Here is a 72,089-nt window from a genome sequence, read left to right on the forward strand (position 1 = left end):
TGACTAGCAGCTTCGGCTTCTGGCAGCAATATAGACGGTTCAGAAAGTAATGACACTTCGACTTTACACTACGTACGACTGGAAGACATGAGAGACATTTTGTTAGACGAAAAGGAAACTAATGTAGACGCATTTTTACATCTTGTTATTGAAGTATGTGTGGGTAAGAATAAGTTCACTGCAGTTTTAGATTCTGGGAGCCCATTGAACGTCATTAGTGAATCAGTTTTTCGTATATGTGAAAGAACTATTGCCTGTCCCGTGTTACCTATTTCTAAAACTACAATTCGAGGAGCGATTTCTGGAAAAGGTGTGGAAGTTAAACAACAGACCAACCTAAATTTCATTTGTCAAGGATACGAATTTTCTGCTAATTTTATTATTGTTCCATTACTCAGTACACAGATTATTTTAGGTATGGAGTTTCTTAACGCACATAAGGCAATTTTGAACTTTAAAGAAGGAAGTGTGAATTTGACTGTTGCCGGAATGCTGAAATGTTTGAAATTTTTCTAGTGTTTAGCAAGATCTGAATCAGATACAAAATGTTTAAGGTTTCTTACTTCTGATGCTTTTGTTGAGCATTATGACGACAGTGTGTTTATTCATGACAATGACAATAGATACAGGGACGCGATGGATGATGTAATTAATAGCGAAGAATTAATTAATGAAAAGGTTAAGAAAGCTGAAGTGCCAGATGACGTTGCAAGAGAAGAGCTGCACCATATTTTGACTTCACATGCTACAGTGTTTAGTCATCACACAGGAACTATACAATGCTTACAATATTTATTTAAAGTAAAAGAACACACACCATTTCGCGGAAAAACGTACGCTATTCCTTTGGCTTACAGAGACAAGGTTAAGAATGAACTTCAATACATGTTAGATCAGGGCATTGTTGAGCCAGCAGTCAGTCCTTATACCAGCCCATTACACGTTGTTCTTAAAAAGGATGGGTCAATTCGTTTGGTTCTGGATTCCAGACAGATAAATAATATTATTATTCCTGAAACTGACCGTCCACAAAATTTAGATGAACTTCTTCAACATTTCCATGGAATTAAAGTTTTATCCACGATTGATATGCGCGCAAGTTTTTGGCAAATAGAACTCCACCCTGATTGTAGAAAATATACTGCTTTTTTAGCCTTTGGTAACTGTTACCAGTTTCGGAAATTACCGTTTGGACTTACTGTATCTTCAGCAGCATTCATTCGTAGCTTAAATGAAATTTTACCTGTTTATCTTCGTGACAATATTACTTCTTATGTTGACGACATTCTTATTGCTAAACGTTCTTGGAGTGAGCATAACAAAATTTTGGATTCATTATTACGTATTTTTGCACGAGTTGGCATGACAGTGAACTTGGAAAAATCTGAATTTGGTCGTTCTCAGGTGAAATTTCTCGGTCACATTATTTCTACAGAAGGTATTCTCCCTGATCCAGAGAAACTAGACGCTATTCATAATTATGCTGTTCCTACCACAAAACGTGATGTTCGTAGTTTCCTTGGTGTCTGTAATTTTCTTAGACGCTTTGTTAGATTGGACAATTTGGCCACACCTCGTTTATGTGAATTATCTGGAAAAAATTCTAATTGGTGTTGGGATGAGGAAGCTCAGTCAGAATTTGAACAACTTCGTGATGCTTTAGTTGCTGCTCCACTTCTTTCACATCCGGATTTATCTAAAGATTTTTGTTTGGCGACGGACTCATCATACAAAGGCCTAGGTGCACATTTATTTCAAGAGATAGAAGAAAACGGCGTTGTAGTACAGAAGACTATTGCATTTGGAAGTCGTGTTCTCTCTAAATCCGAAAAGAATTATTCGATTACGGAACTTGAAGCTTTGGCTGTTGTATGGGCTTTCACAAAATTTCACACATTTTTGTTTGGCAGACATACTAAGGTTTACACCGATCATCGAGCTCTGGAATTTCTTATGTCGACAAAATTAACTCATGGCAGATTGTCACGATGGGCGTTGTACCTACAGGAATTTGATTTTAGTATTGTTTACATACAGGGATCTTCAAATATTGTTGCTGATGCTTTATCACGTGCACCTATGGGTTTGAAACAAAGTGCCGAAGAGGACGGCAAAGAAAACCATTATTGTTTGATGTACATTCAAGGTGTTGCGTTTGAGAACTTTATTTCGTCTTCGCTCCAGGACATCGCTAAGGAGCAAAATAAGGATCCAATCTGGAAGGACATTAAGGAGAAGTGGAGGAGAAAGGAAAGCGTAGCGATCAGAAAGTATTATTTAGTTCGCAATGATATTCTTTTCAAACGAAAATCGGTCGACAACTCTGTTTGGTTAGTTTGTATTCCTGATGAGTGGGTCAATAAATTGATTTGGTACACACATTTCAGTTATGCGCACTTTGGTCCCAGAAAATGCTTTCATAAATTACGAGAAAATTGCTACTTCAGTAATATGGAAAAACGTATTCAATCTGTTCTTGCCAAATGCAAATTATGTCAAAAGGCTAAGCCGCCAACAGTTTCTCACAGAGCACCGTTGTTTCCTATCATTTCAGCGAAATTAAAGGAGATGGCTGCAGTCGATTTGTTCGGTCCAGTGGTTCGTTCTACTAATGGTTTTGCGTACATTTTCGTAGCAGTGGAATTAACATCAAAATATGTGTGTTTTACACCTTTACGCAAAGCAACAGCTCGTTCAGTATCTAATGCTTTCATCAAACATTTTCTTAAGGAAGTTGGTCATGTTGATAAGGTTATATCAGATAATGGATCACAGTTTCGCTCTAAAATTTGGCTTCGTACTCTACGGCGTCGTAAAATTAAACCAATTTTCATTTCACTTTTTCACCCTCAATCTAATGCTTCAGAGAGATGGATGAAGGAAATCAATAAATTGTGTCGTCTTTATTGTCATCAGAATCACAGAACGTGGGATCAGTATCTTCATCTTTTTCAAAACATTCTGAATGAACTTCCTAATGATTCAACTTCTTTACCGCCTACACTGATATTAAAGAATAAAGCACCGACAAATCGCATTTCTGAAATCGTTCCTTTTCCGCCTTCACGGAAACTGCGGCATTCTGAAGTTGTCAACCTGGCTCTACAAAATATTGCATCGGCGGCTGCTAGAAGAGAGAAATCAGCGAAACGTCCTGGTCGTTTAAAAATCTTGTCAGTTGGCCAGAAGGTGTTAATTAAGTCCCACCGTTTGTCTCATAAAGGAAAAGGCTTGTGTCGCAAATTTTTTCTGCTTTATAACGGTCCATATAGAGTTCGCAAAATTATACATGATAACACTGTTGAAGTAGAAACTCTTAAATCTCGACGCTCTAAGGGAATACATCACATATCTAACGTAAAAATTTTTGTGGAATGACATACTTGTGAGAAACCAACAGTTTACGTAAACATGGAGAGAGTACAAGGATACCGCGCTGTGTTTGGCGGCGGCACATACTCAAAGCAACAGTCAGTCTGCGCGCCGCACAAGGCAGTCGTTGACCGCAAACAATTACCTTCCTACGTCACGCGCCTACAGCTGATCGAGCGCTCAGTGCGAATGCACTGACAGACGTAAACAAATACACAGTCTAATTTCTCCGACTAAATTCTGTATAAAGCTATAAGGACTTCATAAATTATGTTATTAACGTTCAGTATTTTTCAGGATACGGTTGTATAAAGTATTTAAGACCTTCAGGTAAATTCTGTGTGTGTCCGACGTTAAGACGACTTGCTTTGGAGAAAATTTTCAGGAAGAAGGTCATTTCGAAGATGAAACTAATAAACTAAAAAGGGTAACTATTAATTGAGTTTATTTTTCAGGTAACATAATTTCACTTAGGTACGTACTTTAGACGTAATTTGCTGCTCGCGATTACGTGACTCATACTTTGTGCTAAATTTTATGTTCTATGAAATTACTTGTGAAGCGACGTGCTTGTGTACATTTACTGATTTTGACAATTATTGATTAATGAACAGTGTTATTACTTGCGTATATTATGCATCGCTTGGCTGCTATGCTTTTTCACTGACGTCATATTTTTTTTATTATGTGCCTGCTGTGCTTAGTTATTTAAATTATAATTGTCACCTGATTAATTGTGCTGATGTGGTTAGATATGTAAGTTATACTTTGTGATTTATCTGCTTGCGCCTTCATGTTTACTTATTAAGATTACATATGAAGATTTATTTGCTTATGGCGATGTGATTCTAATGACCTGTTTATTGTGTAAGGCATGTTTGCTGCTGTGCGTATGGATTGCATATTTACACATTTCTGTTTTGTTGTCATAACTACTCTTCAATCTAGTATATAGAAATGCTGATATACTGTGTACAAATATAGAGTTTAGGTTACACTGTGGTATTAATTATAGATTGTTCACTTGGCAGAGCCTCGTTGTAGGGATTGTGCTGCATCCACTTGTTGACATTCTGTTCCTCTACTGGTATATTTACTCGCTATTGCATGTTTTGCTTACGCTCAGTGCCTTATATTTTTAAGATAAGAAAATGAACTGCTATAATTCGACGAACGACATTAGTAAAAGAAAGTCATAGAAGTCACATGAGCTGAGGTTTTATGGAAGCTGTATAAATTTATGCTAATAGGAAGGAAGCTAACGACATGACAGACCAAAACTAGGTTTAGACCATTGACAGTATTACACTGCATTTTTCGTGAGCAATTGAAATAGGAAGTGACACTTGACACAAGGAATACTCCACATGATTGCTTCTGCCATGATTCTTGAAGTGGTGTACACACTGTGAAATATTATGATTATTCACACTCCGTAATCGTACTTAATTACTGAGAGTTATTCGAACTAAGTCTGTTAGAGGTCATGTATGCATTTCTTTTATTTAATGATGGACAAGGAACCAAAATGTATCTTATAATTTATAATGAGTAGAAAATTTGGGTCAGATGGAATACACAGAGGTTGTGTGTGGACAATGTGTCTTCGGATTGTATGGGATGCTGAATTGAAGTTGCACTAGGATTTTATCTGTACTTGTTCGAGGAGACTGACTAGAGGAAAGAGTTGTTATGGAAGTGAAATGATATTGGTGCTGAGGTTTATATGTATCGACGTATTATTGAAGTATTAAGATTAAGTGATGATTATTGGAGTTTGGTGGATAAGAGGTAAAGTAAGTGAGGAGCATATTTTTTTTTGTTGGTCCATATGGAACAAGGAGGATGAAGATGGCAGACTAGAACACTCAAGTAGAAAGAAGATTGCCTACACACACACTTTGTTAAATCAATAAGCAGTATACACTTTTTTTTTGAAGAGAGGAAGTATTTGCATATCTTGGCTCACTGACAGTTGTTCAGCAACAGTACAATTTGATCTGGCTTGGCAAACATTGGTCTTGACATGATGACTATGACGTTGACTAACTATTATTGACTGTTATACATTGCTGCCACTACTACTTGGTACACATGATGAACATCAAATCTTGGACAGAGTTACATTTACACAGTTAACACTATTCAATTACACAGTAGCACTTAATGAGGATGAAAGATGAGTGGATGTGTTTTGTGTGTTTTCCTTTCCTAATCCTACCCACCTATCTCCTAAATATTATTTTATTTGTTGGTAGTGGCTTGCACTGACACCCATAAATATTATAGGTTAACTGTTATTGTGTACTGTAATAGTTAATGTGACAATTAACTGATATCATTTGTGTGTTTATTATGATTTGTATGTTTAGTGTAAGAGCATTGATTATATTTTGTTAAAGAAATTGTATGTGCATTCAAACTATTGTTCATGACTGAACTGTCTCAGTAGTTATGGTGAATAGTATGGACTGTTACTTGCACTTTTTCTACATGATTGGTGCCACAAGGACATGTTTAATTTCTGCTGATGAACTGTGTGATCAGTGATTGTAAAAAAAAATTATGGACTGTTACTTGTACCTTTTCTACAATATTGGTGCCACTAGGACATGTTTAATTTCTGCTTATAAACTCTGATGAACAGTGTGATCAGTGACAGTGTATTTTATTGAACTGCTTCTGCTGAGAAATGTGACTTGTTGCTGTGTGTACCTGCTCAACATTGCTGGGTACCACTGATGGACTGTTTCTACTGAAAAGATGTCACCTGTTGCTGTGTGTACCTGCTCAACATTGCTGGGTGCCACTAATGGACTGCTTCTACTGAAATGGTGTTACTTGTTGGTGTCTGCACCTGCTCAACAGTACTGGGTGCCACTGATGGACTGTTTCTATTGAAAAAATGTTACTTGTGGTATTTGCACCTGTTGACCATTGCTGGGTGCTACTGCTGGAACTGTCAACTGCTTATTCTTGGGCTATGGAAAGCGTTTATGTGAATATTTGTATAAACTGATTTATTGTGTATTACTGTTTGTGGAAAGTTATGAGACTCTTACCTGCACATATTCGTCATTGCTGACGCTATTGATTGAACTGTTTAACCACATAATACTTGTATAAACTGTTATGTAAAGTCACATGTATGAAAGAATTTGTATTGCTTACTGTATTCTATATAATAGGTTATTGAAAGGTCAGTGCAAAGCCAAAATTTTATCTAGTTATATGATATTTACGTATTAATATTATCTTTTATTTTTGTCTGTATTTTTTTGACGAATTTGGTGGTATTTTCACCACCAATGCTGGCAAAAATACCATCAAATTCTAGCCGTGGAGGAAGGGCATATGAAAGGTGGCTACACTGAGCCACAGCGCCAGAGATCGCTAGAGAGCATTGTTCCGCCGCCTCCACGGGCTGTCATTATTGAGATGTGCTAGAGGTCACTGCTTGGGGAGAGCTCGTAGTAGTCAGTTGGTGTTCAGATGTGCTAGTAGGGAGTGCTTGCTGAGATGTGATACTGAAAGGTTCTTGTTCAGATGTGGTAATAGCGAGGCGGTGTGGAGATATATTGTAATTATGAGAGTGATTTTGGTCAATATATGAAGGTAACGAAACTTGATTTATTTTTCATTATTTCCATGTTTTAAATAATGTGTCATTACAGGTTCAGTCAACAAAGCATCTGGCTTGGGTTCTTGGATTAGAGTGTAATTGTGGTTCTCTTGAGTAATTATGGTATTTGTATTTTCTTTAATTAATTCAGTATAATGTTATTTAAAAATTGTTGTGTTGTTGAAGAAGAACCGTGCCAGATGCGTACGTTGAGTCACACTCCCACACACAGAACAGTTACTCTTGTGCTTGTTGTTGCGTTGGTTTTATAGTTGCTGGGGGCTTAATTAATTAACTGTGTTAATGAAATTTTCCATTTCATTCTTTGTTATTGTTCTAAGCAGTCAGATTGCGTAACAATAACAGTCAGGGCCAACCGTTACGAGACTTCGTAATCGGACAGACAGCTACTAAAGCAAAAAAAAAATTAAAATTATTTGCATTAATAAATTTATTAAGCCCCCATGCAATATCCTCAATGTGTTTCATTGAAGTCGTCATCTTCATGTTCATGTGCCTCGATGTGTGTTCTCTGAGCATGGAATGGTGGTCAGCAGAGAGAAAGATTGCAGAAGGTTGGAGTGTTTTGTGAATACTTGGTTGTCGTTGTACCATTCCACATTTACCCATGGCGAAATTATATTAGAGATCAATTATTAGCAGCATGAAAACTTATATTCTTCATTAATCCTCGAATCTTTATGTCAATCCATCGTTGGTTAATCTGCCTCTTTCTACACGAATAGTCATTTCCCATCTCTTGGTGTGACATTTGAAAGTGTTGCATCTTGCCATAAGGAATATTGGACATTTGTATTGCTGGAATAGTTAAACCTGGATTCTTTGTTGGTAGATAGATGCAATAATGGTCTTGTATGGGAAGGGATTTAGAAAGGTTTCTTGATTTCTTTTGGTCCAGGCACTTCTTTATTCCTAATCTTCTGCATCGAATCTTCTTTTCTTGTTGCATCTTGCTGTCTTCTCACTTGTGCCTTCGTTCTTCTCTGGAGTGGGAATTGGATTTAAGACCTGCTTAGCCTCGTTATTGTATAATATGTTCTTATGTTATTTTCTTTCAAATTGTTGTGTATCCTTCATTGTATCAGGTTGTTCTTCAGAATAGATTGGACAGCCTTCCATCGTTCTCTTGCTTACTCCCATGAGTGTCCAGGGAATGTTTTGCAGTTGGTAGATACCATATGTTATGACGATAGTTTCAGCCATTCTGTATCTCCAGTTACAGAAATGCGCCTCTTCTTCTCCTGGTGAATTCAAACATTCGTTCGTCCTTGATGTAACATGTCCGCCTCCATTCTGATTTGGTGGACATCCATCATATCTCCTTATGCTGCTCTAAACAGTTTGCGACAGAAGTGCTAGGTATCTATCACTTTAGCAAAACTGTTGTGATGAAGATCGCATGTGACTTTCACATGCATAAAGATCGCGACATGGTACATGTTGACCATATCCAGGATTCGTTGTAGATCCCCATACTTTTCTGTATTGCTTCCACCAAGGCACTTCCTTTCGTCATCTCGAAAGCTGACTTACCAGGCACCCACACTCAATGTTCTTTCCTCTCATGCCTAACTGCTCTACTCAGTTCTGCTGTTGATCTGATCTCAATGATGATGCATCATTCTTGATGACGTCATGTATAATATAACATTGTGCACACCTTTGTCCGTCTTACATTTCTTACATCCACAGATTTCTCTAATTTACATGGTATTACTACCTATCTTATCACAGTCCTTTTTCCCTTAAGACACATTACAAGCTTTACAAAAACTAAACTACTAAGAGACTTTACAAAATTCTGTATTTAAACTTTCTCCTTATTATACTCTTCATAACTTTACATCTATTTTAAGAGATCAACATCAATCCCCATTCTATGCGTACATTTCCTTTTCCCCTTTTTTTCTATTAGTATAAAGGTAATAGTTTCCTCATCTTCATCACAATGGATAGTTACAGGAAAATTGATGGTGATGAAGGTTAGTGTGTTAGCAAGCCCTTATTATTTTGTTCTAACTACAGGTACATCATATTATCATAAAAACTTCGCACCTTGACTCCGACTCCAGCGTCTTTTTCTCTGCAGTCTCTTGTTTTCAGAGTAATCTATAACAGAACTTCAGAATACAATATCTCTCTATTTCTTGCGGCCTTTTAAAACTTTCTCCACTTTCCAATTCCATGATTTTAGAGCTCGTACTTTTCTTAGTTGTAGTTATCCCTATCTCCTTCTTCTAAATAGCAAACTTTTATATTACTCTCTCCCCCTATCTCATTCTTCCTTATCGAAATCATCCCTGTACTAAACTTATACCACTCTGTCTACATCCTTCCAAGAAATAACATGTTTCTCACTTTCCTTAATAATTCATTTCTATCTCTTAATTCTTATCTCCTAACATCTTTTATATCTCCATTTATTATCAACTTGTGGTACCTTCCTCAAATCATAAATGCTTCTCATTTCCCCCCAAAATATCTCCTTAACTAAATGTTCACTGTCCATGATGGAACAAACCACAAATGAATACTGCTTTCTTAACTAAGTCATTACACACCTAATTTCTTGGTTTCCTTTCATCCACAAAAATCAACTTCTTTCACTTTACACTACATTTTAAGAGAGAATCTACTACTATTTCTTCAAACTATCCATGTGCTGATCTCTATCTTTCTCCTTTCTTTTTACTCATTCCCCATAACACATTTCCTCTGTAGAAGAGTTACTTTAGTTCATACTTTATTGTTCTTCTTGTAAAACTATCCTTTTGGTCTACTGAGAAAGTTATCCTATTTATTTTAATTAGATAAGAATAAATTAAAAGAATTTTTTTGTTTGCATTTGTTAGCTTCCCTACTCTTTGACTTCTAGATTTTGCACTTATTGGAATTGTGATATTTGATACATATAGTTTTTCTTGTGGAGTTAGTGTTTACTGTTTTACCCTTTATACAATTTCAAGTGACTCACATGGTGCAGGTTCAATGATATTCCTGTTTTTGGGTTAATCAATTAGACTGCATTATCATGAACCACTTTACTTACTTCTTTCTTTATATATTGAAAAGAATTTGTGTCTTTGATGTTTTTTCTTGCAAGAGAGATGGTGGGTTTTCACAAGTACCTTTTTCCCCAGTGAAAATACTTGTGAGGTTGTCGTTTTGTCTACCTGGTTCTTTCTCTTTAACGCTGCAGCCTTCAAATTGCTCAGTGCTAATTTTACTAGATGTTGATGGTGTACTTTGGCTACTAGTGGGAATTTTAATTGTTTCCCGGATTTTGTCTGGTGCCGGCTTATTTTTCAGAACAGTTATTGGAGGTAATAACGTACTGCTATGTGGCATTTCGTTTACTATATCCTACATCCTGGAAGTCAAGCAAATGTCTGTCCAGCGTATTATGCTGCTTGCTACAATACAAACGACAGAGGGTTCTCAATTCATCATTGTTCGTGCAGCTGGGTTGGCACTTGGCATATATTTGGAAATATAAATAGGTTTGATTTTATGCTGTCACAGAGTGTTTCGCCATTATGCTGAACGATATTGTGGTCCATTTTCTGACAGCATCTTATCGACACGACCAAACTGTCGATGGAAATCTTGTGTCAGCACTTAGATTATATTACTCCCAGTTGCTTTATTCAAGGGCGTAAACGTCACGTATTTAGATGTTAATTCTAGGACCACAAAAATGAATATGTGACCTCTCTGTGTATGAGGTAATGAATGGACCCTGAGATCTGTTGCTGCTATGTGTCTCAGTTTCTCCGGAATGATAGGGAACATTGGTGATCTCGTTTGAAAAGTTACATGTTTAGCTCTCTGGCATTTCTCACATTTAGCCAGAACCTGTCTGATTCTTCGGTCCATAATTTTAAAAATAATTTTAGAGGACCAAAATGACTGTTACTCAAATGAGTATACAAAATATACTTATTTATCAGATCCCGTGGTATACATGCGACCCATAAACTTGTATCTGTATTACTACCTAACTGTTTTAATGTGTTGGTGATATAATTTTCAAATGGAACACTTTTCAGGTGACACGAAATAGTTTTGCACTTAACATAAATTTTAGTTGGTTCAAATGGCTCTGAGCACTATGGGACTCAACATCTTAGGTCATAAGTCCCCTAGAACTTAGAACTACTTAAACCTAACTAACCTAAGGACATCACACACACCCATGCCCGAGGCAGGATTCGAACCTGCGACCGTAGCAGTCCCGCGGTTCCGGACTGCAGCGCCAGAACCGCTAGACCACCGCGGCCGGCATAAATTTTAGTGCCTTATGATCAGTAAACACATTGGTTTTTCTCGCAAATCGGAAGTACCTGAATCTACGAAACCCCCATACTACAGCCAAGGCTTCTAACTTTGTGATCGAGTAATTTTTTTCGCGTTTAGTAAGTACTCGACTAGCGAAGGCTTTCGTCTTTCTTATCCACTGTCCGTCTTCTTCACATTATTGAAAGAGTACTACACCTAAGGCTGTTTTAGCACTGTCGGTCACCATACAGAGTTCCTTCGCCAAATCGGGATGCGCTAAAATTGGAGCGTTTGCCAGTGACTTTTTAAGTTGTAACTCCTGTTCTGCTTGGCCATCCCACACCCAGGACATCTTTTTACTAGTTGGCGCACATAAACCTGGGGTAGCAAGGGATTCTATCCAAACGAACCTTTCGCAGGAGTTAAAGAGTCCCAAGAAGCCAGGCTACGACTTTCTGTTGTATGGAGTACCTATATTCTGTAGTGCTTGCAGTTTGCTAGGGTTAGGTTCAATTCCCTGTTCAGTAATAATATGGCCTAAAAGCTCAAACTTTTTATTCCCAGAACTGGACCTCATTATGTTTACAGTTATTCTGTACTCTTCTAATGTCCTTAGCAATTTATTTACTGAAGACCTCGTTATGAAGTTTCCACGATGGTTCAGCTACTAATATGTCATCGACATGACAGGTGAGACGCTGATGCACCTCTTTATCCAATCCAATTCCTAAACCTGTTATAAAGGCAGCAGAGGATATGTTAGGTCCGCAAAGGAGCCTTTCGAACTGTGTAATATTGTACCCTCCCGCGACGTAATAACATATTATTTTCTTTTTCTATCGAAGTATTACGATTTTACGATATAATTTAAGCACTAAGTCAATTAACTGCGCTGGAAGTCAGCGAATATGTACGTCCAGAATAACGTGAGCGCTGTATCATTATTATCTGTGCTTTTTGTTCTATATAAGAATACGCGCCCATCTTTTCTTCCTCTTCTTCTTCTTTAATCACGCGCCTTTCCGACAGAATCTTACGCTATCAGGCTCCTTTCTTCTTCCATTTTTGTTCAAATGAACTAAACTTGTATTCCTGTTAGGAATTTATTTAATCATTCCATTATTATCGCCAATAGCGACTACTGATAGGATCTTATTATGAATACTTCATTCTTTCACTCCAGAGTTGAGCTAAGATTGTGTAATTTCCAAGTATTTCGCCGAAATACGGCACAATTCTTAGCTATGTTCAAAACCGTGAGAATTATTCACAAAATGTTAGATTTCAGTACAAATAATAATTGTTTAATTTAACATTTCTATTTTCATTTCGTAGTAGCAATCACAAATTCCCAATTTATAAATGTTATAGATTTTTTTAACTACATTTTTTCTTACGATGCCAACGCGATACTCACGAGATTAAATTAAATCATTCTGAATCTCTCGCAAGGCGAGAAGCTAGTTAGAAATTTCCTTGAGATTACAAAAACACAAATTAAACGCTTATCACCACGCTACAAGTCTACTGACCTTCACTTCCCGCAATAAAACGTAAAAAAGAGTAGAATAAACTAAGAAGTGAAGTGAACATCTTATGCATTCGATAGTATTGTGTGCATTTTCTGATAAAAATAATTTTTGTTCTAAAAACTAACAAGTGTTGTGTGTGAAATAATTAATTCATTTACTTTCAGTTAATGATAAGAAGTGATGCCTCTAATTAGTTGTGTGTGATATTTAAGTAACAAAAATAACCAGTGTCATGCTCATATTAAAAATAAAAAATAAAAATAATTGGGATACATTAAGTTGAAGAAATTCCGCTTCGTAATCACAAAATGCTAATTTGTCCTAATTATGATAAGAACTTGAGATTTCGTCAGTCTGCTATTTAGAGACATAATTAGTTTGAAATATTTATTGTATTACTGAATTATTACAAATATATGAAAATATTTAAGCTTATTTTACATCCATTACAAGTTACGCTAGCCAAATCATAAATTTCCATAATTCCATAATCATATCCACCCATATTTATAAAATACCGCAGTTAAAGCTTCAGTATATTTGGCGCCCAACGTTGGGCCTCAGCGTAAGAATAAATGTATGTAAAAATTTGAATTGCAATTTCTAATATAAAATTTGTATTTCTGTTTCACACATCCATCCGATGTACTGTACCACGACGTACCAATCCTGTTTACGACAAATTGTACATCTTTAAGGTAAAAACTCGTTCAAATGAATTTTTGTTCTGTCAAGATCGTAACTTTCTTCTACAGCATTCTTTTCCTTTGATTCTCTACAGAAAGTAAAATCATAGTTAGTTGTAGTTTAGCTTGGTGGTTTTGGAAGGGTGTGTTAAAAAAATCCAGTTTTGCAAAAATCGACGTAAGATTGTTTTGCATGTGGAGATAGAGAACATAAAATGGCCGATTTGGCCGTTCAATGATAAAAGAGCATCGTAGTCAGGAAAATTACTTATTGTATTAATATTATTTACTGTTATTTGTACATGTATGTTACTGTTATATATTAACATTCGTGTGACGAATTTTTCCCAGATTTTTCAAAATTTCCTATTACGGTCAACGTCGGTAAAAAAGAGAATTTACCAATTGAAACCATGGCTTCACCATCAGATTTCGAAAATGAAGCGGTAACTCTAAATGAATCACTCATAGATTTCACTGCAAATGTGTTACAACATCAAACCCCGGACTTGAACACGTCCTCCGCGAATGCGAAGATCGCACAAAACAACGAAAATGGTCGTCCGACCAGTGCAATTAATGAAACTTCAGCTGATACCGATCAGTCTAATGAAACGACGGAAGACAGTATATCGCCCGCATCTCGTGGTCGTGCGGTAGCGTTCTCGCTTCCCACGCCCGGGTTCCCGGGTTCGATTCCCGGCGGGGTCAGGGATTTTCTCTGCCTCGTGATGGCTGGGTGTTGTGTGCTGTCCTTAGGTTAGTTAGGTTTAAGTAGTTCTAAGTTCTAGGGGACTTATGACCACAGCAGTTGAGTCCCATAGTGCTCAGAGCCATTTGAACCATTTTTTTTTTTAAGACAGTATTGCGCTTGACCCGCTTACTGCTTTCCTGAAAAAGTTGGAATTACGCGATCGCGAACGCCCCCAGCGGGAAAAAGGAACCGAAGCTTTACACGAAAAGAAACAGGAATAAAGAGATAAATAATTAAAAAATGAAATAAAAACCGAACTAGGCAACATCAGGTGCGAGTTAATGAATATGAAGCAAGCTTATGCACCAATTTTGATCCAAGTCAATAAACTGGACAGTGATGCTTAAAATCTAAAAACTTCGCATTCCGCAATAAAGTCGGATGTGGAAGACTTAACATCTGCCGTTACAGATCTGAAAATAAATAACCAAAAGATTTTAGACGAACAGCTAGAATCTCACAAAAGGTAAGTAAATATTGAAATATCCAATTGGATAACCACTAAAGAGACGGAACTTGATGCAAAAATTAATTTTGCCGTCGACAACGCTGTACAGCGCGTACGGGAAGATATATGTTCTGCCGTACAACCGAATTCAGACGCCGCGCTCAGTGCACGAGACGAACAAAAAGAACCAAACGAAGAAATGCCTATGTGGAGACGGGAGATGAACGCTCGCGTCCGAAATTTGGAGAAAGCTGTTTCGACGGACAGCAGAACGGAAATGAATTTTTCTAAGCAACCACCGAACGACGACAATCCACGAAAAACGACAGTCGGGAATCAAAGAATATTCCGAACGCTCGACTTGTCGCCAGCAAAATGTAATTACGAAGACAGACGTATAATGAATTCAGGGAAGATTGAGCGAAGTCTATTCAATTTCAAACATTTTCCGAGGGCAATAAGTCCATTCATCCAATTATTTTTATACGCGCATTCAGGAATACCTTACCCAAATAGAAACAAATTCAATTCGTGATGTCACACATCACCCACCGGTGACGCGGCACTTTTGGCCAGCGAAACCGCTGAACTATGCAATACGCTCGCTGAATTTGAGAAAGCTTTCCTCGCAAAATATTGGTCCACAGGGATCCTAGAACGTTTGCGAAAGGAAGTTTATACCCCGAAACTGTACAATCCTAAAAAAGGGAGTTTGGGCAAGTATTTTGAACGATATATTGCGAAAACGAGATACTGGTCTGAGCCTATCTCACACAAAGAAGTACTACGCATATTAAAGACAAAATTACCGATCAACATTAGGGAGAAGTTAATAAATGTACCAGATGAAGATTCCATTGGAACTACTGACGGCCTTGGGAGAGCCAGTCCTGACAAAACTCTACCATCTGGTGAGCAAGATGTATGAAACAGGCGAAATACCCTCAGACTTCAAGAAGAATATAATAATTCCAATCCAAAAGAAAGCAGGTGTTGACAGATGTGAAAATTACCGAACTATCAGTTTAATAAGTCACAGCTGCAAAATACTAACACGAATTCTTTACAGACGAATGGAAAAACTAGTAGAACCCAACCTCGGGGAAGATCAGTTTGGATGCCGTAGAAACACTGGAACACGTGAGGCAATACTGACCTTACGACTTATCTTAGAAGAAAGATTAAGGAAAGGCAAACCTACGTTTCTAGCATTTGTAGACTTAGAGGAAGCTTTTGACAATGTTGACTGGAATACTCTCTTTCAAATTCTAAAGGTGGCAGGGGTAAAATACAGGGAGCTAAAGGCTATTTACAATTTGTACAGAAACCAGATGGCAGTTATAAGAGTCGAGGGACATGAAAGGGAAGCAGTGGTTGGGAAGGGAGTAAGACAGGGTTGTAGCCTCTCCCCGATGTTGTTCAATGTGTATATTGAGCAAGCAATAAAGGAAACAAAAGAAAAATTCGGAGTAGGTATTAAAATTCATGGAGAAGAAATAAAAACTTTGAGGTTCGCCGATGACATTGTAATTCTGTCAGAGACAGCAAAGGACTTGGAAGAGCAGTTGAATGGAATGGACAGTGTCTTGAAAGGAGGATATAAGATGAACATCAACAAAAGCAAAACAAGGATAATGGAATGTAGTCTAATTAAGTCGGGTGTTGCTGAGGGAATTAGATTAACTGATGATGGTCGATGTAGAGAGGATATAAAATGTAGACTGGCAATGGCAAGGAAAGAGTTTCTGAAGAAGAGAAATTTGTTAACATCGAGTATAGATTTAAGTGTCAGGAAGTCATTTCTGAAAGTATTTGTATGGAGTGTAGCCATGTATGGAAGTGAAACATGGACGATAAATAGTTTGTACAAGAAGAGAATAGAAGCTTTCGAAATATGGTGCTACAGAAGAATGCTGAAGATTAGATGGGTAGATCACATAACTAATGAGGAAGTATTGAATAGGATTGGGGAGAAGAGAAGTTTGTGGCACAACTTGACCAGAAGAAGGGATCGGTTGGTAGGACATGTTCTGAGGCATCAAGGGATCACCAATTTAGTATTGTAGGGCAGCGTGGAGGGTAAAAATCGTAGAGGGAGACCAAGAGATGAATACACTAAGCAGATTCAGAAGGATGTAGGTTGCAGTAGGTACTGGGAGATGAAGAAGCTTGCACAGGATAGAGTAGCGTGGAGAGCTGCATCAAACCAGTCTCAGGACTGAAGACCACAACAACAACAACATGAAGATTTGGAGCATTTGCTTTCGGTGATCGACTCCTTAGACCTAATCCAAGAAGACGCAAAGTCCTACCAAGCATTCATGAATAACTGCAACAGTTGTCACAATGTTGATAATCCGATTAGTAATGAACAGAGTAAACGTAATCAGCACAGAAAAGGTCAATACGATTAAATGAATCTGCCTGCTTACAATAATAATCCGAACCATGTTTCGGATGACGCGAATACCGGTTACGTTGCCAATAAATAGAATTATGGCGACGGTAACTCGGGAAACGGCAAGAACCGTAAGCGCAAGTTCGGAAATGGAAATGACACTAACCACGAGGCTGCGCAGGCTAGCCGTGCGGTCTAGGGCGCCTTGCCACAGTTGGCGCGGCTCCCTCCGTCGCAGGTTCGAGTCCTCCCTTGGGCATGGGTGTGTGTGTTGTCCTTAGTGTACGTTAATTTAAGTTAGATTGAGTAGTGTGTAAGCGTAGGGACAGATGACCTCAGCAGTATGGTCCCATAGAACTTACCACAAATTTACAATTCTTTTACTAATCACGATAGAAAGACACCGTGGAAAAAGTCGAATGGAAATCAATGGAGTAACAACAACGGTCCTCCGAATCAATCAGACACAAGTGAATGGAACAAGGACCAATACCCGAATAGTAATAACGGCAATCAATGGTCAAACCAGCAACCAATTTTATGGTTCGGTAACCAGACGCCGAATATAATGCAAGCTGTGCCCGTCATTCCAAAGACGAACAGTCAAAACATACTGACAGTAGTCTTTCTACTACGGCGCGAGTATGCGAAATCGTAGAACAATCCGACCAACAGCAACAGTCAAACTAGAGCCGACCGTTCTGAACGGCCTCCCGAGCACGGCCGGATCTATAAGTGGTGGTAACCCCACAATTAACCTGAAAGCACTACGTTACAACGACGGTGCCGACATCAGGGATGAATTATTAGAAGAAGCTAATGTCTGTAAACATGACAATGAATATATAGTACAAGCTGCAACTATGGTCACTGTTAATGGTATTAATGTGTAAGCAATCATTGATACTGGTGCCACTACAAGTGTCACAAATCAGACCTTGTTCGACCAAATTAATCGCATAAAGAGATTACCTATATTGCTCGAGCAAAATTGCCGAGTTTCTGGTGCATTAGGCGCTGCCACACAGATAGTTAAGCAACAGGTGCAGGCCGATCTCTATGTAGAAGACGAGCAACTTATGTGCCACTTCTTACTAATTAAAAATTTATCGGTTCCTACCATCCTGGCATGGGATTTTCTATGCGGTAGAAATGCAAACATTGATCTACCTGCGGGAAAATGCGTGGTTATAAACAAAGGTAAAAGAATTGCACTAGGAAACTTCCTGGCAGATTAAAACTGTGTGCCCGACCGAGACTCGAACTCGGGACCTTTGCCTTTCGCGGGCAAGTGCTCTACCATCTGTGTTACCGAAGCACGACTCACGCCCGGTACTCACAGCTTTACTTCTGCCAGTACCTCGTCTCCTACCTTCCAAACTTTACAGAAGCTCTCCTGCGAAACTTGCAGAACTAGCACTCCTGAAAGAAAGGATACTGCGGAGACATGGCTTAGCCACAGCCTGGGGGATGTTTCCAGAATGAGATTTTCACTCTGCAGCGGAGTGTGCGCTGATATGAAACTTTGGACGGTAGGAGACGAGATACTGGCAGAAGTAAAGCTGTGAGTACCGGGCGTCAGTCGTGCTTCGGTAGCTCAGATGGTAGAGCACTTGCCCGCGAAAGGCAAAGGTCCCGAGTTCGAGTCTCGGTCGGGCACACAGTTTTAATCTGCCAGGAAGTTTCATATCAGCGCACACTCCGCTGCAGAGTGAAAATCTCATTCTGAAAACATCCCCCAGGCTGTGGCTAAGCCATGTCTCCGCAGTATCCTTTCTTTCAGGAGTGCTAGTTCTGCAAGGTTCGCAGGAGAGCTTCTGCTAAGTTTGGAAGGTAGGAGGCGAGGTACTGGCAGAAGTAAAGCTGTGAGTATCGGGCGTGAGTCGTGCTTCGGTAGCTCAGATGGTAGAGCACTTACCCGCGAAAGGCAAAGGTCCCGAGTTCGAGGCTCGGTCGGGCACACAGTTTTAATCTGCCAGGAAGTTTCATATGAGCGCACACTCCGCTGCAGAGTGAAAATCTCATTCTGGAATTGCACTAGGGTTAATTAGGACTCCAAATGCACATAACAGATACTGTCGTAATGTTATTGTTAAATTGGTAGGCCCAAGAATACCTCAAATTTCTGAGGATTGCGAGACATCAGAATTTATGTACAGGGAAGTTAACAACGCAGCAGTACTTAGCAATTCAGCAACAACTGTAGCAAAAGTCTCAGAGCCGACCTATCTGGACCAAACACTGAAGGAAAAACTGGCAAATGTCATTGCAGATTATATGCCTTTATTTGCTAATAAACCTGGCATCATAAAGTACTTTGTGTATAACATGGAGGTTGCCCCACACGAATTGTAGGACATCATATGCCGTGCTGTGGAGTAAAAAGGAGGCTGTAAAGATGGAGAAACGTCAGATGTTAGACTGGGGAATAATCGAAGCATCGGACTCCCCATATTCTAGTTCCCTTTTAGTGGCATCCAAACCGGGGTGGGGGGGGGGGGGGAGGGGCAAGGCAAGATAGGGTTAGTTCTTGGTGCACAAAACGTACACAAAATCATCATACCGGTCCAAACCAGACCGGAAAATTTAGAAGAACTTTTACAACGTTTTCATGGCGCTCGTTTCCTCTCGAGCCTTGATCTTCGATCATTGTACTGGCAAATTCTATTAAGCGAAATGTCAAGAAAATACACTGCATTCATTTTTGCCGAACGCAGTTACCAATTCCGCGTGCTACCCTTTGGCTTGAATGTCAGCGCGGGAATTTTCATCGCGGCGTTATACAAGGTTCTGGCCCCCGCGCTACTCGGCAAAGTCACGGCATACGTAGACGATTTGTTAATAGCCATTGCTACGTGGGATGAACACAATAAGATACGGCAGGCAATTTTCCGAAAATTCAACGAAGCAGGAATAACTGTCAACCTAGCCAAATCCAAATTTGGGAGATCGGAGATAAAATTTTTCAGGCACATTATCTCGCCCGAAGGAATCATGCCTGAGCCAGGAAAACTGGACGCTATTGAACACTTCGCCGTACCAACAACCAAAAAACAGCTAAGGTCTTTTCTCAGAGCCGCTTCGTTTTTCTGACGTTTCGTACCCAATCAATTATTGAACCATGAAAAATTTTTATCACTTCTATGGAAGAATAATTCTTGGATCTGGAATCATCAGTGTCAAACTGCATTCGACAAGATAAGAACAGCACTTGAAAATGGAAAGTTATTGTATCGTCCAGACATGCTTCAGGATTTTTGCATTGCAACTGATGCTTCTTTTTGCGCTTTTGGGGCGTGTCTATTCCAAACCACTAATACCAAAGAAAATACCGATATAAAAATAATTGGATTTGCTAGCAGAGCTTTGTAGCTTGTGAAAGGGCATACACAGTAACTGAACTTGAGACTCTTGCTGTTGTATAGGCCTTAAAGAAGTTTCAGTACTACGTGTATGGGAAATGTATACGAATACATTGCGAACAGCAGGCCCTTAGCATTCTGCTGTCATGTAAATTGTTACACGCGCGACTAGCCCTGTGGGCGCTAGTTTTACAAGAGTATCGCCTGGAAATAATGCATGTTAAAAGCAAGGATAACGTGATTGCAGATACTTTCTCAAGACTCCCACAAGACCTCACTGAATTTTCCAACTGGATTGAAAAAGCTGAGGAATTTAGAATCTTAAAACCAGACGTGAAACATTATCGCAGCCAGTTTCTCCATCTCTGTAAAAATATAAAAACATTACAAGATTCCGACCCACAGTGGGGAGAGATACTGTGAGCTTTTCAACAAACTGCAAATAATGGTTTTAATAAACATTTCTCTGTAAAAAATTACTTACTTTATCACCGCAATGATGAAAATTCTAATAACTGGCGTATTTGTGTATCTGACAGTCATATTGTAGATCTAATTTGGTATACTCACGGCATCTGGGGAAATTACGGAGCCGAAAAGTGTGCCAGAAAACTTCAAATTTACTGTTACACCCAAATTTACATCGTGTTGTCTTGGATGTTTTCAAAAAGTATACAACGTGTCAAAAGTGCAAACCAAGCAATATTAGCAATCAGATGTTATTGCAACCCATCCTGCCAACTAAACCATTGCAGACTGTCTCACTGGACATTATAGGCCCTTTACCTACCAGTAGAGGAGGCGTTAATTATCTTATTGCTTTATGTGATATTTTTTCGAAATATTTAAAACTATATCCTGTTAAAACTTCAACCTCGAAGACGATCAGCATAAAAATATCAAATGATTGCATTCCCAATGTTGACAAACCCAACACCATAGTTTTTGATAATGCCACATATTTTACATCGTTCTACTGGAAAAACTTCTTGCAGGAAAACAGAATTAACCATACCCTTATATGATTTTTCCACCCACAATCCAACCTGGTGGGACGAATTTTCCGAGAATTTAACAGATATATAAGAACCTACATCCCCCAACAACAATCAAAATGGATATATTACGTAAAACCATTTCAGCAAATATATAATCACATACCACACTTGTCGACACATTTTACGCCACATGAATTAATGTTTATTGAACCTCCTGACGAGAGCTGGATAGAAATAAGTTCAGCATTGAAAAACTTACAAAAACATGCCATACAACATAAGAAATATCACGATTCGTGTGTGCTCAATGTTATCGAATTTCAAATTAGTGAGAAAGTTCTAGTTAAGAATCATCTTAAATCTTCACTCCTTAATAAACTGAATAAAAAATGACAGAGACTATACATTGGACCTTTTACAATAGCAGAAATTCCTCATGAAGGAAGCTATTTATTGAAAATACCGTTCAGTGACAAAGTCTAGGGACTGTGCAACCAGATAGATTTAAAAAAGTATTATGAATGATCAAACATTAGTAGACAAAGTACTACTTACCAACCTTTACTTAATGTGTACAAGTATTTGTATGTAAACAACCTTACCTTGTAAGTGACTTGTATATAGATTTCATGATGTATGTATAACTAATGTGAATCTCTTTCTTTCAGTATTTAGCTTGTAAGTTTTGAATTAGTTAAGTAATTGACTTCATTCAATAAGCATAGATAATTTTTCAAAAAGAACTTTTTAAAGCGTTATTTATTGCTTTGATGGATATGAATAACTAGTCATGTAAGAAATAAAGTTAAAGAAACCTTTTGAACTTTCTTTACAAATTCAATGAGTAAACTCAAACTTTGAATCGCTTGATGAATGGTAAATTTCATTTTTCCAGTCATTTATGAAATAATTTCGATTTTTGTGCTAATGTGTTATTTGCAATGTATGTATGTTAAACACTAGCATAGACAGTCTCTATGGAATCAAAGGTGTTACCTTGCTTAAACTACTAGATTATACATCCTTCTGAGGCATACGTGGTACTCTTTTGGCTAATTTTCTTTTTCAATTTTCATTTCGTAAGAAGGATGTAAAATTGCGAGATTTTTCTCTGTTTGGCCGAGCAACGAGTATCATTTTAATGAGAATGGAAGTTATGCTTTCTTTCCTGTGGACATGTAAATAATTATGAGTAACTGAATTTTGAGTAGTTTATACTTCTAATTTCATTGTAATTCTTTATGGACAGTAATGATTATCTTCTGATCAGTGATCGTTACTGTGAAATTCAGTCTATGAACCTCCTTCGCAAGTATAAATAAATGTACACAGTGGTGGACTCTCACAGAATTGTGTTTCAAAGAATACTTAGATATTGTCACTATAAAACTTACCCACAGTGAATACGTTGATTGAGACTTTTAAAATAGAGTGTCATCGTATTTTTCACTGAACAGTGTTGTGATCTATTGGAACATACGTAAAAATCAATGGTTGTCACAATGAACTGTGTGTAAAATAATCCTATTTAGTGAATAGTGATACTCCGCCAGGTTTTTGTGTAGCGATTTTTCTCCAAGATATGACAATTGGTGACATTTCCCCATACATCACTGCGTGCGAACTGTGTGAAGTGCTTCATTCACTGGCCATAAACTGCAACCAGACAGAAACTGATCTTTGAATTTTGTGGTTTACTGCGACCAAAACCGAAAACAAGTGTGATCAATAGGACAGAATCCGCCAGGGAACTGAAAATCTGCTCAACTTGTTAAAGACTATGTTTCATGTGTGTTGTCGGAACATTGAGTCAACGTTCTTGCATTGGCATGAACATTTCCTCGCCAGCCGCCGCTAGCGTCGTCTGAACCATTGTTGAAAAAGTTTACGCAGCACCTTGCGAAGCCAGCAGATGTTTGCCGAACCGCCTGTACAGAGACTTCGCACACAACGGCTATTAATCCGCGTTCTGTGAAATATCGTGGAAGAACGGCAAGATTCAGGACTCAGCAACTGCCTGCTAAAACAACTTACCGTACAGGACGATAAGCTTAGCATCTACAAATACAGCTATTAGAACATGTATTTGAGTTTTTTCATGACCACCTACACCGAGCAGCCGTCCATCCATAACGGGCCGTGATCCAGAGAAATGCAAGTGCTCCTGTCTGAGAGGAAGGAAGGATGAAAGTAGCTGTCGGTGAACCACAGCAGGTCCATCGGGATCTAATACTTCCATACGGGAGGGGGGGGGGGGGTGAGAACTGTACTTCCATCCCCTCAACCAACGATTCAATTAAGTCATTCGTCATTCCCCAATATGAAGATTTAAATAGAAAGTTATTATGAAAAATAAAATACCTACAATACTACACTACACACAGTAAAGTTTTAAGGTATACCGTTATTAAAACCTTGTTAATTCACAGTTACACAAATTTTAATACAACTGTATTGTGAAATATTTAAGATCTTTCCTTTTACAATTTATGATTATTGTGTAATCATAATCCAGAAGAATGTCCTTTCCATACTAACATGACGGTAATAGCTAGAAGTATATTTATTATTCTGTGATAATGTAATTAATTGAGATTTAAGTTGGAATATTTAAGGATTCATGAGATATCAACATAGTCGAACACTAGTTCAATGAATTGCCTTTAAATATTTACTACCTGGTAATATTCTATAAAAGCATAACTTCGAAATAGTGCAAACTAAAAGTTAGTGAATGTTAGTGTAAAAAAAAATATTGAAAACCTCAGTAGTAATGCAATGTCTAAATACTATTTGAAAATACCATAAAGATCTGATTGTAGCATAGCTAGTAGACATGTGCAACCCTCTGCTCATGGGGGCGGATTTTTTTTAAAAAACGGTTTTGTTTTTCCCGTACCCTAGACTGCCGAATGGGTGAGCCAGTCGAAATTTAACAAAACCGTAATCGAAATATGAGGGATCATACGACAGTGATAGGAAGCCAGTGGAAGCTAAGCAATGGACATTGTAAAGGGAATGTAAACACAATTATGAATTGAAGTATCTGATACCTGTCTATAATTATGATGAATTGAAGTATCTGATACCTGTCAATAACTAGCAGAGAATCTATTATTAACAAAGGTGGACAGTAATTTCAAAATATTGTAAATAGTTTTTAAATTTCCGTCCCGGAGGCGATATAATATTGTGCCCTGCCCGCAACGTAGTAACATACTACTTTCTTTTTCTATCAAAGTATTAAGGTTTAACGATATAATTTAAGCACTAAGTCAATTAACTGCGCTGGAAGTCAGCAAATATGTACGCCCAGAATAATGTGAGTGGCATATCATTATTATCTGTGTTTTGTTCTGTATAAGAATTCGCTCCCGTCTTATCTTCCTCTTCTTCTTCTTTAATCGTGCGCCTTTCCGACAGGATCTTACACTATCAGGCTCCTATTTTCTTCCATTTTTGTTCAAATGAACTAAACTTGTATTCCTGTTAGGAATTTATTTAATCATACCATTATTATCGCCAATTGCGACTACTGATAGGCTCTTATTATGAATACTTTATTCTTTCACTCCAGAGTTGAGCTAAGATTGTTGTAATTTCCAAGTATTTCGCCGAAATACGGCACAATTACTTGTTATGTTCAAAACTGTGAGAATTATTCACAAAATGTTAGATTTCAGTACAAAAACTTATTTTGTTAAATATTAATTGTGAAATTTAACATTTTTATTTTCATTTCGTAGAAGCAATCACAAATTCCCAATTTATAAATGTTATAGATTTTTTTAACTACATTTTTTCTTATGATGCCAATGCGATACTTACGAGATTAATTTAAATCATTCTGAATCTCTCGCGAGGCGAGAAGCTAGTTAGAAATTTCCTTGAGATTACAGAAACACAAACTAAACGCTTATCAGCACGCTACAAGTCTACTGACCTTCACTTCACGCAATAAAAGGTGAAAAGCATAGAATAAACTAATAAGTAAAGTGATCATCTTATGCATTCGGTAGTATTGTGTGCATTTTCTGATAAAAATAATTTTTGTTCTAAAAACTAAAAAGTGGCGTGTGTGAAATGCTTAATTCATTTAGTTCTAGTTAATGATAAGAAGTGATACCTCTAATTAATCGCCGGTCGGAGTGGCCGAGCGGTTCTAGGCGCTACAGTCTGGAACTGCGCGACCGCTACGGTCACAGGTTCGAATCCTGCCTCGGGCATGGATGTGTGTCATGTCCTTAGGTTAGTTAGGTTTAAGTAGTTCTAAGTTCTAGGGGACTGATGACCACAGCAGTTAAGTCCCATAGTGAGAGCCATTTGAGCCTCTAATTAATCCACATACTAATAGTTGTGTGTGATATTTAAGTAATAAAAATAACCAGTCTCGTGCTTATATTTAAAAATAAAAAAATCAAATATAATTGGGATACAATAAGTTGAGGAAATTCCGCTTAGTAATCACAAAATACTAATTTGTCCGAATTACGATAAGAACTTGAGGTTTCGTCAATCTGCTATTGCGAGACATAATTAGTTTGAAATATTTATTCAATTACTGAATTATTGCAAATATGTGAATACACTTAAGCTAATTTTACATCCATTATAATTTACGCTAACCAAAGCATAAATTTTCATAATTCCATAATCATATCCACCCATATTTATAAAATATCATAGTCAAAGCTTTAGTATAACTGATAACTTTGCCCATAATTTCTACATTCGGGTGTTAGTTCTATTTGCTAAAAACTAGCCTCAAATCAAGGGAAGAGAATATCTTGACCCCCAAAGAACTTTTGTAAAAGCTCTTAGAATTTTTCTGGGCGATCGGTCTCAGGAATGTAATGGAATTTATCTGTCATGCATCAATGACCAACCTCATACTTCCACCTTCTTATCCACAATTTGCAATGGACTGTTGTATGTTGAGGTTGAAGTTTCAATAATGTCATCATCTAGCATCCTGTGCAATTTTAAAAATACTTGTTTTCGGTAACACAGTGGAATAGTGTAAGGTGGTACCCCAAATGGCTTGTGCTCTCTTTTTCGTACTGAAAATTTTTAATGGCACTGGGTTTTGGTAAAAACACCTCAGTATTTTGCCGTAATACTTCTTCTAATTCCGCTTTGACTGTAGCTGAAATATCCCTTACTTGTAGCAACTTATTATCTATTTCTTGATGAATTTCCACCATTACTTCGTCATCTTGAAAGGGTAGAGTACCGCCCGACATTGAAAATAGGTACAACATTCTTCGTTATTCCTGTCATAACAACATATTTTTTCTAATAATAACTCAATTTCAATTAATACAGTGAAGCCGGATACCAGTGTAGGAAAGAATGACAATTTAGTTATTGATCACATGTGCACTCCCACAAAATAAATCCCTACATCCAATTTGGTGATATCCGCGAAATGAATGAATGTATGGTCATCTGCTAACCGCAGATAGTGAATGTGCTATATATGATCATCTTTGAGACGGTCCTTTGTTCATCTTTGGTGGAACCAAAGAGATGAAATTTATCTGAGCTTTGAGCGCCTGAAATGTGGCTGACCAATACGGTAGCAAGGTGCTACCCCACCTTGACGGAGGTGCTAGCTGACCTGAAGAACGGCCATGTTTCAGCACTCTGGAGCTGGATCTTGTGTTGGTAAGACCTGTCTTAGGTGTGCTCCGTAAAGACAAAAGAGTGGAGACATGGTATGCATGTGAAATACTTAAGAGTAGTTTGGAATAATAATTTCTCTATTTCAGGAACTTTTGTGGGGAGAGTTAAATGTCAGGCAGGTAATATTAAGGGGATCGTAGTAATCTTCGGAAGTGACCAACTGTCACAATGAAATCACGTGTAGCAGTAAGTTGAAATACTTCTGAGTGCTTAAGTTAAGCTGAATTACTAGCGTGTGTACTATAAGTTGGAAATATTTAAGAAATGGTGTGTGCAGGACTTGAAATTAGAGACGAGTACTTCCACGTGGTGAGTACTGTGTGAGTCTCAATCTGTGTATGAGACAAAGGATAAAGAGAAGTACTCGTCCATAGTATCAGCTGAGGACTCGCGTGTGTGATGAATATGTTCTTAATATTACTTTGCGTGTTATGTTTCCGTGTGATGCTTGATTCAAACTATAATACCCTGAGAAAGAAGCAAGGTGAGTCAGCCGTCTATCCAGCAATGCCACTTGGCTTGCATTGCACAGGAAGACGTGCATATATCCTCCAGAGTTCATAGTAGGAAAGAAAAGCTGCGAAGTGGGGCAGTGTGAAACTGGGATAAATACTAATTGAAGTGGGAAAGCTGAAAGTGATGTGATTATAAAGTTGTGACTATTCTTTGTATTGTATGTTGCCAGTGTGATGTATTTCATGAAATTTAAGTATGTGTGGACGGCATGGGAGAGTAACAAGATAGTTTCAGAGGCAGTGGGTTATGCATGTTCCTTTTTGTACCACTCGGTCTGGAGGAAATTTTCGTGATGATGGGTGTGAGAGTCGAAGTGTGAGATATAGCAAAAGATCCACCATCCTATCCAGAAAGTGCACTTTAACGTTAAATAATTACGAGACCATAAGATAGAGAATCACCAATGTAAAGCCATGCGGAATTTCTCATGTGTTATTGTTGTAGGTTATAGAATTTGTGTGTTTAGGTTATAGAATTTATCGGAATAAATAAGATAGTGAAAAGAAAAAGATTGGTGGCCTTTTCCTTTGAATAGTATGTTGTCATGATACCCAGGATTTATAATGTGTGCGCCATTCATATTCAGTGCGATGGCCACGTGTTGATCAAAGCCGTTAAATAAGAAAAAAAATGTGGTATTGCCAGTGCGTAGTGAACAGTCAGAGTTGTGTAAATTACAAATAGTCAGATGTGCGTTTCCGTTTCCGTTGCGTAATATTCAAACAGGAGAATAACTTGTAACTTAATTGTGAGTACTAGAGTTCATGTTACTCGTTAAGTGAGAATGTGTCCACTCGCTTGGCAGACCACTCATCTTGCAGGCCTGACTGCTTGATGCCACAGTATGAGCAAGGCATGTGGGTGCCTCTCATAATTTCGACCCTGCCAGGATTTTGCTGTTAGGGTTTGCTGTTAAGATTTTTTTTTTTGATGGGATATATTGTGATAGCGCTCGGGGGCTTTTCCCAAAGACGCGGGTGAGCCGGGACTAGGTCAGGTATGCAGTGAAAGTGTAGCTACCCTTAGCGAAGCTACGGTTTCTCAGGCGAACGAGGTGAGCGCACCGAAAGTAGCAAATGACAATGTGCTACTGCAGTTTTTACAGAGGATGGATAAAGATAATAAGGAGAGAGATAGGGAAACTAAGGAAAGATTGGAAGCGAATAAGGAAAGATTGGAAGCCATGGATAAAGATAGTAAGGAAAGATTGGAGGCAATGGATAAGGGAAATAAAGAGGCAATGAGGAAGCTACACACAGTTATCAATGAGCGTCTGTCCGCAGTTAATAATCGATTAGATGGGGGGGGAGAAGAATCTGGGTGCGTTGAAGCAAGTATGTGACGCCGTGAAAGAAAAAGCCCATAATTTGGAGGTACGAATAATTGCAATAGAGAGTGATATTACAGAACTTAGGGACGTGTTGCCGGATGAGCGAATCAAAGAGATAGTGGAGGACTTACTTGCAGATAAACAAGGGGCGTTATACAGCGTGGAAGCTCAAGTCACCCAGCAGGAAGTGGCGCTAAATAAACACAGGGATGAAGTTGCGGAGGTAGTGGTCAGAATGAATACGATTAGCGCAGATGTAGAAAAGATCAGTATAAGAGGCGAAACAGGCTCTGACAGTACGCAGCGAGAGGTTTATGCCGACCAGGAGGAGATACAATCACTATTACAGTTTAAAGAGGCACAATTAGAAATAAATAGGAAACATAGGGAAGAACTAGCACAGTTGCAATTAGCGTGCAGTAGCGAAGCTGAAACACCACCAGGTAGATTGCAGAGGGAGAGTGAGATAAATTCAAAAAACGAAAATAGGCAGAAAGAGGAAGACGAACTCAGAGAGTTAGAAGAACGGTTGTGTCGGATAAAAGAGGTGGCAAACCCAACTGGGTATAGTCCAAGGTCGGAAAACATAAATGCGGAAGAAGAATGTAGGAGGCACTTCATGTCGGTACAAACGTACACTTGTTTTCCGGATCCAGATAACTACCAACATCCATGCCTGTGGCTGTCTCAATTTCAAGATTCATTACCTTCATCGTGAGGACCGCTACTCAAAATGAAGTTTGTGTGTATCCATTTGAGGGACGAGGCTAGAGCGAAAATGCAGGAAGTTATTAAAGACTGCAGTAGCTACAAGATATTTTGTGACAAGTTTTTAAATGAATTCTGGTCGAAAAGTAAGCAGGACCAGGTTAAGCAAAGCATATTGATGATGCCAAATTGTAACGAAGGTGGTATAAGAGGTCCAGTGGCGTGCTATCAGGAAATGCTGAGACGAAATAGGTATTTGGATGTGCCATACGAACCTGGGGAGCTCATTAGGAGCTGTAAAACGAAGTTGCCAGTGAAATTGCGCAGAGATATAGTGATAGCAGGCAGAGGCTTAGACGATTCTGCGTCATTTCAGCACTTGTTACAGGAACTGGGTAATGAGAGCAACATTGTGAACGGAGACACGACTGCTTCGGTCGCAGGTTCGAATCCTGCCTCGGGCATGGATGTGTGTGATGTCCTTAGGTTAGTTAGGTTTAAGTAGTTCTAAGTTCTAGGGGACTGATGACCTCAGAAGTTAAGTCCCATAGTGCTCAGAGCCATTTGAACCATGTTTTGGACACACGACTCATAGGTCAGACAGAGTCGAGGATAGGAATGGCAGAAACTATCAGAATGACAGGAGAGCATGGAATCAGAGGAATGACGGAAATGGAAGATGGCGAGGAAATAGGGGGCAGAATTCATGGGGATATCGACCGTCAGACCGGGAAAATAGAAGATGGGACAGAGATGGAAGAAGAAGGGGAAATGAAAATGATGGGCGAAGAGAGGATAGGCAGTCATTGGGTTCACGACAGGACAATCAGTGTCACAATGACGGAGGGACAAGAAGGTGACTACATGATAGACGGGTACAAGCCAGGACTATTAATGATGTAAATATTAGGTATGTCGATTACGGAAAACTAAGGGAGAATCTGTTAGAGGAGGTAGGAGATGTGGGGAGTGAAGTCCACCCAATAATTAGCGTAGAAATAAATAATATAATCGTACTTTGTGTCATCGACACAGGTAGTGTAATGAATGTTTTGAGGGAAGATGTGTTTAAGTGCTGTAATCTTACAAAACCATGGCCAACGTTGCCATTGCAAAGGACAACAGTGAGAGGGGCAGTTACAGGAAAAGGAATTGAGGTGAAGTTACAAGCGCAGGTAGACTTTGTGTGCCAGGAGAAGAGGTTTAGTACAGTGTTCACGATTGTGTCATCTCTAACTGTTGAAGGGATATTAGGCGTTAATTTTTTGAACCAATATAAAGCAGTCGTTAACATGAGAAATGGTTCGATGGAGTTGAAACGAGATTCGGAGGAAATTACATTAAGATTCGACGATTGCTTATGTGCTAAAGATAACGCACACTTAGCATTATGTCTGGCGGTAAAGTCCGGTAGACAGGCACAGAATACGGAATTCGAACAAGAGAAGAAGGAAATTCATAAATGTTTGGAGGAGGAGATCAGGGAGAAAATCTGGCATTTACGAGGGACCACGGTCTACGGGGAATTGCAGAAAATTTTATACGAGAATAGGAAGGTATTTAAACATGCTGCGGGTACAATAAGAAATTTTGTGTATAGATTCAAGGTCAAGCCTCATAAACAGTTTAGGGCCCAAGTGTACCCGATACCTGTTGTGCACAAAGAAAGAGTAGAAGCTGAGATCGAAAGCATGCTAGAACAAGGGATTATCGAACCAGCATCCAGTCCGTACAACAGCCCCTTAGTCTGTGTTGAAAAAAAGGATGGGTCAATTAGACTAGTTTTGGATGCAAGAAGGATTAATAAGATAATAGAGCCAGAGACAGATCGGCCACTCGCACTTGACGAATTGCTGCAAAGGTTTCACGGGATCAGAGTTCTCAGCTCAGTTGATTTGAGAATGAGTTTCTGGCAGGTGGAGTTAGATAGGGAAAGTAGAAAATACACTGCTTTCTTGTGCTACGGGAAATCGTATCGATTCCGGAAACTACCATTTGGGTTAAATGTATCATTCGCGGCATTTATCAGAGCGCTAAATACTGTCATTCCTAATGAAATAAAATATAAGGTAACACAGTACGTGGATGATGTCCTGATAGCAGAAAGAAACTGGGAAGACCACAATAGAACGTTAAGCATATTGCTCGGTGCATTGGAGCGACATGGGGTAACCGTGAATTTGGGAAAGTCAGAATTTGGACGAAAAGAAATCGAGTTTCTAGGTCACATTGTGGCACCAGAGGGAATGAGACCAAATCCAGACAAACTCGAAGCAATCAGAGATCTTCCGGTGCCAAGAACAAAACGTCAGCTACGGGATTATTTAGGATTAATCAATTTTTATAGGAGGTTTATTAAGATTGGGGGTGCAGCGACACCCAGACTATGTCAGCTGACTGGAAAGAAAACGGTATGGAATTGGGACCCTGTCGCGCAGGAAGAGTATGAGGCGTTAAAGAAGGCACTGCTATCGGCACCTCTTCTCGGGCATCCAGACCTAGGGAAAGAGTTTTGTATGGCCACGGACAGTTCCCGTAGTGGACTTGGGGTAACATTGTTCCAAGAGCAAGAGCAAGGAAGAGAAGGAATGCAACAACCTATTGCATTTGCGAGCCGGGTGCTTAGCAAAGCTGAGAGAAATTACACGGTAACTGAGCTTGAAGCTTTGGCAATAGTATGGGGTTTAGTAAGTTTAGATACTATTTGTATGGGAGGCATACTAAAATCCATACTGACCACAAGTCATTACAGTTTCTGATGTCGGCCAAACTTAACCATAGACGACTCACTAGGTGGGCACTCTATTTACCGGAGTTTCAGTTTACGGTCATGTATATTCCTGGGCCACAGAATATAGTGGCAGATGCGTTCTCAAGGAACCCAGTAGGTCATGGTCAATGCTTTGATGAGGAGGTAAACGAGAACAGATATGACATATTGTATATGCAGGGCGTGCCGTTCGAGAAATACATAGGGGCGGTACTCACAAATATAGCGAAAGAGCAGGATAAAGACGCGTCATGGAGAACGGTGAAGGACAGAGTTCGAGCGAACTTAGATGCCAATATAGCGCGCTTCTATACAATTCAGAACGGGGTCCTTTTCTACCGTATAAATCCGAACACACAGGGCTGGGTGTTGTGTACACCAAATGAAATAGTCAACAAGCTGATCTGGTACACGCACCTAAGTTACGGGCATTACGGTGCAAGGAAATGCTGTAATAAGTTAAGGGAATCAGTTTATTTCATTAGTATGAAGAGGAGGATCAAGAACGTGCTTAGTAGTTGCAAATTGTGCCAGAAGGCAAAATCGTTAACTATCTCACGCAAAGCACCGCTTTTTCCGATAGTGCCAGGTAGATTGAGGGAATTCGGAGCAACAGATTTGTTTGGCCCGCTACCTAAGTCAGTGCAGGGATATAGATATGTTTTAGTAGCAGTGGAATTGGTGTCAAAGTATGTGACTTTTACCGCATTGAAACGTGCGACGGGAAGGACAGTAGCAGCAGCGGTCGTTAAAAACTTTTTGCGAGAAGTAGGAACTGTAGAAAAGTTCATAGCTGACAATGGACCACAATATAGATCCAGACAATGGCTAACAACACTGAAGAGAAGAAGGATAAAACCGGTGTTCATATCCCGATACCATGCTGCAAGTAACCCCAGTGAAAGAGTGGTAAAAGAACTGGGAAAGTTGTGTAAGATCTATTGCCATAGGCAACATAGAAGTTGAAGTATTTTTAAGATTTTCAGGACATCCTCAATGAGCTACCACATGGAGCAACTGGTTTATCACCAATTACGGTACTAAAGAATGAACCACCACCAGATCGAGTCAGGGAGCTGGTAGATTTTCCGCGATCAGGAAAGCAGAGGCACATCGAAATTGTCAAGATTGCGATAGAGCGTATTAAGAAGGCAGCTAAGGATAGGCAGGAGAAGCAGAAAGGAAAGATCTGTAAGATCGAATTAGCAGTAGGAGACAAGGTTCTAATTAAAACTCATCGATTATCAAAGAAGCACAGATTCCTAACTAGCAAATTCTGTACGGTGTATAGTGGACCATTCAGAGTGAGGCGGATTGTCCATGAAAATGCTGTACTGATTGAGACGATCAAGGGAAAACAATCTCGTGGGCTTCATCACATTTCTAACATCAAATTAAGGAAAAGTTAAGGATAGATCGAAAGTAGGCAAGTTATGGTAGATAGTAAGTGTATTTATTTGTGGTGTGTAACGTTGTGCAGGGTCAAATCGAACATAAAAATTTTCAGGCGGGATGTCAGGAAGTATGACGGAATAGACTGGCCGAATGAGTCATGAACAGGAGTCGACAGAGTGGTGTATGTACGTATTTTTTGTCATATGAATAAGGATCAAGCAGAAACGACGTGATGATTAATGAGTGGATAAAGATGGTAGATAGAGAGAGAAGCGACGTGATAAATAGTAGTGGATAAAGTTGATATTTAAGGAGAGAAGCGACGTGAAGCAGTGTGATTAATAAAGAGAGATTCGACGTGATGAAACAGTGGTAAATGAAGGTGAGTAGAATTAATAATGTGGAGATGTCTTAGATGTATGTTACAGTGAGGCCTGGGTATGCTGCAATCGAGATTGATGCGAATGGCGATGGAAGACCAGGAAATGATGGAGTAATGGATGGACGGAGAGCCGAAATACGAATGGAGAGATGAGGACAACTGCACAACGTGAAGGGACATAAAGGGAGTATGAGATCCAGATGGTGAACGTTGTGGAATACTGACGTAAGATGTAATATAAGTGTAAATCTAATTCTTACCATAACATTTGCAATATGAAAAAAAATAATTTTTGTTGTTGTTGAAGCCTGGTACCAGTATAACTAATCAAAACGGTACCAAGAATGTGTACAGTTATTTAGCAGGATGAATAATCGGTAAAGTGAATGCAGAGGTAAGCCGATGGAGAGAGGTGCCAGAGTGAAAGGACGAATTCAGAGACTGGAATGCTATCTCCTAAACAACTCCATGTGTTATGTGGTTGAGTATAAGGGAGAAAAGGTATGGTATGTTGTCGTGAGTGTGGTGGTGTTAAGGTTAGCTGACTTCTAGACCTATTCTGTTGGTGTATTAATGGATTGAATGAGAAGGAAAATGTGGTGTCAGTTGAGTGAGAGTAGTAGAGTAGTTTGCTCAATGCGCACACTCCTGTAAAGGGGATGCTACCAATCCATAACTAAAACATTATTGTGCTTTATCGTTTGATTTGGATGAACCTCGATGGCAGGTCAGGATATGACGTCATGTGGATGGTACATACATGTCCTATAAATGTTGTAATATATAATAAAAGGTAAAATATGTAAAGAGATACTAATTTCTGTCTGTCACAAGCACAAAGGTGCATTGTATGTTGTAGATTTAGAGTCATCAGTTTCTAAAATGTTTATTGTGTTAGGGTGTTAAAGTAGTTTACTATTTAACATTATGTGGTAGGTAATAGTGAGCTGTATAGATTGTTTCTTATTTTTTGTTAGAACACTTTCAAGGAGTATTAATTTCAGTCTGTCACAAGCACAAAGGTGCGTTGTATATTGTAGTTTTAGAATCAACAGTTTATAATATGTTCACTGTGATAGGATATTAAAGTAGTTTACTATTTGATATTGTAATTACGAGCTGTATAGATTGTTTCTTATTCCTTTTTTTTTAACACTTTCATGTTTTGCATGAGGGATGACAGGTACAATCAATAGCACAAGTGTGGGCTGTATATAGAAAAGGGATAAATGTTGATGTTGTATGTGTAGAAAACTAGGGTGTATGATTTTATGTTTTTTACAACAAAGATTCTTTTAATACCAAAGTATCTAATAGATCATTCATGTAATCAATGAGTATTTAAATACTGTAAGAATATCCTTTTGTCTGTAATGTTGCGAGATACACGGAAGGGTCTGACTGATTGGGTGTCGTAGCGCTGAGGTGCCCACGCATAACGCGCCCGTACCTACATAAAAATGAGGGAGGCCAAGCTGACGTCGCCATGGGAGAGGCGACAGAGCCGCTGCGCTCCCCACTCCACTGACGGTCAAGGTACACTCCATGCGCCCACTACAACAGGTCAACGGCCTGGGGCGACACGCACCTACCACCGGCCATTCATAAGTTGCGCCACGCTTACGACTGGAGACAGTATCCCGCAGAGGCAACAGCAGGTGGTTTTCTGCTCAACGGCTCGCGCGGCGGCGGCGCGATGGCAGAATGAACGACGCGCGGCAGAGTCCGGCGGGCATTTTTTAACAGGAGCTATTAACTAGTACTGGGCTGTGGAGCTGTGAAACAAGATGACTGCTCGTATGTCTCAATAAGGTGGAAAGTGAAGGACTGGTGTTTCCACGTTGTGAGTGGTGGAAAAGATTTTGTCTTTAGCAGACAGGGCGATTGTTTTGTTTTGTCATGACCACTGAACGGTGGGATCCAGAAACTTCTAGCAGTGACTTGTTAAATGTGCTTTGTAAATTGCATGTGGGACGCTTGGTATACTTAAAGAGGACAGTTGTCGTTTGGTGACTAATTATTGTATGAATGCAAGAAACTAAAGTGGGACATTTGTAGTAGGAGACATTTCTTTAATTGGTGTGGGAATAAGTGCTGTTTCTTGGAACTTAAGACTTAATTACACCATGAACTGAAAGGGCAGGACTGTGGATAATAGTAGTTGCAGGGCCATTTGTGGACGACCAGATTCGTGTGGATGGTACTCTGGGAGTGACTATGACATCTGTGTTTAATGTGAGAGACAGTTTACTGTTCAGTGTGTGTTCAAAATGCCGATTTGAGTGACTTAAAGACTTTCGTCCGGGTAACCATGGGAGAGCTTAGACACCGAGACAGTGTTTCTAGCAAAACTATCAGCAACTTTTTGACTCCAAGAAAATCACAGAATGAAATGATTCCATGTGACTCGCAAGACTGGGAATAATGTATTTGTATTTGTAACTGCGTACATTTTTTTATATGTTTTATTCCTGAAGGGACAGCAAGTGTAATTGTATTTCATTAACGTATGTGTTTAGAATAGTTAGTGCTTTTTTTTTGTTCTGGGTTATCAAGTACACGTAGCATGTTTATTAGAATATTTGGTACAAAGATGCTTTAATTATTAGCCAGTGGCGTAATACTAACGTAGCAGCTCTTGTTGCATTGGTCAGTAAGGTTGTCACAGGGGACAAGAGTTTGCATTGCACAACAAATATCGGAATTAACTGATGCATTTTGATGTCGTGGACAGTAATAATCTTGTTGGTGTGTTGACTGAAGCCACTTATTTTCATTATCACAGTGGTGATATTTCACATTGAAGTGTAACGGAGGCTAGTCGAAATGCAAGTTCTTGTCGTGTAAATATGTAACAACAGAGAAATGAGCAGTAGAGTAAAATACGAGAGCTACTGGTGGATTCAAGCACTTATTGCTAACTGTTTACTGTGTGTATTGATCAAAGTTGATCTGCAGGTATTTTTTCTTTCGCCCACCTATACCGTGGATGTCCCTCCCCCGATTGATACAGATGCAGTTGCATGTTCAGTTGTTTGTAAGCACCTGGCACCTCTTCATGTTTGAGTTTTTCTTCAAAAGTAAGATGTACCTTCCCGAGCATCATATACCCTTCGTCCATATTGAGTGTGACACGAGTTTGACACATGAAATCGGCTCCAGTGATTATGGGCACTGTTAGTTTCGGCACAATTACCATGTTCGCTTCTATTTCAAACCCCTGACAAGAAAAAGTTATACGCGTTTGTCTAGTAATTCCGGTGGACGAACTCTTAATCGGTCCTTTAACACGTTTCGTCCGCAACACTGGCAGCGCATGTTCAACGTTACATTTCTCAAAAAGTTCATCCGAAATCGCCGTCATTTCACTTTCCGTATCAAGGATGGCATCTACAAGCGTGCCCCCTACCTCAACCCGGATGATCGGTTGCACCTCATGTGGAACTTTAGTTTCATTTTCATGCATTAGCTCCTCCTCTATCGAGTCATATGTTAACCTGTCAATGTGATGGGAATGCATTTCTCATTGGTTTGCTACAGTCACCTTATTCTCCTCATTACTCTTAACACCTGTCATCTGAATGTTCTGGGATGAAGTTATTTGCCCATATTCTTTATCAAACGCCTTTATGATCTCTTTATAAGTTCCTGTCCTGTATATATCATCTGACTTGGGTATCAATACTGGTGTTACCAATGGTGCATTATCCTCTTGGCATACAATTTCTCTCTCGGTTTCGTATAAGTGAACTACATCCTCCACAATTTGGCCATCATCTGTTTTTGTACAGCTGCCTACATCAACTGTTGACAACTCTTCTTCCTCTTCAACGGACGATTCCCAGTCAATTGTCTCCCAGTATGCTGGTATTTGTATATGATCACCCCCTTAAATCTACTTCAGAATCTTCTTAATCAAGGTTAAGTCTATTTACACATTTAATTATAAAATCTACTTCATTTGTCGTTTGAATCTCTTGTGACTGGTCTTCGTACCGTTCATCTCGTCAATTCTCTTTTTGACCAGGGTTTGGTGGCCTCACCTCAACTTCCTGTACCGGTTCATCCCGCGTGTGTTGTCCTGCTGAAGTCTGGTTCTCCCAACCTATGTGCGTTCTAGGCTTTCCAGTTTTCCACCTGAATACATTGGGTTTTGTGGTGAAAAACCACTATACCGTCCTGCTTCGTTTGCATGGTCATCATATCGCGAATTGTAGTTACCACCATAATTTCTGGAACCAAAGCCATCACTGTAATTCCACGGCTCACCAAAAACATAGTTATTGTTTCACCTCTGAGATTTACCAAAACCATAAGTATTATTATCCCATGGGCGATTATTATTCTTCCCAAAACGATTACTTTCCCAACATTACTATTTCCATTGTAAACAGTATTAAAGGCCAATCGGTTGCTATTATTCCCCCTACCATTGGTTTCTCTCACTGCACGTTGTTTCTTTGCGTCATCTTCAATGAAGATGAATTCATGTTCTCTTAACATCCCTTTAAATGCCTGTATATTATCTCCAGCTCTGCCAACCAACGATTGCTGATAACGCAAGGCTAACTTCATTGTGTACATACGTATCAGTTCCCCATCACTGTATGGATTGTCCAAACACTGATTCTTTTTCGTCATTTCTTCAAAAAATCTAACTGGCTTCTTTTCTCCCGAATTTTCAAATGACTCCTTCTGTAACAATTTATATTTTATCCTATTTTGGGTTTCCGCGGACCAGTATCGCTCCAAGAAGGCAGACTTAAATTGTTCATACGACTGACAGTTTGCAGCGACTCTTTGCATGGTTTCCGCTATTGCGCCTTCCATATGACCACAAATGAAATCAAGTTTATGGCTAAGTGAACAATGTCTTCGTCAACCGATCTGGAATTGATGTTTAAACGTGCGGGGGTGTAAGCCGTTCCCGTTTTCTTTGTAATGATAGAATTTCCTGACTGTTAAAAAATGATCATTGTCAAATTTTTCTTTCGCACCATATGGCGTTTGTGTTTTCACAACATTTTCCGTTCCCTTCAATTGCGTCATGTTTTCCTTTATTGGTCCTACCACACTTGGATCCTGTGACGACATATTACAGTCCCATCCAGCATCGCATCTAAGCAGTGTATCGGACTGGAAGATACGTTTAAACTTCCCGTTACTGGATCAGTGTTTTGTCTTTGTACTTGTTTCATATTGACCTGTGGTATATAGCCTGTTGCACTGTAACTCGTAAACTTAGAGAGTAAATGCTGCGTTATCGTCATTCGCGTACGTTCGGAGGGACGACTGCCGATCTTTTGGTATGCGCGCAGTTACCGCTTCTCGCACCATTTTCTGCTGTGAATGCACATTACCTGCTTCGCTCACTTGTCTCAACTGTACTCCTAACATTTGCTTCTGCTTCGGATCGGGAAATACTGACGCAACATCTTGTTGACATACAAGTGAAACCTCAAGACCTTTTGGTGTGTGCCGGCCGCTGTGGCCGAGCGGTTGTAGGCGCTTCACTCCGGAACTGCGCTGCTGCTACGGTCGCAGGTTCGAATCCTGCCTCGGGCATGGATGTGTGTGATGTCCTTAGGTTAGTTAGGTTTAAGTAGTTCTAAGTCTAGGGGACTGATGACCTCAGATGTTAAGTCCCATAGTGCTCAGAGCCATTTGAACCGTTTGAGCCATTTTTGTGTTTCCGCAACTGACACGGAAGATTGCATAACGGATTTGGTTACTTCTGGATTTTTTTCCACCACTATGTCAGGTGATACTACCGATTCCGTCGCCTCACTACTGCTTTCTGTACGGTTCTCAATACACTGCTTCAGTTCTGTACGAAGCTGTTCATACTGCTGCTTATTTTTCGAGACGATGTTTACAGTACGTGTATCGAATCTTTTCAACGCAGCTCGCGTGACACGTTTTCTGACATTGAGTTCTTCCACGATTTTTTGCGCCTTACCAGACGCCTTACGTCCTAAATTATCAATTCTTTGGTTGATAGTAGACACTGCATCCTACACTTGGTCAATGTCAGTATGCATCTTTTACTGATCAGCCATTAGCTATCGAATTAGTTCGCGCGAGTCTCTCGCCTTCTTCCGGATTTCAATAAACTGTTCATTAAATTCCGTTCGCAACTTGTGCTGATCCTTGTGGACTTTTTCGAATCCAGCATTGGTTTCAAATTTGAGACCATTTAAAGCAGCATTTGTGACCGCTAACCCTGCATTTGTTTCTGTTTTTAAGTCAGCTAACCCTGCATTAGTTTGCTTGACAATAGTGAGTTGCTTCAACATTGCGAATATACTATCAGACTCTTCGCCATCGTCATTTGTCACCACTTTGTGTAAATTTTGTCGTTCGCGTCTTTCATGTGACGTCTCACTGACTTCTGTGCATAGTACTGACGCACTTACACACATTCTCTCCGGAGGGAACTGTCCCGTTTGATTCAGAATTACAACATTTGGTTCAACGTACGGTAGTCGCACGTCCTCTGATTCTGTTTCTGAATCACTAGATCCGTCATCTGTTCAGTTTTGTGCCGTCTCAACCTGAGATACCGAACGCGAAACTGTCACCATTCCCTCTGCATTGTCACTTCGTTCGGTTTCGTGACTTGCATTCGATACAATTTGTTGTACGTCAATTTCTGTCCTACCAAGCTCTTCAGTTGGCCCTATATGCAATGATCTACGTCCATCCGCCATCTCAGATCGTCTAACTAACCTCCGTCTTCCACGATTTGCGAGAGCCTGAGCTCTAGTCAACATGAAGTTACATGGCCTGACACGTCTCCAAAATATCATAGAAAGTCTCTTATGTCTTAACGCATCATTAGGAACGCTGTTCTCTGTTAGTGGGTATTCAAATCAACTCAACAACGCCGAGAATAACTTTGCGCGAGCCAGAAAGTTCATGCACAAGCTACTTTTAAACAAAAAACAAAAATTTTTCATTGCTCGTCAATACAATCTTTTCTACTCTGTGGATCACACATTTACAGCAATCTGACCACTATGCAGACACATACATTGAGTAACCTTGTCACTTTTTGTTTTTCAAAAAGAAAAAAATATTTTTCTTAATATCAAAGTTAAATTAATCTTTCTAATTTGACTAATTGCCATCCTGGCAGACCAATTGCTATCCTGGCAGGGTCAACATTCTCTGACTCTCCACTTCTTTTCACGCCCGTCAGACATCAGTAAAAACACCCTCTGTAAAATTGGTTTAATTTCAGAATTATTGACAAGGAAGTACACGAATTTACCGATGTACATGACATTTACAGGACAGTTGTCAGTATAACGCATTACATCCTGTTTAGTAGAAATAACCCTGAACACAACAATATCAAATTTAAATAGAGGGTTCTCTATTATTCATTCTTACTACTATACCGTGAAGTTGGACAATATTGCGGCAAATCATCCGATTCGAGTTCTAAGTTCGGTACTATGTAGGATGACAAAGAGTCTACGGAGGATGGTTAGATTTTGTGACAAGATGAGCAAAAGATTACTCAAGGTTGCTCGAGTTCACAGTGGACACAATCTGGTGAACCAACAAGTCTACGCCTCTGCTAGCGGCATTTACCTTAGCTGCGATGAGCTGTCGGCTGTATGGCTGCTCTCGTTAGGTGAGGAAACGTGCACTCATCCCTAGTCTGGAAAACATGGCGGTATACACGTGCATAGATGGTGCAGCTTGTATACTTCAGTGCCCTCTCAGTTCTCGCAAGAACAATCAACTACATGGCTGTTTCGTTTTCCACTACCGGAGCTCAACGACTCTTCAGCTAATTTCTAGCTGAATGTTAGCCAAAGTGAACGCAGTATTCACACAAAATTCCCTTTCGGCTTCGTACAGAGCGTGGTGCGCCTTGTTCTACACTTGACACTGGTTCAGAGGAGAGTCCCCGAAGTTCTCGGTCTTGTGTCTTTCATAGCAAACTGTCCCCCCATCTGTGTCCTTTCATTCTTCATGTCACGGCTTTTTAAAACCAATGGGAGTGTTCCTTTCATCTTTTGAAACTACCTCTGCCAATTGCAAACTGCCTAACTTTAAACATCGCCCCTTTTTCTCCTTCTGAGTTTATATCAGCCAATCGTACATTCTGTGCCCGCTCCGGACGCCTAAAAGTTAATGATACCTCTTTTCTAACTCGAATGGCCCAAGCACAGTTGTCTATGACAGAATGGAACGCGCTCTCCTTCATGAGCGAATTCATGCAACTCGATGATACTTCGCAAGAGCGGATGAGGAACTTTTTCACATTCGCTACCGACTAAGTAGCGCATGTGTGTGTGTGTTGGGGCTTACGGGTGCTCAGCGTCGAGGTCATCAGCGCCCTGACACAAGTAAAAAGAAACGAATGTGGACAAATTTAGTAAAATGGAAGCATACAAGCAAAGAAAGCGGGAAAAGATGAAAAATGCTTTATAAGGAAATAAAACGAAAGGAAAAAGAGAAAGGAGCGTCAAGGATGCCACATGAAATTGTCACTGGCTGGCCACTTACGCAAAATATGGGCGAGCCAGTCACCCTGTGAACAAATTAAGACACTCTCCCTAAAATCTTGTTAAAAACATTAGACAAGTCACAGAACTTTAACACTTTAACCACATTCTTTTGAGTGGTTCCTAAAAAAAAAAAAAGGCAGATCCGCCGGCAAGTCAGCCGCGGCCCGCTGGTCAGAAAATAAAACCGAATCCAATAAAACGTGGCGCACAGTGACCTATGGAGGGTCCTCTCCCCGGAGCAGGAAGCTATGCGTCATAGGACTGTGGCCTATCCGAAGTTGAGTGAGGAGAACGTCGTCCCGTCTATTTGGCTTTAAGGAAGTACATCACACACGCGTTGTGGGCTTCACTAAACGGAGCTTGCTGTCAGTCATTTCCAGCCACTCATCCTCCCACTGACGCATGACTAGTGAGCTCGACAGCGAGTCGACTAACAAGGGATCCTCCCCATCGCACCCCTCTCAGATTTAGCTATAAGTTGGCATAGTGGATAGGCCTTGAAAAACTGAACACAGATCAATCGAGAAAACAGGAAGAAGTTGTGTGGAACTATGAAAAAATAAGCAAAATAAACAAACTGAGTAGTCCATGCGCAAGATAGGCAACATCAAGGATACTGTAGGCATAGGAGCGCCGTGGTCCCGTGGTTAGCCTGAGCAGCTGCGGAAGGAGAGGTGCTTGGTTCATGTCTTCCCTGGAGTGAAAACTTTACTTTCTTTATTTTCGCAAAGTTATGATCTGTCCGTTCGTTCATTGACGTCTCTGTTCACTGTAATAAGTTTAGTGTCGGTGTTTTGCGACCGCACCGAAAAACCGTGCGATTAGTAGACGAAAGGACGTGCCTCTTCAATGGAAACCGAAAACATTTGATCGCAAGGTCATAGGTCAACCGATTCCTCCACAGGAAAACACGTCTGATATATTCTGTAAGACACAGGTGACGGCATGTGCGTCACATGACAGGAATATGTTGTCGACCCACCTAACTTGTACACTTGGCGAATGGGTAAAAAGATTCTTCTACCTTGCCCGATTTAGGTTTTCTTGTGGATGTGATAATCACTCCCAAAAAAGTGATGAAAACATAAGAGTTTGTGACATAAACTGTAAATAAAAAATTAAAATTTTGACTCGAAGGAAGACTTGAACCAAGGCCCTCTCGTTCCGCATCTGCTCACGCTAACCACGGGACCACCGCGCTCCTTAGTTCAGATGCTCCTTGATGTTGTATATGTTGCACATGGACTACTCAGTTTGTATATTTTGCTTATTTTTTCATAGTTCCACACAACTTCTTCCTGTTTTCTCGATTGATCTGTGTTCAGTTTTTCAAGGCCTATCCACTGTGCCAACTTATAATTAAATCTGAGGGGGGTGGGATGGGGAGGTTCCCTTGTAAGTAGCGGCAAACATCGAGACGAGTGGGGAAAGATCGACAGCATCACTCTCAGCACCGTGCAGAACGAACATGACCGCTGCACGAGCAACAGAAGGAAAGGTCTGCAAGACGCGGGAAGCAGGTTGGCAAAGCGATTCCCGACATGTCACGCACAGTGGGCAACCTCACCGAACGACAGTTGACCAAAGCGGAATAGTCTTTCCTTCTCTTCCTGAAAATTATACCTGTGGAAGATATCATTGCTAATACCGAAGCGGCCATTCTGATCTTTCCTTGTAAAAGTGCTGAGGAAATGCGCACTGGAACCGCCAGGATACTGCGCCGAGGTAAAGCACCAGCTTCCAGCCTGAAGAAAGAAGATTTACAAGCTATCAAGAGACGTAACTCTGACAAGAGTATATTAGTGCTGCCTGCTGATAATGGAACTGCGACCGTCGTAATGAAGACCAAAGATTACGGACAGAAGATTCGGGAGCTATTAGATACGACGGCGTGCCGAAAACTAAGCGCAGATCCGACACAGCGGATCATGCGGAATACGAATCAGTTAATAAAGTGTCGGCTTTATGGATTAAAATCTATAAGAATACGTTTCTTTAAGACCTATTACTGGCTGACCGGCGTATAAACTGACGATGGCTCTTAGTCCCTCTGCTCCCGCCGCACAAGGAAAAACTAACACATACATAAAAGACTCAGAACATTTCATTGAGAAGCTGAAGAAAGTAAAACCTGGACCAAACGTCATCCTGGCCACTCAGTAATTCTCTGGATTATATCGCTTCCATTTTTCCACAAGATGTCTCCAAGTCTTTCATGCATGTCACACCACGAGCTGTTTCATGTGCAATGGCAACTTCTACGAACAATGTAAGGCATCGTCATGAGTAGCCCACTTATTCCAGTGGTGGTCAACTTCTTCTGGAACCTTTCGAAGCATAGACTCTGGACTTTGCACCTCGTAAATCTAAGTGCGGTACAGAAGCCCCGACGGCGCCTTCATTGTGTGAAGCAATGGCGAGGAACAGCTCGGTGACTTCCTAAGAGACCTAAACAGTCTCAATGGCAACAAAAAATTTACCATGGAACTAGGAAAGGACCAACAACTACCCTTTCTATACGTGCTGGTCACGAAGGATGGCGAAGACCTGGAACACACCATGCATCTAAAACCGATATACACAGGCTTCAACTTGTGGAAACTATCAGATGACCACCCGAGTTAGAAAAGAGGCACGACTAACACGCTTGTCACGCAATCAAGACGAATATGTGAGCCGCATACCTCAGACGCAAGACGCAACACCTCGAAAACGTACTGAAGACCAGTGGGTATTCTACCAGTTACATAAGAAGTTTCATAAGCTACGACATTGTCGCGAATAAAACAGTGACCCGTATATACAATAAGCTTCCTTTAATTTACGTCTATGGTCACAAACGTTTTGTTAACAGATTACCGGTTTCGGTCTATAATGACCATCATCAGATCTATTTTATAAAAACAAAGTCCTAATGTACTGCAGCCTCAGTGGCATCGTCAAATGTTAAATGCAGAATCAGCACCAGCATCGTCAAATATATATTGTCAAATATATATTGTTTTTATAAAACAGATCTGATGATGGTCATTATAGACCGAAACCGGTCGTCTGTTAACAAACCGCTTGTGACCATAGACGTGAATTAAAGGATACACTAAAATTGTCACAGAATTAAACATTAGGCGAAGTGACTCACCGGAAAAAGAAATGTCGGGTACGGCCTTTCTGGCATACATTCCCAGAGTGACGGCCGTATATTGCACAAACGCGGCGGAAAGACTATTTATAAACTGACAAGAAACATCAAAGAGTGTCTCAAATCGGCAAACCAGAAAAGGGACCAATTTGAAATGTCGGGAATATACCATATACTACATACAAGTGGGAAAGTCTGTGTTGAAACGGCTGGACTATCAGTCCACACCAGGATAACCGAACATAAGCGGCGTTGCAGGTTGGAGTAGGTAGAGAAATCGGTCACGGCAGAGCACGCGCTGCATGAGGCCGATCACATAGTGGAATTCTCTGACAAAGAAGTTCTTGCTGCAGAGAAGAGCTATTACACAGCTTGTTCAGGGAAGCTACAGAAATACAAAACATGACTATAGCTTCAACCAGAAAGAAGAGAGCCTCGAGGTGAACGTATCCTGGATTCGCGTGCTGCAGAGAACGGCCATTGTAGATGGCATGGGGAGAATCGGAGCGGTAACGATCACAGAAAAGCCTTGGACGTTGGTGCGCCAGGTACTTATAATCTACGGCCGAGACCTCGTCTCCAGTCCACCACCAGCAATGGAGTGTGAAGCTTTGACGATGGCAGCCACTCGTGCTGGCGAAACGCCAAAAAATTACTAAACAAACGTCAGCCGAAGAACCGGAGACAGAAGCCAAGAGGCAATTTGTCATTGCCAAGAACGTCTTGCTGTTGCTCAACGGACTGCAGACAGTTGTTTTCGACCGCGAAACGTGTGGGAATCAGCGTCCCAAGGAAAGGGATGGTTACATTGTAAGACGTGTATATTTCTATTGTCTATTGTCAAACCACAATTTATGAAAGATGTTTATATTTTATTAATAGGATTAAGTAGGAATAATTAATATTTGTCATGTTGGAAATAATTGTGGTAGCAGGGAATGTCTGCAGCAAAGTATTGTTGGCAAGAGAGACCGCACATTGATATAATTTTAAAAAGGGCGGGAGAGACCCCGTATGGATACATTTTAAGAAAAGGGCGGGAGAGACCGCGTATGGATACATTTTAAGAAAAGAGCGGGAAAGACCGTGCATTGATACATTTTGTAATGGTAGCAGGGATTGTCTGCACCAGAAAGCATTGTTGGCAGGAGAGACCGCACTTTAGCGTTCGTAGGAAGTCAGTAGGAAGCGAGATGTGAAGCGAGTTGGTAGCAGGTCTGAAGCGAGAGGTTGAGAGGAGCGGTGTACCTGCCAGCCACCAGCTATGATTTACAAGAGATTATAAACGGATGTACAGAGACATCAGCTAACTATTATCATAAGAGGAACTAATATTATTGAATTATTTTCTTTGCGAAACTCAAGACTACTGAAGGTACGTTTGCGCAATGCTAGTTGTAAGATTATTGTGAAAAGTAAGTCCCATTTGAACGTTTGTAAAATCATTTCATTACCAGCAGTAAATATTTGAAGAAACGTTTTCAGAACATAATTAATTTTTGCCAGCAATGTTGCATTACTGATTATAATCCATCCCAAAAACTATCAACGTAAAACTTTGCAAAAATTTTATTGTTGTCAAGAAAAAGTGTAACTATGAATTACGTAACTTCAGTCAAATTAATTAAAGAATAACGTCAGCTTTGGTATTAAAGGATAACGTCAGCTTTGGTAATAAACACAGCCACTTATAATGACAGCCCACCAGCAGTTAATAGAGTATAGTAAACCAGAGTAAGTGTATTCATGTCGCAGTTCGATGTAGCAGTCAGATGGCGATCCAGTAAGAGTAAAAAAAGGTAAGGAACTGTTTTGGGTTATTGCAAATAACGACTGAGGGCCACGACGACGACACAGTCTATGTTTCGTCGAAATAATTAGAAAATCACTTTTAATAAGCAGCAATTAAATTTGTATGCGAAGATTGAGAAAGAAAATAAATTCCAAAGGGAAGATTTCATTTGTTATTACTAAGCAAGAGATAGAAATCCTAAGGAAAGGTTTCATAGCTTATTGTAAAAGGGAAGGATGCGTAACAAAAGAGATATAGAGGAGACGGTTACTGCGTAACAACAAGAGAGATATAGAGGAGACGGGAAGGTTTCAACATTGACACCCTTTACGCCACCCCCTGAGGCTTTTTTGTGTCGATTCTGAGCAGCGGCGTGGGTCAAATACTTTCCTCGGCCACTCATAAGGAAGCGCGTGTTTTCTACTATGGGCGTCACGGTTCTTAACTCCTAAGGAGTAGCGTGAGTCAAATATTTTCCTCGGCCACTCATAAGGAAGCGCATGTTTTCTACTCTGGGCGTCGCGGTTCTTAACTCCATCGCAGAGGGGTCAAAGGAAGGCGTGAAATATGGGTAAGAGGTCCTTTACGACTTTCCCATCGTGTGACACGTCCACAATGGTGTTAGGCAGATTTGTGGTGAAACCTGCACCAATTTTACGGCATTAACGCACTTTACACGCCTCAGGAACTTCTGGGTGCTGGCCTTTTTTACGCATGCTTCGATATCTTGCTGCTTGAAGCGTCGCTGAGCCCGACGGTAACGCCGCAGGGCGCCACGCTTTTAGGTACCTACCTTTGAGTCAAATTTCACACTTACACATCACAATGGGAGGCAATTACGGGGTTTCGAAAGAGTGATCTTTTAATTTTATTGCATGGTGGACAAATGAACAAAGCAGGTATAAAAGTAAGACCAAGCTCCTCCATTTTTTGTTAGGTTCCAGTAATTTGTTTGAAACTGTCTCTTGTTTCGATAAAGAAATTAATCATCGAGTTAGTACAGTTAGGTTAGCTGACTAGAACTAAATTGCCTACATTATGTACACTACATTGAATGATTATCTATAGCCGCCTATAAGTGCGAAAGTGTTGCCGGTGCATGATTTTGTGCACGAACTGACATCTCGATCATGTCCCATAAATCATCGACGGGATTCATGTCAGGCGATCTGGATGACCAAATCATTGGCTAGAAGTGTAAAGAGTGTTCTTCAAGCCAATTGCGAACAGTTGTGGCCCAGTGACACCGTGCATTGTCATCCATTCGTGGGGTTTGCGCCACAACCGAACCCTACCATCACCTCTTACCAGCTGAAATAGGGACTCACCTGAGCAGGCCGTGGTTTTCGAGTCGTCTAGGGTACAACCTATACGGCCACGAGCGCTGCACGCGATGTCGTGCTGTTTGCACAGGCACTCGCGTCGCTCGTCTGCTGTCATAACCCATTAACGCCAAATTTCGCCGCACCGTCCTAGCGGATACGTTCGTCGTACGTCCCACAATGATTTCTGTGGTTATACCACTCAATGTTGCTTGCCTGCTAGCACTGACAACTCTACGCAAATGCACAGCTCTCGGTCGTTGAGATAAGGCCGTCGGCCATTGCTTTGTCCGTGGTGAGAGTTATGCCTGAAATGTGGTATTCCCGGCTCGCTCTTGGCACTGTGGATCTCAGAATATTGAATTCCCTAACGATTTCCGAAACAGAATGTCCCATGTATCTTGCTCCAACTACCATTCCGCATTCAAACTGTATTAATTCCGGTCGTGTGGCCACCATGTCGGAAACCTTTCCACATGAATCACCTGAGTACAAATGCTCGCTCCGCCAATGCACTGCCCTTTTGTATCTCGTGTACGCAATACTGCCGCTATCTAGATATGTGCATATTGCTATCCCATCGCTTCTTTCACCTCAATACATGTTACTTTTCACAGGCGTGCATTTGCTTTAGATAGACCAGCAGGGTAGGTATAATTTTCTCTTCCCAGGATTCTTCTTTCCTCAGTCCACTTATCTGTTCCTTTCTTTCCAAGAATAATTTCTGCTGGTGTGTCTAGTATGGACGTGTGTACAAGGTTGTTTATCATTTGTTCTAAATAGTGCGAAACGTGCTAATGGCTCTGACAAGGGAACCTCCCCATCGCACCCCCCTCAGATTTAGTTATAATTTGGCACAGTCGATAGGCCTTGAAAAACTGAACACAGATAAATCGAGAAAACAGGAAGAAGTTGTGTGGAACTATGAAAAAATAAGCAAAATATACAAACTGAGTAGTCCATGGGCAACATAGGCAACATCAAGGATGACAAGAGCGTAAGAGCGCCGTGGTCCTGTGGTTAGCGTGAGCAGCTGCGGAGCGAGAGGTCCTTGGTTCAAATCTTCCCTCGAGCAAAAAGTTCAATTTTTTATTCTCAGACAATTATCAGAGTTCAGGCACTCACACATAACTTCGCTTTCCAAAATTCCAGGACATGTTCAGATTTGCTTGGCCATATGCAGGATTTGACGGTCTACACACGGAAAAATTTGAAAACGTTAAAAACATATGTTTTGACAGAGCACAGAGAAAACTGTGCGACTGTGAAACTGTTGCATTTATTTGTTGCAGTTTATGTGACACACTCTTATGTTTTCATCACTTTTTTGGGAGTGATTATCACATCCACAAGAAAACCTAAATCGGGCAAGGTAGAAGAATCTTTTTACCCATTCGCCAAGTGTGCAAGTTATGTGGATCGACAACATATTCCTGTCATGTGACGCACACGCCGTCACCAGTGTCTTACAGAATATATCAGACGTGTTTTCCTGTGGGGGAATCGGTTGACCTATGACCTTGCGATCAAATGTTTTCGGTTCCCATTGGAGAGGCACGTCCTTTCGTCTACTAATCGCACGGTTTTGCTGTGCGGTCGCAAAACACAGACACTAAACTTATTACAGTGAACAGAGACGTCAATGAACGAACGGACAGATCATAACTTTGCAAAAACAAAGTAAGTATACTTTTCGCTCGAGGGAAGACTTGAACCAAGGACCTCTCGCTCCGCAGCTGCTCACGCTAACCACAGGACCACGGCGCTCTTGTCCTTTCGTTATCCTTGATGTTGCTTATGGACTACTCAGTTTGTATGTTTTGCTTATTTTTTCATAGTTCCACACAACTTCTTCCCGTTTTCTCGATTGATCTGTGTTCAGTTTTTCAAGGCCTATCCACTGTGCCCAATTATAACTAAATCTGAGGGGGGTGCGATGGGGAGCACTATGGGACTTAACATCGGAGGTCATCGGTCCCCTAGAACTTAGAACTACTTAAAACTAACTAAAGACATCACACACATCCATGCCCGAGGCAGGATTCGAACCTGCGACCAGCGGTCGCGGGGTTCCAGACTGAAGCGCCTAGAACCGCTCGGCCACTCTAGCCGGCCGGAGCGTGCTAGTAAGTGCTGTAATCTCCGATTACTTTTTCAGATAACGCGCATTTTTTTCTTTTTAAATTTAAACATTCTTGGTATATCTTTTTTCTGTATTTTCAGTTGCTGGCATACTTCATACTTGTAAAACGCACTGTTATACCGGAGGCATGTCAGGCATCAGTGCGAAAGGCGGCAGTTTGGCAAGCCACAGAAGTTAGTCAGCTACACGCTACACTTTGTAACTTCCAAACAGCAGCGCTTAACATTGAGCGTGCATCCCGTTGCAAAATCCACTCCGTCTCTCTCTTGCGCCAGAGAGAGAGAGAGAGAGAGAGAGAGGATGAGAGAGAGAGAGAGAGAGAGAACTAGGGCTGTGCAGCTGTTGAAAGCAGTTGGTAATCGTGTAGCGCCTATGATTTTCTAGCTCTTCTAAAGACACGTGTGTTTTTCTTTCGCGAACAACAGGGCTGAATGTGTTCACATATAAATCAGGATACATATTTTAGTGTTTTAGTACATATTATTGTTTATTCATTATAGTTTTAGTGAACTGGTGTATTTTTAATGGTTTTAAATTAGTTTTTGCGTAGGTGTGAAGTTGGGCTGCTGAAGCAGTATGCACGAAGTAGCGGGCTACTAAAAAGGTACGTATCAGGTACGCATCAGATTTTAAATGTGTGCTGGAAAGTCTTGGAAACGTCCAGTTGGAGGACTTAGTTTTGAGGGGAAAAGCGATGTGACCAAACAGGGGCAGCCTAGCTAAGTCTTCCACATTTAAACAAAGTAACTAAAAATCATGTCAGACATTTTCAGTAATCTTCGAATTCCTCTTACAAATGGTCACGAGGCTCTAAACAGGCACAAAAATTATACTGTTCGCCATACGTCATGTTTTCTTTCGATGTGTTGTGGACAAAAAATGGCGCGAGTAATATGAGCAATTTCAGCAACTCAAGAAAACGGCACGAAAGTTCCAAGAACCAGAACACATGTGTATGGGCACTCATTAAATTTGGCAGTGCAAGGATAAATTTCAATAATGTCTTGATATTAAATGTTGAAGCATAACGAATAAGTGAAGAAAAAGAGACACATTGTGAATTGTTTAACTTATGTCACATGTTTCCTAGCCGCACAGGAACTTCTTATCAGAGGACACTAAGAGACAAAGGACACTGATAATCGGGGCAGTTGTGTTGAACTATGACATTTAATGGCACAAAAAGATGAATGTTCGTCAAATAACTTGCAGACGTCAACTGTTTCTCAAGGTATCTCAAGTGACATAGAGAATGACCTCATCGATTGCATTGCTCAAGTCGTTCGTACAGAAATTTCGAAACAATTCAAAGAAACGCCATTTGTTGCGATTATTATGGATGAAATGGTAGATGTTTCAAGCCATTCCCAGCTTTCAACCGTTTTGCAATACGTATTATCCACCGGTGAAGTGCGCGAGAGATTTTTGGGATTTATTGATGTCAGTGAAAACCAAAGTCCTGCTAGCTTCGGGAGCATTTGTTTTGTTGCACAAGTGAATCTGATTGTGGTAGAAAACTAGTAGCTCAGACATACGATGGCTATGCCGACATGGCTGGGCAACATAATGGGGTAAAAAAAAATTGTTAGAGGCAGATACCTCTCTGCTCTCGTCGTACATTGCTATGCTCGTAAACTAAATTTAGAACTGAAACCGTCTATTCTATATATACGAGAGTGCAAAATATTCCTTCAGACAATTCTGCTTCAGCCTCTTTTTCTTCTAAATCGTCAAAAAGATCCAATGAACGATTTGGATGAATTGATCAAAAGACGTTTTCCTTCAGTATCCAAACTCATATGGTTATATAACATCAGATGAATCGAGCTAGTGGCGAACTGTAAGACTGAACTCGAAGAGCTTCTTTTCAGGTCTATAAAAGATGATCCTAATGAGTGGGACTGCGAAACACGTGCATGTGCCAAAGGCCTTTACCTGATTCTTAAGCAATTTACTTTCAATTTCTTACTCAATGTTCTTTTATACTTCCAAAGCAGTAGTTCTTTTCAAAAAACTGGGAACTAAACTCTTTCGTGTCAGCTATTTTTTAAAGAATTTGGTCAATTTAAAACTAAGTTACAGGAACTTCCTCGTATATTTGAAGAAATGTAGTCTAAAGCCGAGCAAGAAAAAGCCATAGTGAGCTTCCAAGAAAGAAGCAATGTGATGGCGCAACTGACAGAGAACATCATACCGTGCTTTGCTTTGTGAAAATGTTAATACTGTCTCGCATCAGTTAACTGACAGACAATCAAACATGGACAGTTTGCAGTTTCTTTCACTTATGAACTATCAAAAATACAGCCAATACACAGATAACTTCCCTGAGGTTGCATGTAATTCCTTGAAGGTATGCTACAGTGGATATTTTGATATCCTTCGATTGAGGATAGAACTATCTGTGATATATTCTTCACAGGACTTGAAACCAGCTAATATTTAGACAATGTCAATATCTTACCTTCTGTGGACTCAGTGAAGCAGTACCTGAAGGATCATAGCTACTGAAATTAATTTTGAGCATTTCTGCAACTAATGCTTCAAGAGAACTATGATTTACGGTGTTGAAGAGAATAAAAACTCATCGTCGAAATATAGAGTCGCAAACCAGCTTTCCCATCTTGCTTTGTTGTTCATTGCTCAAGTCCATGATGCAACAAGTGTTATTCTACAACTCCGTGATGGAAGGTTTCGACATGAAGAACCACAGAACTGACAACAAAAATAAATTAAATTTTGAATTCCAGATCTTCTAATATCATCCTTATTTATGTAGTTACAATAACAGGTATTTTCCAAGTATCCGGCATCACTCAGTAGGCCTAATCCTTACGAGGTTAGGCCTTGTACTTTAATAGACGGCATACGACATTATTCAGTGTAATACTAGGCCATGCTGCGATGCAGTAACCGGTCTTCGTAAACAATAAAATAATAATAACACTGACAACAATAATAATAATTACAACAGTTCTGTCATTTGGGTAATCCTAAACGTTAACATAATAATAATAAAATAAAGGCAGATACAGTTGCGAATACCTCACGCCTTGCCACTGGTTCAAAAGGAACCAGACACTAAATCGATTTTGGTTTTTGATTTGCAGCATATGTTTGGATAAACCTACTGAATTCTTTAAAGAGGTTCTCAGTGGGACTGACTTGAGTATTAGACTCGTATATCAAAATTTGCCTCACTTGCTCCCTCCCACAGAAAGGATTTCCATTCTATACCCGTAAATTTAGAGGTGGTGTCAGATTTCATCATATCAGGTTTATCAAATCTTGCTATATAGTAGCTCGTGATTCTTTTCATGATCAGACCATCGTTGGCTGATTTCATTGTGCATAATCTAACGTATTCCTGAAAAGATCAAGTTTGAAGTGGCTTTGTAGGTGCGATTGAATGCAGCTAGGTCCTACAATACTTATTTAATGTTAAGTTTTATAACATATGCCAATGGCCTTGCAGCAGTAGTAACATTGGTTCCCGTCAGATCACCGAAGTTAAGCGATGTCGTGGTGGGTTAGCACTTGGATGGGTGAGCGTCAGGTCTGCCGAGCGCTGTTGGCAAGCAGGGTGCAGTCAGGCCAATCGAGGAGCTACTTGACTGGGAAATAGCTACTCTGGTCACAAAAACTGACAATACCCGGGAGAGCGGTGTGCTGACCACATGCTGTTGGCTGAGGATGAGACGACAGTCGGTCGGTATCGCATGGCCTGTTCGGGCGGAGTTTAGTTTTAGTTCTGACGTATGGAATATGTTTGTAGGAACTGAGTAAGGAGTCGGTGGGTTCAGGAGGGTAATAGGGAACGCCGTGCTGGATCGCAACGGCCTCGTATCACTAGCAGTCGAGATGAAAGGCATCTTATCCGCATGGCTGTAACGGATCGTGCATCCACGTCTCGACCCCTGAGTCAACAGATGGGGACGTATGCAAGACAATAACCATCTGCACGAACAGTTCGACGACGTTTGCAGCAGCATGGACTATCAGCTCAGAGACCATGGCTGCGGTTATCCTTGATGTTGCATCACAGACAGGAGCGCCTGCGATGGTGGACTCTACGACGAACCTGGGTGCACGAATGGCAAAACGTCATTTTTTCGGATGAATCCAGGTTCTGTTTACAGCATCATGATGGTCGCATCCGTGCTTGGCGACATCGCGGTGAACGCACATTGGAAGCGTGTATTCGTCATCGCCATACTGCCGTATCACCCGGTTCAAAAAATGGTTCAAATGGCTCTGAGCACTATGGGACTTAACATCTGAGGTCATCAGTCCCCTAGAACTTAGAACTACTTAAACCTAACTAACCTAAGAACATCACACACATCCATGCCCGAGGCAGGATTCGAACCTGCGACCGTAGCGGTGGCGCGGTTCCAGACTGAAGCGCCTAGAACCTCTCGGCCACACCGGCCGGCGTATCACCCGGCGTGATGGTATGGGGTGGCATTGGTTATACGTCTCTGTCACCTCTTATTCGCATTGAAGGCACTTTGAACAGTGAACGTTACATTTCAGATGTGTTACGACCCATGGCTCTACCCTTCATTCGACCCCTGCGAAACCCTACATTTCAGCAGGATAATGCACGACCGCATGTTGCAGGTCCTGTACGGGCCTTTCTGGATACAGAAAATGTTCGACTGCTGCCCTGGCCAGCACATTCTCCAGATCTCTCACTGACTGAAAACGTCTGCTCAATGGTGGCCGAGCAACTGGCTCGTCACAATACGCCAGTCACTACTCTTGATGAACTGTGGTATCGTGTTGAAGCTGCATGGGCAGCTGTACTTGTACACGCCATCCAAGCTCTGATTGACTCAATGCCGAGGCGTATCAACGCCGTTATTACGGCCAGAGGTGGTTGTTCTAGGTACTGATTTCTCAGTATCTATGCACCCAAATTGCGTGAAAATGTAATCACATGTCAGTTCTAGTATATTTGTCCAATGAATTCCCGTTTATCATCTGAATTTCTTCTTGGTGTAGCAATTTTAATGGCCAGTAGTGTATATACTGACGTGGCCACGGATTACCATGCTCACCATTGCAATTTGGAGTATCATGCGGATTAAACTGACTATCTCGTCTTCACCTCCTGTTAAGGCACAGTGAATTTTGGCTATTCAGAGGCCTGTCTTCTGTTACAGGTCCAGGTGGCGGTATGATATCACGGCAGCAACAATCACCTTTTCTCCCCTGTTTGCTTGACTGGATGCCGAATGGTGTGGAATGTCTCACATAATTACCGCCACTGTCTTTCAAATCCGCACGTATTAAATCTATTGAGTGTTGTATAGACAAAGAAAAACGTTCTAAATTTCTGACGGCTATATTCACTGGCTTCTCTTGAATATTTATTCGTAACATATCTTTCAATATTCTCAGTACATCCTTGTGTGAAATGGGATGGTCCCAGTATCACGTCTTATTCAGATAACGCTCAAAGTATTTACACAAGCTGCCTTGCTTGCTGTTATATTGTTCAGTATTAAAAACCTCTTTTGGAAGTCGTTCCTGAACACAAGTCGACCAAAATCCCGCCAGGAAATCTCTTTCGAATTGTTGATACGTTTCGCAGCACTTAGTGGTTTCTGTCGCCCAAAGTGCTGCATATCCTTGGATGTATGCTGTAGTAAACTGAAGTTGCCTTGCCCAAGTTGTAGAAAGGACACCTTTAAAGCTTTTTGTTAATTTAACGGGAGTGTGGTGGCCCCTTTCCATACGAAAAGAGCTGAAACTTCCGGTGTTTCAGCAATCTTTCCTCCAGAAGTATTGATGATGGAAAGTGAGTGCCGCCCCCTTATTACAAGCGGAGTGATTAGTTAACGGACTAAACTGACCTGTATTGTCTTTTTACACTCTACCATATTGCCGGTGATATGCGTCTCGCCTGGCTGAGTAATTGTGGACTGTGCACCATGAACGTTATTTTTAATCAGGTATATCTCCCTGGGCAACGGCCTTGCCGCAGTGAATACACCGGTTCCCGTCAGATCTCCGAAGTTAAGCACTGTTGGGTGTGGCCGGCACTTAGGTGGGTTACCGTCCGGGCCACCACGCTGTTGCCATTTTTCGGGGTGCACTCAGCCTCGTGATACCAAGTGGCCACGAAAGCCTCAACAATTTTGTACCAATTGAGGAGCTACTCGACCAGACAGTAGCGGCTCTGGTCAACGAAAACCATCATAACGACTCGGAGAACGGTGTGCTGACCACACGCCCCTCCTATCCGCACCCTCAACTGAGGATGACACGGCGGTCGGATGGTCCCGATGGGCCACTTGGGGCCTGACGAGGAGTGCTATATCTTCTTGCGTAAATCATTCATCTGAGGAGCTAAGTTCTCTGTCTTTCGTTAAAACAGTCTATCTGACTTAAACCATTCACTGGTGGTGCTTCATTTCAATGATATTTCTGTGCTGACTCGTTGTTTTTAAATTTTTTATCAAATTTTTCGTTTATCTGCGCATCTTTTTCATTGATCCACTTTGTACAGTAGAGCACTGGGAGGAACCGGAAGCTTCTCATCCACCACATCGATCTCTGTCCACGCAGAAACTCCAGAATGTTCTGGGACAGCGCATATGTCAGTAACCAGTACTGATCAGCACTGTGTCGAGCAGGGCCCCCCACACAAATCTTCTGAGAGTCAGGGACTTGCTGGATGTCTAAATAAATGAGCGGGATGGATAATAGCAGCTCATTGTTCTGCTCCAACATGCCGGTCAAGTGCGCTACAGGATCCGACGGTGGTGCTACCGCTTCTGATCCTGAAAAGCCAGAGATCTCTGCAGTCTCTGCAGATCCCGAAGCACCAATAGCAGCAGCCTCTGGTCTATGCAAGCTGGATGTCACTGCCGGTCTGAACACATCAGAGGCCACTGAACAAAGAAGAATAAGAAGAAGAAACGATAAGCATTCACAGACCATGACATGAAGTTGAAAAAAGAAAGGGAACTTGACAAAGAAGACGAGGACGAGGAATCGCTGCATGCAGTAACAGTAGCAATGACGTGTAATGACTACTTACTTTTGTGTTTATTATGTGACAGAGAGGCAGATGAGGACCTCAGCTGCTGCTAGTAACGCAAAAAATGGTTCAAAAGGCTTTAAGCACTATGGGACTTAACATCTGAGGTCATCAGATGAACATGGTACTGAAACAGAGGATGGCAGACTAAAGGCCGAAATACTAAATGTCTTTTTCCAAAGCTGTTTCACAGAGAAAGACTGCACTGTAGTTCCTTCTCTAGATTGTCGCACAGATGACAGATTAGTAGATATCGAAATAGATAACAGAGGGATAGAAAAACAATTAAAATCGCTCAAAAGAGAAAAGGCCGCTGGACCTGATGGGATACCAGTTCGATTTTACACAGAGAACGCGAAGGAACTTTCCCCCCTTCTTGCAGCGGTATACCGTAGGTCTCTAGAAGAGTGTAGCGTTCCAAAGGATTGGAAAAGGGCACAGGACATCCCCGTTTTCAAGAAGGGAGGTCGAACAGATGTGCAGAACTATAGACCTATATCTCTAACGTCGATCAGTTGTAGAATTCTGGAACACGTATTATGTTCGAGTGTAATGACTTTTCTGGACACTAGAAATCTACCCTGTAGGAATCAAAAAATGGTTCAAATGGCTCTGAGCACTATGGGACTTAACTTCTGAGGTCATCAGTCCCCTAGAACCTAGAACTACTTAAACCTAACTAACCTAAGGACATCACACACATCCATGCCCGAGGCAGGATTCGAACCTGTGACCGTAGCGGTCGCGCGGTACCAGACTGTAGCGCCTAGAACCGCTCGGCCATTCCGGCCGGCTCTGTAGGAATCAGCATGGGTTTCGAAAAAGACGATCGTGTGAAACCCAGCTCGCGCTATTCGTCCACGAGACTGAGAGGGCCATAGACACGGGTTCCCAGGTAGATGCCGTGTTTCTTGACTTCCGCAAGGCGTTCGATACAGTTCCCCACAGTCGTTTAATGAACAAAGTAAGAGCATATGGACTATCAGACCAATTGTGTGATTGGAATGAAGAGTTCCTAGATAACAGAACGCAGCATGTCATTCTCAATGGAGAGATGTCTTCCGAAGTAAGAGTGATTTCAGGTGTTCCGCAGGGGAGTGCCGTAGAACTGTTGCTATTCACAATATATATAAATGACCTTGTGGATAACATCAGAATTCACTGAGGTTTTTGCGGATGATGCTGTAGTATATCGAGAGGTTGTAACAATGGAAAATTGTGCTGAAATCCAGGAGGATCTGCAACGAATTGACGCATGGTGCAGGGAATGGCAATTGAATCTCAATGTAGACAAGTGTAACGTGCTGCGAGGAGGAGGAGGATATTAGTGTTTAACGTCCCGTCGACAACGAGGTCATTAGAGACGGAGCGCAAGCTCGGGTGAGGGAAGGATGGGGAAGGAAATCGGCCGTGCCCTTTCAAAGGAACCATCCCGGCATTTGCCTGAAGCGATTTAGGGAAATCACGGAAAACCTAAATCAGGATGGCCGGAGACGGGATTGAACCGTCGTCCTCCCGAATGCGAGTCCAGCGGCTGCGAATACATAGAAAGAAAGATCCTTTATCATTTAGCTACAATATAGCAGGTCAGCAACTGGAAGCAGTTAATTCCATAAATTACCTGCGAGTAGGCATTAGGAGTGATTTAAAATGGAATAAAATTAATCGTCAGTAAAGCAGATGTCAGACTGAGATTCATTCGAAGAATCCTAAGGGAATGCAGTCCGAAAACAAAGGAAGTAGGTTACAGTACACTTGTTCGCCCACTGCTTGAATACTGCTCACCGGTGTGGGATCCGTACCAGATAGGATTGATTGAAGAGATAGAGAAGATCCAACGGAGAGCAGCGCGCTTCGTTACAAGGTCATTTAGTAATCGCGAAAGCGTTACGGATATGATAGATAAACTCCAGTGGAAGACTCTGCAAGAGAGACGCTCAGTGGCTCGGTACGGGCTTTTGTTGAAGTTTCGAGAACATACCGTCACTGCGGAGTCAAGCAGTATATTGGTCCCTCCTACGTATATCTCGCGAAGAGACCATGAGGATAAAATCAGAGAGATAGACATACCGACAGTCCTTCTTTCCACGAACAATACGAGACTGGAATAGAACGAAGAACCGATAGAGGTACTCAAGATACCCTCCGCCACACACCATCAAGTGGCTTGCGGAGTATGGATGTAGATGTAGATCAGTCTCCTAGACTTAGGACTACTTAAACCTAACTAACCTAAGGACATCACGCACATCCATGCCCAAGGCAGGATTCGAACCTGCGACCGTAGCAGCAGCGGGGTTCTGAACTCAAGAGGCTAGAAGCGCTCGGCCACAGTGGCCGCTGGTACCGCTTCATGGTCCTTCTTCTTCCAGAAACTGACTGCCACTGAGACTGGTGAGCTACTACATCCATCTTATATCCCTTACATCACGATCACGTAAGTAGAAATTAATTAGTCAATTAATTTACTGACTCAGCAGTATTTCTGGATCGATTCCCAATCAGACGTTTGCCTTCGAAGTTCTCATGTGCCTGGTATCCCGCAGGGGAAAGCTGGGGTATTTCCCGCCTGACAGGAAGTACCCAGCGCAGCCCTGAGGCTGCCGCATCATGGATCCCAGCAGGTGGCGCGAGCCCAGCGCATGGCTCCTTCCAGCAACTGCCACCCCAGTGGAAGGAGCACGTGTGAGAAAGATTTTCAGATTTGACATCTTGGGTTGTCGGGTGTTCTGCCGGATATCAGCGTCGTACTTGCACGATATTTCGGTCACGTAACTCGTAACCTTCATCAGGTGCGACCTGAGACTGCTCCTCGAGTGGACCTGGTCCAGTATTTATGCCTATGGCCTTCCCCCTCCACCAACGGCTGCAGGCGCTTCCTCTGTGGTCCGCGTCCATTCCCTGCGACCTGCTGGAGCGTTGCTGCTCCGTTTTCCGTCCGCTGCGGTTCTAGGTGTTCCCTCTGCGGTCCGCGCCCACCAAACCCGCTCCTGGGGGTTTCATCTACGGTCTGGGGTACCAAGCGTTCCACCTGCGGTCCGCGCCCGCTCACCACGACCTGTTGGAGCGTTACCGCTCCGTTTTTCGTCCGCTGCGGCTCTGGATGTTCCCTCTGCGGTCCGCGCCCACCAGTCCCACTTCTGGGTGTTCCATCTTCGGTCTGGTGCGCCTGGCAGTCCGTCAGGGGCTCGTTTTCCATCTCCATGTCTCTGGTTCTTCTGTTTGTGTAGTGTTGCAGCTGGCCCCGTTGCTCCTTTAACAATTCCAGAGCCGGATCCCAGGCTCTGCTTAGCTGGTACCCTGTGTCACGGTTCATAAGATCGTCAGCCATTTTAATTTCTATCGATTCTCTTATAACACTGTCCCAAAATCTGGGTGTTTGTGCTAGAATCTTGGTATCCTCATACTTCAAGGCATGATCTAGTTCTAGACAGAAACCTGCAGAGTCCTCACCAAGACCAGGCCGCCGAAATCGAACATCACAACCGAGGAGAGGCTTGCACTCAAGAAACTCCAGGAAGACAACAGCATTGTGGTACTGCCAGCAGACAAAGGGAACTCCACTGCCATCTTGCAGCGGGTGGATTATGATGAGAAAGTACGCCAACTTCTGGAGGACCCTGAATACAGAATTCTGGAGTGTGACCCCACGGACAAGGTGGCCAAGAAGACTAGTGCTCTCTTGAAGGAAACAGGGATGCCCGATAGGATCATCAGACAACTACGGGAAAAAGGCGCCAGTGCCACCTAGACTGTATGGTCTGCCTAAAATACACAAGGAGGGCGTGCCCCTACGTCCAACTGTCAGTAATATTGGGGCACTTACGTACACAACAGCCAAGTACTTGAAAGGTCTCCTGTCTCCATATGTGGGAAATGTATTCACCACATCCGCAACTCAGAAGATTTCCTGCAATGCCTCAAGCAACTGCACATCACAGATTCGGACATCATGGTTAGTTTTGATGTGGTATCGCTGTTCACCAGGGTCCCACTGAAGGACTCACTAGAACTGATTGCAGAGAAATTTGACGGTGCTCTGTTGGACCTGTTCAGTCATACACTGACATCCACGTATTTCCTGTACAGGAACCAGTATTACGAGCAAACTGAAGGTGTAGCTATGGGCAGCCCACTGTCCCCTGTGGTTGCCAACATGTTTATGGAGAGTTTTGAGGAGAGGGCATTGGAGACAGCCACATTTAAACCCACATGCTTCTTTAGGTATGTGGATGACACCTTCGTGATCTGGCCACATGGGTGGACAGGCTCAATGAGTTTCTTGAACATCTTAACTCATGCCACCCTAATATCAAGTTCACCATGGAACTGGAGAAGAATGGCCAGCTGCCATTTCTGGATGTACTAGTCCAGAGGAAAGCAGATGGATCAATTGGCCACAGTGTGTACCGAAAACCAACACACACTGATTTATATCTGCAGGCCAGCAGCTGTCACCACCCTGCACAGAAGAATGGGGTTCTGAAGACTTTGGTCCACAGAGCACGTGCCCTGTCAGACCAAGAGTATCTACCTATAGAGATAAAACGTCTCAAAACTTTTCTCCAAGAATGGATACACGGACAGACAAATTGAGAGGGCACTCCAACCAACCACTATACCACAGGTTCCTGAAGAAGACCAAGATGAAGCAAAGAAGGTGGCATATCTGCCCTATGCTGGCTCTATTTCTGCCAGAATAATTAGGTTCTTCCGTAAACACAATATCAAGTGTGTTTTCTGTCCATCCAACAAGATCGGGAGACTGCTGGGGAGTGTCAAAGACAACCTGGGGTTCCGAAAACCAGGGATTTACAATATACCTAGTCAATGTGGCATGTCCTACATTGGCCAGACGACAAGAACTGTGGAGATCAGGTGGAAAGAACATCAGAGGCACACTAGATTAAGACAGGTGACTAAGTCAGCCATTGCTGAACACTGTCTAGAACTAGATCATGCCATGAAGTATGAGGATACCAAGATTCTAGCACAAACACCCAGATTTTGGGACAGTGTTATAAGAGAATCGATAGAAATTAAAATGGCTGACGATCTTATGAACCGTGACACAGGGTACCAGCTAAGCAGAGCCTGGGATCCGGCTCTGGAATTGTTAAAGGAGCAACGGGGCCAGCTGCAACACTACACAAACAGAAGAACCAGAGACATGGAGATGGAAAACGAGCCCCTGACGGACTGCCAGGCGCACCAGACCGAAGATGGAACACCCAGAAGTGGGACTGGTGGGCGCGGACCGCAGAGGGAACATCCAGAGCTGCAGCGGACGAAAAACGGAGCGGCAACGCTCCAACAGGTCGTGGTGAGCGGGCGCGGACCGCAGGTGGAACGCTTGGTACCCCAGACCGTAGATGAAACCCCCAGGAGCGGGTTTGGTGGGCGCGGACCGCAGAGGGAACACCCAGAACTGCAGCGGACGGAAAACGGAGCAGCAACGCTCCAGCAGGTCGCAGGGAATGGGCGCGGACAACAGAGGAAGCGCCTGCAGCCGTTGGTGGAGGGGGAAGGCCATAGGCATAAATACTGGACCAGGTCCACTCGAGGAGCAGTCTCAGGTCGCACCTGATGAAGGTTACGAGTTACGTGACCGAAATATCGTGCAAGTACGACGCTGATATCCGGCAGAACACCCGACAACCCAAGATGACATTAGATCGCCGGGAAAGCCTGAAGAGTTACTTTTTCAGATTTGTTTAGCTTGATCTGTGACAGTGTAATTATGTGGTTCCTTTCGCTATCGGAATAAAAAAAATACCATACTTGTTCAACATATCTAAATTGTTTAAGCAGTATTCCACATTGTAAATAAACAATAACAACATTCCAACACCAGCATCATTTTTGAGGTGTATTGTGATTTTAGAAATAAATAAGCAATATTCCACACATTGTCTAAACTGTTTAAACACCAGGGTCAGTTTCGAGGTGTACTGTGATTTCAGAAACAAACAAACAGTATTCTTAATCAAATTAATAAATGAAAAGCACCAGTTTGCTTTAACCGGTTTTCGGCTTACAAGGCCATCATCAGACATTTACTGAGTATTATCACCAAAGAAGCTACAATGTTTGCAAACAACATTGGAAGAGAAGTAACACATCCAGACTGAAGTAGAAACATACAGTAAGTAACATCTTTGACAGTGTGGTGGTAATGCAATGAAAAAGTAAAAATTGAACAGTACATAACTTGAGACTGGTCACGCAGACATGCCTGGCACAGAACTATTTCCAGTTCCAAGGGACTCTTTATAAACAATTAGATGGCTAAGCGATGGTTTCTCCTCTCAGTCCACTCTTGGCTGAAATAATTATGGACCATTTTGAACAAAATTTTCTAAAAACAGAACCTTTGAGTGCAAATATCAAATACTGGTTTAGGTATGAAGATGATGTCCTGTGTATGTGGACTGGTACTACAAGACAACTCAACACAGTTTTGAAAAACCTAAACAGTCAACATAAAAACATCCAGTTCACAATTGAGGTGGGCAACAAATCCATAAACTTCTTAGATCTCACCATTGACATCAGTACACATACACATTGTTTAAAAATTTACAGAAAAACTACAACTTGTAAGGTGTATGCTTCGCTGGCGATGGGCGAGGCATGACAGAATCTCTGACCAGAGAGTAGTTTATTGATAGTTGTTGCTTGTCGCGAGTCTGCAGTAGTAGTCAGTCGTCAGTGGTAGTCGGTCAGCTTCAGTAGCGAGTGGACGGTAGTAGTCTGCGGGAGTCGGCATGCGTCGGCTGTGTGCTCTGCTCGCGACTCCGGTCAGGACTCTGGAGGATGAGTATTGTTGTAGAAGGTAAAGAAGCAGCCTTGCGCATATTTAGTAATGTATGTTAATTGTAATTAATTTTGTTCAGAAATAAATGCCCAAATAATAATTTTTATAATATAAATTAACTTTTTTAAAGAAAAGCATTCATTTCAATTTAAAGAATTTTTCCAATGAATCATCACTCCTTTCAATAATCCAAAAAAATATATATATACGCCAGCATTGCACGAAGCTGTGTCGAAGAATGTATAATTAAGAGCAGATATGATTGCAGTTTTATTGAGGTAAGAATTTTTGCTTGTTTTATTCAGAATACAGGGCCGAAGGTCAGCGCTGCTGTCATAAAATTTACCAGATATTATTATTTCTGTTAGGAGGTTACATTTCGTTCATGGTTCATTATTTAATTAATATTATTGTGGGTTTTTGGTCAATTTTCATTTATCAATATTTTGCGGGGGATTACGCTTGGCTCCATTTCACATTTATATTTAACAACATTTTTGTGGGGAGGTTACACTTGGCGACATCCGGCCAGGATCGTATTTCTTTGGGAATCTTCTGATAAGTAGTCATATATCTACTCTTATTTACTTAAATGTAATTAGCATTTGGCGCAACGCATTTACTAATTTGTCACTCTTTCTTCCACAGATCATCGGCAATCTGTTGCTCTTTGTTATAATTGTGTTTGTTGCATTTTTGCATTGTCTTTGTTACATTTGTGAATAATTTTGATTAGTGAAAAATGCCGCGAAAAACTATTAACAGTACATCGCGATGTTTAATGAGTGAAATAGCCGACTCAAATAATTTGATCGATAGTACTTGTGACATGCAGTGTAATGTTGACAATCCTCCATTTACAGACAATGAGTGCGTACTGACCAATAGTAATGATTTTGATCCGAATGATGAACAAATAAATTCAATTGTGTCCTCTGTTAATTTAACGACAATTGATGACGTGGGACGTTCTGTTACAATGAACGCTGCCCAGATTGACACACCCGGTTTGCAAAATTTACGTTATGAACAGACAAATTTTTCTAATGAAAATGAACAGTGTAATCAGAGTACGACAGATTCATTTAATTCCAGTGTAGTGGCTAACAGTGCACATCCGATTGACAAACCTTTTCGAGAATCACAGAATGACCAAATGGTTACAGAAAACGCGACAAAAGCAGATACGTCATCAAACAGCACAGAGAATAGAGTAGGTAATGTTACTTTGGATCAAATTATGGCAGTATTGCTACAGTTTAAGAAGGAACAAAATGAAAAACAAGACAACCTTAATGAACACCTCAAACAAATTATTGATCGGAACAAACAACTTAATGAAAAATATGACAGGTCGATCAAACTAATTAATGAAAGTTGCAAACAGTCAAATGAAAAACACGACAACTTTAACGAACAGAACAAACAACTTAGTGAACAGATTACAGCCGTTACCGTGCAACGTGATGATACTAAAGAACAATTACGTGAGGATACTAAGACTTGTGCCACGAACAATAGTGAAGAAACTAGATCTGTTGCACAAGAATTAAGTAATAAACATGCAGCCACAACAGAATTACATAGAGACGAAATTAGTGCGGTCGCTGAACAATGTTCTGAAAATGCAACACAGATACGCGACGAGTTTAATTTAAAGTCACCAGAACTTTCACACACTCTGGATATGGAAGTCGATAAGAAATGTGAACAACAGAACAAGCAAATTGGCGAACGTATTAAAGTAACAGAAATGAAAAATGTTTCACTCAATAACACGGCACAGCATACGCGTCATTCCGAACATTTCTCACACTCGTACAGCCAGTGTAACTTAAGTAATTTACAGAGAGTACGGGAGTTAAAATCCGAAAAGACACAGACAAACAGATTCTCACACAAACCTGAACCTGTTCACAAAGTCAGAGACGATAACCTCGATTATAAGCAATTTTTATCTGTAAGAAAATCTAAGGTATTTGAAAATGACAGAGCACAGGTACACGCTTTGAACTGGATACGTCGATTTATTTTTGTACTTTCATCAGCATTGCCTGTAATGCAGAAATTAGAATTAGCATGGATACAGCAATTTGCTTTTGAATTTTTACCGACATTGCGTGTAACGCAAAAGCTGAAATTTATTTGCAGCACGTAATAGACCTCAGGGGATTCATTACGCTTTAATGAATATGTGCCGTAGCGTGCACAGGGCCCCGAGCCGTAGTAGTGCTGTTTCATCTTTAGTTTTCTGCACTGCTGCCTTCTCTTCTACTATCCTTTATATCTATCAAAACAGCTCTTCAACTATTGCTCTACCTAGAATTAAGAATGAGTAAAGAAAACCCGATATGACAATTTTTTACCGAAAGTGACAATTTTTCTTTAGACACTCCCGAAATGACAACTATCGCCCTAATTTTATTAACAGATAAAAATTTAATCATCAGTATGTGCAAAATTTTCAGCAGTCGCAAACACATTTTAGTAATAATAGACGTTTTTCTCCGCAATAGCAACAAAACCAGCCGGTTAGCATACCTAACCAACAATGTAATGTACAAGGTCAACCAAGCTTTAATGTTTCGCCGCGTACACGTATAGCATCAGCTCCAACAAATAGTAACGCACAGCAACAACGAAATCAGTACGTACAGAAAACACACTATTTCAACTCCTATCGCAATGCACCATATAGAAATGACTATCATGACAGACGTAAAAATAATTAGCACAATTTTCAGCGTACATTTAATAACAGTAGGTCTTATCAGCAGCAAGAACATCAGCAACAACATATTATCATGAATGAACCAGACAGTAGGTATAATCCAGAACGTAATACGTCAGGAAGAAATAATAGAACAGTACAAATAGTGGAAATGCCACAGCATCCTCCTGAAAATAATAACACGTCATATAGAATTTGACTAGATACAGTACAGGTTGCATCTTCCAGCAATGTAAGCAATACGTCAGATACACAGAATATTGCTCATGAAAATGTTATTACTTTTGACGACATCCGAGACACTCTTTTGCAGGAAAGACCAGCTGTTCAAAAAACCATTTCACACCCTGTCATCAAAATGGTTCAGATGGCTCTGAGCACTATGGGACTCAACTGCTGAGGTCATTAGTCCCCGAGAACTTAGAACTAGTTAAACCTAACTAACCTAAGGACATCACAAACATCCATGCCCGAGGCAGGATTCGAACCTGCGACCGTAGCGGTCTTGCAGTTCCAGACTGCAGCGTCTTTAACCGCACGGCCACTTCGGCCGGCCCCTGTCATCGAAATTAAAATTGGATCATCGAAATTTTCAGCAGTAATCGATTCTGGATCACCTATGTCAGTTATAAATGAAGAAACTTTCAACGAGTGTAACAAAGAGAATACCTATCCTACGTTACCATTAGGCAAAACGAAAGTAAAAGGAGCAGTATCGAGTAAAGGAGTAGATGTAAAATTACAGATACATTTATCATTTTGTATTGCAGGTCATACATTTCACTCAAATTTTTGGATTATTCCGTTACTGACGACAGACATTACTGTAGGTACGAATTTTCTGGTACAACACGATGCCATTATTGACTTTCAAAATTCCTATTTAATGTTGAAGGATGAAAATGTACAACTGGCTTTAGAATTTCAGCATTATTTATCTGCAGAAGAACAAACAATTAATCGTACAGAGGTCATTTCCACATCACGTAACATAGACTGTAATTCCACATTGTTCACAGATACGTACGTACACAACTATAATACTCCAGACGAAGCCGACTATGACGTTATACAGATGATTTCTGATAAAGTTAAACAGAGCAGTGCAAAGACAGACGACGAACGCACGCAACTACACAAAATTCTTTTACAGCAGGCTCCAGTTTTTGACAACGCTCCTGGTACTATGTCCGGCTTTATGTATGAATTTCAAGTTAAACAGCACGACACATTTAAAGCTAAGCATTATCCCATTCCGTATATTCATAGAGAACAGGTTAAGAAGGAATTGCAAGCTATGATTGACCAAGGAATTATTGAACCGGCAGTTAGTCCGTACATAAACCCGCTCCATATTGTTAAGAAAAGGGATGGCTCACTTCGCCTCGTACTTGATTCGCGTCACATCAATGACATTATTATTAATGAAACAGATCGCCCACAGACACTAGAAGAACTTCTACAGAAATTTCATGGTACTGCTATTTATTCCACATTAGATTTGAAATCGGGATTTTGGCAAATTCAGCTGCATCCGAACTGCAGAAAGTACACAGCATTCCTCTGTTTTGGTGACTGTTATCAATTTTGTAAATTACCGTTCGGTTTAACAATTTCTTCAGCAGCTTTTATTCGCGGTTTGAATACAATACTTCCGACAGAACTTAAAAACTGAATCACAACGTACGTAGACGACATTCTTATTGCAGAAGCTAACTGGTATGAACACAGTTTGATTCTTGAACAACTGTTGCAAACTTTTCGTGCACAAGGACTCACAGTTAATCTCAGTAAATCACACTTTGGTAAAACTTCTATAAAATTTCTTGGACTTGTAATTTCAGCAGAGGGCATTACGCCTGACCCGGAAAAACTTGAAGCTTTACGTGGCATTACTGTTCCTACGACGAAGAAACAACTACGCAGTTTTTTGGGTTTAATTAACTTTTTTCGTAAATTTATTCATTACTCTGCTTCAGACACCCCTAGATTATGTCAATTGACAGGTAAAAACACTATTTGGTCCTGGGATAGGCAAGCACATTCTGAGTTTGTGAACTTGAAAGAAGCCTTGTTGAATGCACCACTTTTATCGCACCCAGATCTTACTAGAAATTTTTCCATTGCCACCGACAGTTCTAACACCGCTTTAGGCGTACATATTTTTCAGGAAATTGAAGAAGATGGTTGTACAGTAATTAAAGACATCGCTTTTGCAAGTCGCATTCTGTCACCTGCTGAACGAAATTATTCTGTTACAGAACTTGAAACATTATGTGTTGTATGGGCTTTTACCAGATTTAGGCATTTTCTTCATGGAAGACACACCACCGTTTACACAGACCATAGAACGATACAATTTTTACTTTCGGCTAAATTTACACACGACAGATTAAGTAGATGGAAACTTTATTTGCAGGAATTTAATTTTACAATTGTTCACATTCCCGGCATACAAAATATTGTAGCAGACGCACTATCCCGTTCTCTTAACAACAATCAGCAAGACATCGCAACCAACTTCTGCAAAGCAAATTTCAGCGTCATGTACATTCAACAAGTTGCATTTGAAAATTTCATTTCGTCGTCATTACAAGACATAGCACAAGAGCAGAGTAAAGACAACGTATGGAAAGAAGTCAAACACCTTTGGCAAGAAAGGAATAATGTTACCATTAGAAACCATTACGCTGTACGCAATGAAATGTCGTGTGACGAGGGCCTCCCGTCGGGTAGACCGTTCGCCTGGTGCAAGTCTTTCGATTTGACGCCACTTCGGCGACTTGCGCGTCCATGGGGATGAAATGATGATGATTAGGACAACACAACACCCAGTCCCTGAGCGGAGAAAATCTACGACCCAGCCGGGAATCGAACCCGGGCCCTTTGGATTGACAGTCTGTCGCGCTGACCACTCAGCTACCGGGGGCGGACACTGTACGCAATGACATTCTGTTTCGCCGCTCTCATCCTGACAGCAACAATTGGTTATTATGCATTCCTGACCAACTTGTTAACAACTTAATCTGGTATACTCATTTAAGTTACGCACATTACGGGGCTAGAACATGTTTTCTTATACTGAGACACAACTGTTATTTTACCAACATGGAGAAACGTATTCGACGAGTTTTAGCGTCATGTAAAATCTGCCAGAAAGCTAAATCAGACACAATTCACATATTCCTCCATTACATCCCATTGTACCTGTTAAATTGAGACATATGGCCGCTGTAGACATTTTTGGTCCGATTCCCAGAACTAATAGAGGTTTTTGCTACATCTTTGTCGCTGTTGAACTCACTTCAAAATTTGTTACCTTCACTCCGTTACGCAAAGCTACTGCTAAAACTGTTTCGAAAGCATTTGTAAAACTTTTCTATTTCATGTAGGGCATGTGTTGAAAGTAATTTCCGAAAATGGATCACAGTTTCGATCTGCTATATGGACACGTATGTTACGGGCTAGAAACATTTCTCCGGTCTATATATCCAGGTACAATGCTTCTTCGAACCCTTGTGAACGATTAATGAAAGAAATTGGTAAACTGTGTAGAATTTACTGTCATAAAAAACACAATGATTGGGACACACACATACTCTCATTCCAAGATGTAATTAATTCCATACCGAATGAATCTACTATGCTATCTCCGTCTGTTATACTGAAAAATGTTGAACCACCTAACAAAATTAAAGAATTAGTAACCTTTCCTACGTCTCGTCGACTACGACACCATGAAATAATTGACATTGCGCTGAACAACATCAAACGTGCCGCAAAGCGCCGGAGAAGACAGCAAAAACAGGTTTGTACACGCCGTAACTTTCACATTGGACAGAAGATATTAGTACGTACACATTATTTATCCAATAGGGGAAAAGGTAGGTGTAGTAAATTTGAACTTCTATACGCAGGTCCATATCGCATTCGCAGCATTCCTCACGCCAATGTAGTACACGTCGAAACTTTGAGAACCAGAAAAAAACCAAAGGGAACCACCACATATCCAACATCAAACCTCTTATTGAATGAACATACTTTATGATTTACCACACTGTAATGCCATTTCCTAATTTTTGTGACCACTTATGCAATTATATTCACATGAACACTTACTGATGATTATCGTATTTTTTCTTGACAAGTGCCCGGCAAGGTAAGGTTAGCAGGTCGCTTTTCTTGTCGTTACACATTAGACCGTGCACATTTTTCCAAATAAACTTACACATTTTTATGACCACTTATGCAATTATATTTATGTGACTACTTACTGATGATTGTCCTATTTTTTCTTGGCAAGTGCCCGGCAAGG

The sequence above is a fragment of the Schistocerca nitens genome, chromosome 2 (genome assembly GCF_023898315.1).
Source record: "Schistocerca nitens isolate TAMUIC-IGC-003100 chromosome 2, iqSchNite1.1, whole genome shotgun sequence".
In the NCBI taxonomy this organism is placed as follows: Eukaryota; Metazoa; Arthropoda; class Insecta; order Orthoptera; family Acrididae; genus Schistocerca; species Schistocerca nitens.